Here is a 69,813-nt window from a genome sequence, read left to right as displayed (position 1 = left end):
GGAAACTGACCATCACATGAAAGGTTTACTGCAATGTGAAATGGTCGGATTCACCAAACGCTTACCTCGGAGTTACACTGCAGGATCACAAGTCAACGACTGATTATTGGCTTGAGGAAGCTGATAGAGTAATAGAGGAGACTCAGAAATGGGGCGGTCACATATTATCAATGTTTACAAGAGCGACTGCGTGCAATATTTTTTATGCGGCCAAAGTTTTTATGTATTACAAGTATAGTGCATGACAAGAATGTCAATGCAGAAACTCCGCCGAGCGTTTGCAGTTTTTATTTAAGGCTCTATTTGGGAGCGCACAAGCCGGTGGAATCTCTTTCATGCAGTTCAAAATGGCGGACTAGGGCTGCCACATCTGTTCTTGAAGCAAGTAGTTGCTAGAATTATGTTCTTGCGCGACCACAATGATACATTTTTTAAAAACTATAATGCAAGTGCGCCTGGGCCACCGTCTTTGGGATCATACTGTGTCAACTAGCGCTGCAACACACGGGGCGCTACCAAGTTTTCTGCGTGAAGTAGTGGCTGCTTATCGCATTCTTCGCGCCCATTTGCCTCCCGAATACGTTTGCTTTATCAGAAGGAAAAAGTTGTATAAACATTTCCTAGGTGTCTTTTTAGGATACCTATTTATAGGGCGAGATATCACTTGGGTGCTGAAAGAAACATCTTTAGGGAAATTCCTGTGCGAAGGTCTGCGAAAACCTTTTTTATTTAATTGCACACAAAAACGCTCCCTAGGAAGCCATGGCTTCGAAGCAAATGTCGTTTTTTTTCATGGACAATAAATTGCAGAATGTGCGAGAAAGCGGGAACTAATGAGCATATATTTCGAGAATATCATGATGCGCGATTTTTTGTGGGACATTCTTCAGCGCACAATTAAAAAAGATCTACTGTTATCGCCATTTGGTATTCGGTGCCTACCTTATGACGGAACAGGGGGCGTTCTCAGTGATAGCGTTATGTTGCCATGTACGCATGCACTTTGGAAAACACGGATGACATATAGACACGCCGGTATTGACGCGTGCTCAGCGTGGCAATATTTCATGGAAAGCGTTATCTGCACCAGAGATGTGCTGAAATTTGCAGTGAACACTCCTGAATGTCTGTTGCAATTATATGATCTCGCTTCACTGAAGCCTTTTTAATATACCATCATGCTTGAGACTAGCTGATGCAGTTTACCTTTTGAAATATTTGTTATTTGCACTATTGGTATTTGGCTAGCTGACTGTTGTTCACCGTCCCGTTTCAAAGGGAATGGCAATAAATAATCATCATCACCATCGTACTGTGCCATTTGATATGCGCGCCGCGTGGTGTCGATACGTACAAACTTTTCATTGCAGTGCCGTTATATTCCACACGGTGCCCCGACGTGTAACAGTTACATATAGCAGTTGCCTGCTGCACGTAGCTGACCTGGAATGTAGCAGGCTAGGTGATGATAATGATGGTATCCCGTTTTGAAGGTGATTTCATCATTATCATCGCATTATCAACAGTAACGTACAGTGACACGGGTCGAGGGATGTCATGCGCGCGCCACGTAGGCTGGATACCTGTGTTAACTCTTCGGTACACCTTATAGCGCCTCCTCTCATGGTACGAAACGGAAGAAGCGATTCGTAGAGCTACGTGAGGGGCTGCAACCAGGCAATGTTGGACTCAGCATACCGCTGTACACAGAGCAGGACAAGCCGCAGCTCACCGTCGACACCGGACGGACAGTTCAGATTGTGGTCGTGAAATCGATGCGACGGTAATTCGCCGCGAAGAACCGTAGTGCGTGGTGCCGAAAATGGAGCTCCTATGCAGCCACTCCTCTAGTTTACGCTGTGATTATGCTTTGTGTGATGCACAGGCCTGTGATATAGTCAAAGTTCATGCAGAAACGCTTTACGTAAGGGCACTTTTGGAAGAAAAGTTTCTTTTTGTACCGTGAGAAACACAGTGTTTAATCTATAGCTAACCCGAGACCATAGATAATATTTTCCCGCATTGTTGGGAAAGAGTGTTTTTTGGGATATGTTACAAAAGACAGTTAAAAGAGAATACCCGCGAGACCCTCATGGCATCAGGTATCTAGCGATAGAAAACGATGATCGGGCTTCCTTTTTATCTAGTGAGGCTCGCTGACATTCACAGCCTCTGGCGCTCCAGAATGCTTGGGTATTACTGTGACCCAGACATACTACGGCTCGAATGTATTTTTGAGAAAGTATAAACACCTATCTGTAGGTGTAAATAACGTAAGATTGCCCCGGAATGGCTGTCGAGGTTAGAACCCTTGCTAAACTAGGAGAATTTTGGTGTGATTGGGACAATTACGGTTGGTAGACGTTTCATATGTCTTCACGTGCTTGTTCTATAAACTGCGCTGTTGATAATGAGTTAGCTTGCAATTCAGCCAAAGAAGAAAAAAAAACATCCGTGGCGTAATCGTTTCCGTGTCAGAATTCTGTGCTAGAGGTCGCGTGTTCGATTCCTGCCGGCGGCTGATTTTATCAAAGTTTCCTTACACCTTTACGTCACGGTGCATTACTCGCATTATTCGATTCGGCGAAGCACCGATCAACGGGCGCCTAAAGGTCATGGAAATAGGGACCGGCGAACAAGACGGTTATTGCCGGCCATACAGGCAAGCGGCCGAAAGAAGACTAAGGCAGTTTTAGAGATGATTGCCTTTTTGTCGTCGGCGCGACCGTGACGCCGCGACAGCTATTTCCAGGAACGTCTGTGTATTCTCTGCCCCGCGCATGCAATGAGAAGCTTACTAGGAAGGCGGGGGGTACGAATATTCCGAAATATGTGATGTGTCTGTACAATTATGTGTCCACGAATTGCTGACAGTGTATGTGGTGCCTCTGTGCAATCCTGTGTCCACGAATTGCTGCAGTGTATGGGTGCCGACAGCGCCATATGGCCGGCTGCCGTCGTGTCTCCTGTGTTGGTGAACGAACAATAGAGACCCACCAGGGACTCAAGGGCGTGCGTGTGTGGTGCAATACGAGTGCGCGACCTCTAAATGCCAGGAGAATCACCTGTTCCCTCGCCCATAAATAAAAGGGGTGCTGCCAAGACCTTAGGAGGAGCCGGGATCCAATTGCGTGAACTTGATTGGATCGCCACCCATATCTGCCGTTCCTCAACACAAGCAACTAGGGAAAGGAGAAGTTTTTTAAACGCAGGTTTTAGACCCAGCTAGGTAGTCTGGAAACTGAGCCTACAATATAAGAGGCTTCGAGGAACTAGTTCCGTCCAGTATCGCCTGGGCCGCCTAGCCGTGTCTGGACTGAGAGTTACTAGTTGACGTAAGAGACGACAAACCAACGTCTGCAACGAAGCTCACGGTAGTTCCCCTCAAGTTAGCTCAACTTGCTCGAGGTAAGACGTCCAACCTAGACTCCGGGGAAACCCAGCCTAGCGATCGCATCCACCGCAACGAGATCGGCTTGCCAGCATTCTTCGGGAAAGCTCTTTCATCGACTCCACGCTTTATGGGCTTGCTGCTGCTGCCCGGCCATGCGTATGCCGGCATTTGTTTTCATATTAACTCTGTTTAGTTGACCACCGTTAAGTGTGTTTTGTGTAGTGTTAATTTCTATATTTACTGTTCACTGTTCGTTGTATTCCTTTCGGCTTCATCACTGATCTAGATTCAGTGCATGTGTGCTCGTGTTATTAAGATCTTGATGAGGGCTAGTTGGTCCATACTTAGAACTGAGGTGAAACAGCGCGAAAAAGACGAGGACACAAGGAAACAAATACCACAGACAAGCGCTAGTCCGGCAACCCTGGCCTATGGCTGCACGCTAACAAAAAGGAACGCTCTTACAAGGCTCCGTTGTCGCACGTCACTCCAAGTCCGATGTGCGTCGGCTCTTGGTCACCGTCAGTGCTCCCGCCGACTCCGCAAGTTTTGCTTCCTTGGTATCGGCCGGCCAGCTCCTTCGTCTCGAATGTCGGTGTCCCGAACTATGTCGGCGACGTGGCACTCAGGCCTGCCTTGCTAGGCCTAACACCGGGTTCCGCCGCTTCTTCTCCGAGTGCCGGTGGGACGCCCCGGGGACTACCGTCCGTGCTGGTCTGCCGAAGAAGGGGGATCCAATTCCTGGAGCGCCCGGCAGCGCCGTGGGAGGCTGCAGCAGGTCCAGGGAACCTCGCTCGAACTTCGGCGGGGTCGACGGCCACACCCTGGGTCACCAGCGTCACGGGCCACTCCGAACCTCTATGGCTCCCGTCGCCAGCGCGAAGCTGGTGCTCCAACCTTGTTGGCCCAGAGCCACGTCGATAAACCCAGCTTGGCGCCGCTTCTCCGATCACAACTCGGGTCACGCGCCTTGAGGGCTCGTGTCATTCGGACCTGTCGGCGCACATCATCCTCTTCTTTTTATGCCCCATGACTCTTACATATGACACATGGCAAAAGGAACACCAGTCGCGCGCTGCCTCCTCACTTTGCGCTCTTTGCTTTTATTATGACGACCCGCTCTGCTCCCTTTCCACCCTTTCGCATGCCCCGTGCACCTTTACTTTGATTTCTTTTTGCCTGTCCGCGGCACGTAATTTTTTCATAGCGCGCGCGCACTACGCCAGACGTTGCCCTTGTGAACTGGCGCGTGGTGCGCCCTGGGTTCTTGATTTGTTGGCACGTGCGCAGTCTCGTCCATACTTTGAGCATGCAAGCGTGTGCTAAGGCATACGTAAATTCCACTTCCAACAGAACAGATCGTTGGCCTCGTTTTATTGACTTCCGTTTCCAAAAACAAATATTTTCGCATAACTTGGTATGATACACGCTCAGCAAATGAACAAAATGAAAAATGCACGACATGTACATAACTAAACAAAGCAAGAGTTCACAGACAGTGAAAAAAATAAAACTCGAGAGAACGTGAAGCCCGATTTATGTACACAGATATAAAAGATTTTTATATAATGCCCTAAAGACCAAAGTATAGAAGAGCGTCTGATATGCGCACTGAGAGCTTCTGATATACTCACTGAAATATTGCGCAAGACTGGACGATGTGTATGACATAGTCATGACAACTAAAGAAAAGGAAAATGCAATTGTAATGGCACAACAATCACACTCAAAATACCTGAATAACAGAATAAAATGCTAAGATTGTTTTACTGACAGCCGTATTAAGAAAAAAACAAGAACTCACCTGTATATCTGCACAAAACTTTATGCAATGCTTGGCATGTTTATTATCACTGAACAAAATGAAAAAGACATGGCAGAACAAAAATAACATTGTGCTAAAAACATAAATACACATTATTTTGCACTTGGCAACAACTTTAGTAACGGTGGTAGAGGGAGCAGCAGGTAGTCAGCTTTTGCCTTAGCTCATTGCGCTTACCTGTTGTATTTGCGCACCCGTAAAAACCTTGCACGGCTTGTTTTGGGGGCATTTGTGCACCGATGCACGAGCGGTGTGAGTAGTAAAACATGTTAAACATCGCGGAGCGCAAGCGGCAGCTATCGAGGACCACGATACTGACGTAATGGCCCACGCCGGTCCAGGCACAGCCCAGCGCACGCTTCCTGATAACAGCAGATAACGAAACATGAAACTTCAGGCAGTGGGCTAAGGTGGTGGCGGACCGGCGGGCGCACGCGGAGGCACTCGAAGGTGAGGAAGTTGTGAGGGAGGGCAAGGGGAAGAAGGGGCGAAAGGGCACGGCCTCCTGGACGCGTGCGCCTATCTAGGATGCCGTGCAAGTGAAGCACATTTACTTTCCCGTCCTCCTGATGAATGGCGCCAAGTACTTCTGCCACCGAAGCGGTGGAGTTTCCGAGGCCGGGTTGAACCGCCCCAATTGGTGCTCTCGTAGCCACTAGCGCCAAAGCTCCTTCTACAATTACTGTTGTATACTACAGAACAAAAAATCACACACTGTAATGCGCCCGCTATCATCACTTAATAACTTTTCAACATTTATACCAATATTATTGCTGAGAAAAAGCGCACAGCCCCCAACACCGTGAGACACGCACGCACAATTTCTAGACATGAACGTTTGGACTACACTCTAAAAACTAAGGGAGTGCCGGGCACTCTCTTCGAGGGAGTAGCTGCTTGTCCCATATTTCACTCTCTTTCCGAGAGTAGATCGACCCTCTTTGAGAGAGAGTAGGTCAACTCCTCCTGACAGAGTTTTGTTACTCCACCGCAAGGGATTGCTAGTACTCTTCCGCAGAGTGATAATACTCTCCCCGCAGGGTTAATAGTACACCGCCAGACGGAGTACTTCTACTCCCCCAAACAGAGTGCTTCTACTCCTTCAGAACAGAGTGCTAGTACTCTTCCCAATACCCTCTTAGCCAAGTCCTAATAATAATAATAATATTTGGGGTTTTACGTGCCAAAACCACTTTCTGATTATGAGGCACGCCGTAGTGGAGGACTCCGGAAATTTTGACCACCTGGGGTTCTTTAACGTGCACCTAAATCTAAGCACACGGGTGTTTTCGCATTTCGCCCCCATCGAAATGCGGCCGCCGTGGCCGGGATTCGATCCCGCGACCTCGTGCTCAGCAGCCCAACACCATAGCCACTGAGCAACCACGGCGGGTTAGCCAAGTCCTGGTCACGCATGCAGGCAGGAAATCAGATCAAATTAGGGCCGCTGATATACTGTTCCCTAGGCGGCTCCTCAGAGACACTGGCCCGATTCCAAGCGGCCTTCAGAATAGGCGTGAGCAAAGTTATGCAGGATCTTAAAGTCATTTTTTCCTGGCTATTTGCTGGCTACCGTGAGGCGTGACTGCTCTGAAGCGGCCTATGCGTATGCGTCACGAACGCCACTGAGGAGAAAAAAAGCGAATTAACACTTAATCTGCAAATGTCTTCGAAAATTTCACAATCAGGAGTCACACAATCTAATTAGAATACAATTGTCAAGGGAATCACATACTTATCAAGAATCACAATCCTCTATACATCATGTGAATTCGAACCCGCGTACACTCGCATTTGTACAATTCAAAACACACATTATAACCATTACACCACAGCGCCGCCACGCCCAGTCGTATTCTTTTAGAGGTTATATATATACCAAACGTATTTGATGAATCGGCCGTGGTGGGTGGGGTTTCTCTGCAGTGTGCTGTGCTGTTGTGTACTGGAATACGTGTGCGTTTGCATCATTTCCATTCCTTGCTACGACTAACGAAGGAAGACAACGTAGACGACAACGTGAGAACTATTCACGGCTTGTCGTCACCGCAGGAAAATAACAAATGTGCCGTTCAGCTCATGATCGAGTGCTTTTCCAGTCCATGCATTATATGTTCTCCAAAATACGCGGATACAAAGTATTGCGCCAACCATCCACGTATGTGAATTTAATTCGCGCGTATACTGGTGAGCAACTGCGACGCCAATACCAGGCATTTCGACGTGCCTCACGCTGCCGTGTAGGCGTTCTTTTCAAGTGCATTAGTTTAGAGTTTGGTTCAGTCCGCTGTGAGCTGTTGTCCTGCATTAGCAGCGGATCGTTAGCGTTTTGAAGCGCATGCATTCCAGCATTTGGAGACTGCTTATGCCGATAGCCGCGTCAAATGCATTGGCACGCATGTTTAAATGACTAATGTGTCCACTTGTTACGCGTGCACTGCTCGTATCCTGTGGCAGTGCTCGTTCTAAAAGCTTCGAAGACAATCTACACTCATGCGTGTGTTCAATTTATATATGCACAGGATGGACTTGCCGGCTAGTTGGTTGAGCATTTTAGAAGAAACAGCGCAACACAAGGACGACGCAAAAACATGCCACACCACGAAGCGCTGGTGTGGTTGATGCTTTTTTTCGTCCTTGTGTTTGCGCTGTTTCTTCTTCCACGATACACGCACACCACAGGTACGCGAAAGTTTAGGAGCATAAGTGGTTAACTCTGTTTTCCCCGTTTTCTCTCAGTGTCAATGGCACAGTGCGTTGCCCGGAATTGTGCACGCTTACCCCCATATGCAGAAATGCACCATAACTTGAAGCCCATGCTTGACTTGATCTAAACGACGCAAGTCGTGAACGCACCAAAAGAAAGGCAGTGAGCGTCTTGGGGGACGTTCGCACCAGGCGTCGTTTATATCAAATCAAGCATGAGCTTTGTATTAAGATACATTTCTGAATACGGGGGCTAGACATCTGCTTCTTCCAGAAAATGTCGAAGAAACGCCCGCCAAAACCAGGCACATTCGTAAACTTAACTAGGCAATACGAAGCTCCATAGAAAAAAAGAAGAGTGGTATTAAAAGCTTTCAGTATTTTTCTTTACTCCAAAATAGTTGCGCTCTCGTGGCTTCACTGTACAGAGATAGTGCAGCGTTAGCTAGAAAGCATGAATTTCCTAACTCCATGCCAAAATAAGCTTGTAAAATTATTTAGGTGCTAGAATCCAGGGTTTGTAGCGAGCCTTGAAAATCCTTTATTTCTAAAATGCCATTTTCAAGGCATTGAAAACCCTTGAATTTTTAGAAGTACTGGAAAGTCCTTAAACTTGTACACTTGGCTAGACTTAGCAGACATTGCCAAGCGCTTTTTTCCCCTTCTGTGACACTCTTTCGCATGTCACAGAAAATTGTCTCTGGAGGTAATAGAAGGAAAGCGACATCCTTAAAGTTGAAATTACAAAGGAGCTGCAGATACCAGTTTTATGCACATGGAACCGGCTACAAATGTGCTTGGAGGAGCAGAAGCAGGAAGCTCAACAGTTGAGGCATTCAAAGAGAAGCCGTGAAGAGTAAATTGAGAGCGACAGACACAATAAAAAGAAATTAGAAATGACTATTGCTTATTTGATGGTGAAAAAAGCTCAGGCAACAGATGACATCACATACACTGTCAAACCAAACAGTATTCAAAAACTGCAAATGTTGCAGGTCCAAGTAGTTAATTGTGCTATTGCAGAAAAACTTTGAGCGCTTTCTTGAAATGCTTCCTTGTGTGCGTTTAGTGGTGGGCGGTGAAAGGCAAATTAGCAGTCTTTCAAATGTTTGAAATCACTGAAATGCGATTTGTTTTCTTTTCTTTTGTTTGCATTAAAGTTAACGGTGTTCTTGAGCAAGTTATTGCCTGTCCAAACTACTACACACATTGCACGAGGTCCTTGAAGTTACTGTGTCGGGGCCTCGAAAGTCCTTGAAAACCATTGAATTTTTTTCTTCAATATTGCTACGAACCCAGTAGAACAACTGTCATGGAGTAAAAACCTTGGCTGAACAGGGGCTTATACGCAGAGCACAGGAAGACTAGAAATGCAGTAGTAGGCATGGAGGGCCCTGAAAAAAATGTGCCACATCCGCTCGTCTGCCTTATGTTTCTGCACCGACTGTCGCATTTTCAATAGAAGTGCACTTTCTGTTCTACTCCAATAAACGCAACATTACGAACTCCAGTGTGGGGCAGTCCTTCAGCCAGTGCAGAACTTTTTCTGTACATCCGAGTCAGCTCTGTCATTTTTCCAGCATTGTAGTACAAGATTTGTTAAACTGGTTTAGCAGAATATGAGCAGTATACTCTTAAATTAGCTGTTTATTTGTATGCACAAGTTCAGGTCCTCAGTTTGGTTGCATGACAAATTGCCATACCTCAATAGATACAAGAAACAATTTTATTACAGTTTAATAAAATCCAAACAGTAATAATCACAACAATATAATGACATACATTTCTTTTGGTACGTATACAGCCCATGTCCTGGCAGTGTATAAATTCAACTATACACCGCAAGTACTGTGTCCTGACCATTATTATTCACATGTGTAAAACCATCACAGCAATTCAACAAATATCACAGTAATTAGTGACATACACTTTGTAACTGCTTTACATGAGCATAATGTGTACAAATGGTCCCTGTGTACCTACACATGACTAGTGCCACCCGAGTACTATTACTCACAGGTGTAAAACCAACAAAGCAGTTCTTTAAAAAATATCACAGCGCTTAGTGACGTACATGCTGTAACTCCCTTGTAGAAACTTAATACAAACACGTGAGGACACAGAAAGCTAGCAGTGGGCATACATGGGAATACCACCGCCTCAATACTAATTCACAAGTGTAAAACCAACCAAGCAGTTCTTTAAAGAATATCACAATGCTTAGTGACATACATTTTCTAACTACCTTATATAAGCTTTATACAAACATGAGAACATACACAAAGCTAGCGGTGCACCCGCACAGAAGTGCGGCCATCTGAACACGATTATTTGCAAGTGTAAGCTCAACAGAACAGTTCGTTATAGTGACGCACATTTTGTAACTGCCTTATACAAGCTTAGTGCAAGCACAAGAATGCAGAAAAATATAAATTAAAAACTTGCTCTATGCATACACAAACAGATCAACAGAAATGGTAAACACCGCTTTGAAGACAAATGTGACTGTGGCAAAGCACAGTGCTGTGCCGGTTGAAATTGCCACCCACAAAAGTATTGAGCAATGCTTAAACCACAGGCAATAAAGTGGTGAAAGACTGCGTCTCTAACGTAACTATTTTAATTCAAATTTCTTGAATATAGGGCTCGCTTGCAGATAAGGCATCTGATCCAACTGACCTGATTTTACACCTGCTACATGCATACAATGCACTCAGATATAACTGGTAATAATAATTATAAAAGGCATTTAAAAACTTGATAGTATGATGAAGATGCATGACTAGAAAAGTTCTGTTCCCCTCGTACTTGTTAAAAAGGTGTAAGTACGACACATGTTCTTTTTTCCTCAATTTTTGCATTAATGGACAGCCGGGAACCTCAAACCGACACAAAAATAAAGATACTGCTATGTTAATAGTGTTATGAATAATTTTTTGCGAAAGCTTTTTTACAGACAAGTTGCAGTCTCGTTTCTGGAGGTTGAGCTGTATCTTGCAAAATAACTTGAAAAGTGGTCACATGGGAGCATGACACTATATCATAATGTTAGTTTCAGTTGACTCTCTTGCCCTACAAGTCGCTGCTCACTGTGGCCAGTGATGCAACAGCAGTGTCTGTGTGATTTTCATCACACTTCCGTCCTATGCCATTCTTACCAGAGTTGGCGGCACATAGATACCCAAATTTTGATAGTGTTGCTTTCTCAGGTGGTTGCTTTTGATTAGCTCAATATCAGTTGGCACTTCAGCTGCATCAAACTTCTTTTTTACCTCTTCAACAACAACATCAACAACAATCTTATGACACCTGTGTTGTCCTTCTAGTTGCCTACAAAGACCAGTCAATCTAGCAACAACACTGACAGTCTCTACTATCTTGTAATGGGAGAGAGGTGTGTCCCACTATGTGTTTCACATTGTTGTCACTATGTGGGCTGGCTGGGGAGGCAACAACTGTAATATGTTTGCATTTGCACATATTAAAGTGATGCTTGTACTGTGTTATAACACCTAACTCAGTCTTGCACTTGCTGCACAATAACACTGGCTCACAGTCGTGGTGAAAAGCTTTTGTATGTTGAGCAAATGAGTTGTATCCACTACAAAAAAAGTCAGTGATAGCACACATGTTGCTCTATCAGGCCTGGTGTGGTTCCTTCTGACACTGCTGCTGATGCTGACGCGCTGCTGCTTGCCTCGTACACTGTTGCAGCTGCAGTAGACATGGCAGTCTCTGTATCTATTGCTGCCGTGTCATATGTCATGGTAACTTCCAAGTGGTATCGAGCTCACTTCTGCAACAGAGATGTTGTTTTCCCCTTGAGGGCTCTCATGATCAGGGCCAATAATTTCGTAGGCATTGTCTCCTGCATCGAAGAACCAATAAGAACAGCATGAATTAATAAACATAGCTCTAAAAAGTACGGACATCAAGACTTAACCACAAGCTTTGCACATAAGTGACCGGGCTTAATGAATAATACTTGCAGGAGGAGTTACACAATTTTTTGTGTATATTACAGTAAAGCCTCATCAGAAGATATTCAAGAGGCACGGGAAACATGTCTCTCGAAACCAAAAATTTTAAGACACTGAGGAGCCAGACTAGATCACTTTATTATGCATCATCACTAAAGTATGTTTTGATATATCTGAAGGAATAAATGCTCAGGGTGGCTTAAAGGGCCCCTAAACCACTTCTCGACATTTTTTGAACATTTCAAACAAACACGCGTATCGAAATCAGAATGCCGTCACGATCGACGAAGCCAAATGCCAGAGTGCGTAGCACTGCCGGAGCACCACAATATGAAGAAAATGACCCCGTGCGCCTCTCTGGACCTATCCTGCACCCCCCAGTTTGTCCTGACGTCACCAGGCTGTCTCTGATGATCTCACCAGTTTCCGGTGCTGTCGATTGGTCGAACGAAAGTGTACGACTGCCAGCAAGGCCTGCAAGCAAATACACACACTCCTTCTTCCTCGTCGCGTTGCGCGCGATGCCATTGTGGGCAGCCAATGGGGGCAAAGAACAGAAACGCCAACAGAAGGGTCTCCCTATGAGGCTCTTCAACACGAGTCACCATACAGTTCCGTTGTATTAGCGCCACTCCTCGCAGGACGACGGGCCAGCGCGGCAGCAACAGAGCTCGTTGGTGTTGGCCTGTCCCGTAACATTTGGAGGTGTACTAGGCAAGTAAAAGACGACACTGTCCATATGGCGTGTACCAGATGAAAGAGTAAAATGAGTGGGGACTACTTTTCGATAATCAAACACACGTAGCTCCACTATTACTGCACCGTTTCGAAAAATTCTCGTGGCTACCTGTTCATTGCCTTATTGTGTAGAACTGCAACACCGCAACTAAATTTCAACCTCGGTGGTTTAGAGGCCCTTTAAAGAAGACATTCACAGCTTTTTAGTGACTGTAGATTGTGTTAGCTTCCTTCCCAACTTCTGGAATTTGAACACTTCACTTTGCAAGCCTTGTTGCTCGCAGTACCTTTGAGGTGCTCTTAGACGCTCGTCAGCTTCAACTGCCGACACTTTCTGCCCTGCACTGTCCTCGCTGCCCTCCTTTTCTGGTTCATGCTAAAAGAGACATGCGCGATTGACTTGTGTAAGGATTGCGTGGTCTTTACGCCCTTCGGAGCACACAAGGTGCACAAAGTTAATGTGTCTGGGTTGTGTGCCTTCGAAGTAGTGAATACTTAAAAAGTCATCCTTAGTAACAAAGGTGTCTCTTGTATACAGTATTGTTAACGTGGCAAACATCGGAAAACCAACCAAACCATTTTCAGATGTCTCTTACAACCAAGTGCATCTTGTAATGAGATTCTACTGTACTGAATATTTTTCAACTATGGATCATCTGCATGTACATATAGTCACAAAGACATGTTGTGTGGAATGGCGAATCGGGAAACAGTTCGTACTCTTACTTTTTGTCCCTAACATAAGCAGCTGATAACAATATGATAAAAAAGCAGGCAATGAGGCTAGAATGGAACATAATCCTTCAGCTCTAAACAGTTTTTTGGGCCCACATCATTCCCTCATATGACATAAGGAAACAACTTGATTGCAGTAATGGCTGCATGTGATCTGAGTTGATTGAAACAAACTATACGTAAGGTTGTCCTGCTGGTGATCCTGGCTGCGCGATGCTTCTCATGCTTTTTGGCACGATTCCTTTTTTTCCACTCCACTTTTTTTCAGATTTTCTCCCCTTTCCCTTCCCCCTTGTGTAAAATAGCACACTTGAAGTATCAAATCTGTTGAACTAACGTGTGTATCAAACCTGTTAACATGTGTGCTTCTCTGTGGTCTGTGTTGTATTTTTGCGCTGCACAATTCAATTCAAGATGAAAGATGGAACGTCCCTGCCTTTAGTTTAATTGTGTGTGTGTGTGTGTGTGTCTCATGTTTTGAAATATATGTACATTCAGGAGTGCCTGCATGTCCTTCTCTCCTGCTCCAGTGACGAAAAGGAGAGCCTGTTTATGTACCATAGTAAAAAATTCAAAGGTTTTCGCTGTGCCCATTACATCCCTTATCATATGGATCTGTCACAATACAGAGTAGCAGTGGTCCATAATACTAGCCCATCCCAACATAATTATAAATTAACACATACCGACATGCTGCGAAACAGCTGTTGCAAAGCCGCTGGTGAAGGCAATTTCCGCAGCACTGCAGTGGTACAGCCGAGTTTCACCTGTATAGTGACAAATCCATATGCGTGTTAGCAACTCAGTAGTTGCTGATGGTTTCATAAGCTTTACACTACACAATAAAGTAATCTAGACAACTTTGTTGGAACAAATGCACATAATTAGGACACCACTTAAACACTAACACGATTAATTGCCCCCAATCTCTCACTCACTAAGGGATAATACTACGGAAACATCGGTGGAGAGCTCAGATTAACACAGCCCATAAAGGACAAGCGTTCTTTGAGGAAAACAGCTATAACAGCGGTTAGTTTTCTTGATCATTTTATGTGGTAGCTTCGATTTAAATGTCATGCAGTACTATAAAATACGAAGTGCCGCATTTCTAGCAGCAGAAGGCGTCGAAAGGCTCATGGTACGACAGATTTTTGCAATGTTTGTCAGTGAGCCGACACATACAAAGAAAACCGAATTCACACATACATATACAGTGTCAAGTGCACTTCTCCTTCTGAAAACGCAGCCACCAGTTCCAATGTTGCTGAAAGGAAAGGTAATATAAAGTGAGAGACTGCATGGAACTGCCACTTATGACTGTAAATGTATGGTCTGCTGATTGCAGAGGTAGTCACATGCTATTTCTAGTCTCTTTTAGAACCATTACTAAAGAATAAATTAAAATCTATTCATAAGTCACGAATTTCATGCATCCACAGTTTGGCTAAATAACTTGTGAGAAAAAGACATGTTTACCTGGAATAGCAACCTTTTTTCCTGCTGCAAAACTTTCCTTCGAATTAATGAAATAACTTTACAGTGTCATAATGCGTTTCTCGCAGCTACTTGCCGGCAGTGGCGAGTTAGTGTTTATATCCGACTCATTGGGCGACAATACTGCCAAACACAAATGCTTCACGAACACGAGAACACGTCCCTCGCAGAGAATAGCAACCATATATGCCTCTGTGAGACATGACCGCACCTTTGTGGTCAAAATGTACATTAGAACGACATCACCATCTCATTAAAAAAAAGCCTCCGTACAAGGCAGCCGCCAACTGCATAATGTGAAATTGCAACTGATGTCCACTTACTGGTGGCCTGTGTTTGAGTCACTTTTGGCAGTTGACTGTGTGCTGAGAAATGCACGTCCTGGGTTGTCCCTGCAAAACATACAGGGTTATGTCAAATGTTGAAAATATATATATGCCGGCATTTCATCAGTCGCAAAATAAACGAGTAAACTAATAAACAACTGTAATGTAAACAGAGTACACATCACAAAATAGGCTCTCAACTGTTAATGCATTACGCAAAAAACCTAATGCATAGGAAAGACTATATGTATACACACGAAGCTGACACACAATTTAATTCGCTCTAGGTTTTTCCGTGGAGTATATTCAAATTATTATGTCTCGTGGTTAGAGCAAAATTAGTGTAAATTACGAACTAAATTATCTACCCTGGAAACTTTTCTTCAATATGCACCTGTGCGCGCTTCGAACGAGTAGCATTGTAAAATTTACGTACATGGCATTTAACATAGTTGCTGAACACGGATTTCCTTTGCCCTGTGTCGTGTACAGTGAGCTACATATATCTGCCCCCCCCCTTTTTTGTACTAGCCATACTGCGTGCCATTGCACCTATACGCACGTCAATAAACCTCACGACACAGAAATAAAAAAAGCGCCAATCACCCATGCCTGCATGTTGTAGTGGGCCTAACCTAACCAAGCATGGGCTGTTGCTTTTTATAGTAAACACAGGCACCGTGCTCATTGCAAGTATGTATCATGTCGCTAAGCAAATATGCAATTTCATTGTTTCACTATTTTTTTATCACATGGATATATCTGTTGAGAGGCAAGACAAAAAGCAGTCATTTCTCAGAACTAATCAGCTTTCTTAAAACACATTTTTAACTTTTCAATGACACTTGCTGCTATGTGTTTGTCTCAAGAGAGCATACTTGATTTGACTTTCCAATCAGAGACATTACATAAATATACCATGTTAAGATGACTGCCTGGAGCACGTGAGAATTTTCATCTTCGTGTAACATACTGTATCTTGATTTTGTTGACATTTGGTCAAATGGTACACCCAATATACCCACATACTAGTTTTCTTGTCCAAATAACATGCCAATGTATTTTGATTTTTTGGCATTGGCTCCTCTGCAATACGTGAAGTCGCACTTCACTGGCTCTTTCACATCCTCGTGTCCTTGCAGCTGCCTTCTTGCGCTATATAAAGCGGGTGCCTGAAAAATATCGTATGCAAAAGTCAACACAAGGGCATGGTGCAAAACAACATCAAGACAGTCAACGCCATGGCAATAAAAAAGTCTTAGCTCTTAGTCTTCCTAGTGAAATGCATGCAAAACATCCAAATAACTGCAACAGTCAACTGCTAAACTAACTTCAATTTTTAGATTTAAGCAAAAAAACAAATAAACCACAGTTCATCCTTGTTTTTCATGAATGTTAGAATACTCCTGCTAATGAATAGAATATTGGTCATTTTCAGACGTCATAGGTCTGTCATGAGTCTGGTGTATCGCAAACACCACTTGTGACACATCCTAAGCACGTGCCCAGTGTGCCCCCCCCCCCCCCGCACCATCCCTGGTTGTGCCACTGCTGAAGCCATAATTTCAGGATTATAGCTGCAAACATGATGCTCAGTAGGGATGAAAATATTGTCCTTCAGCTCAATGGATATATGGATGTGCCTATAAAAAAGGGCAACAAGGCTTGTTATGGCAAGCTTACCCACATTTCAATACTAACAAGTTCATTGCGGCCTGCATCTAAGCTTACTAAAAGGCATGAACTTATTTTCATGCATGAGGTGCGCAGTGGAGTTCATTTTTGACAGACCCGACTACTGCTGCAGTTTGAAATCTAGCATTTTAGATTCTTGTAGGCATGTAAAAGTTGCAGTTAAACCGCAGTTATTAGTTTATTACACCAACCTATTGTTCTGTGTACGACAGACTGGTAACACGGAATTAAAGCAACATTTTATTTTGATATTTTATTTCTCTACTAAAAATATTCAAGCGATAAACACATCTTGATCTGCCATGCTATAGCAAAATGCACACATTACGCTTGTAACCCCCAGAGGAAGGCTGATTTAGCTGTTCATATGACATAACTCTGACACGCCAACTCATATTAGCAAATGCACAGGCATGTCCAAAACAATAAGCGTATGCAAAGCGCCCCTGCAATTGTAATTCCACACAGCAGCCGTTATATTCGATGCCGATGCGTAACTAGCTGCTCGACAATTCACCGAGTTCGTAGACATAAGCATCCTTTCAGTTTCGCACCGTGCTCGAAAACAGCAACAGGAGACAAAACCAGACCTATAATCACACCATTTCAATACATGAGCAAAAACAGTTCAGTCTTAGGGATAAACACAGTGAGAGAGATTTAGTGCGCTACGGCGACGAGCGACGGCTTCGAGCGACAAAACGGGCCGTCGCTTGAACAGATGGCTCGGTTCTGGAAATCTAGAAATCGTCGCTCGTCGCCCAGAAGTGCTATGAGCGACTAGCCAATAGCGCGAAGCCGGAACTGGATGTATACATACATCGCTCAAATACTACCGATTGTCGCGCGGAACGAGCAAATGATTCAATTTTTATACGTGCAAGGATAAGGACGTACTGCAAGACCTCCGGAAATATTTTATGCTACTTTTTATAGTAAAATCCATCAACGTAAATTACTAAAGCACGCGTGACGCGTGACTGCAGCCCCCATGCCGGCAACACCGGGGAGGCGTCGCTCAAAATCGTCGCTCGCACGGAGTACGACTTGTAGGCGACGAGCGAACGCGACAGCCATCTCCGTCGCGTCGCTTGTAGCTGCCGCGCGCAAGATCGCTTATATGGGGTTTATACTTTTTTCAGCATAAAACATGGATTCCTCATGCGTTTTCAGTAAGTTCAAGATAACGCGCCCAACTGACCTCTTGCAGCATGCAGCTGAATGCCTGCTGCAAAGTTTCTAACTAGCACTGGTGCTGCACGTAACTTCAGTGGTCGCAGATTCCCCCTGCGCGAGACACCGTCAAGCGCGCGGTTTATTTATAAAAAAAAAAGCATGCTGCCAGCAAAATGACGCCTTCTGTTATGTGATTCCTTAGTTCAACAGCGTTCCGTACACAGTAGACTGCCAAACTGAATAAATTCAAACACACAAAACGCACGCTAATCACGCTCCGCATAGGCTCGGAATCACGGGCTGGTGAACTAACCATTTTAAGCGTCCTCTCGCCTGGCGTCTTATTGAACATACCATAGTTCTGGCATCGTTTGCGATTTTTAAAGCTCTTACGGACAACGGCAAAGTGATAAAATCACATGCAGTTATCGCGACGACTGGCTTTTTCCATTGACATCGAGAGACAGCGCGTACGTCTAGTCCTTTGTCAATCGCGTCGGCTAAGCGCAGCGACGACTTCCTGGCGATAGCATGACATATACGGAGAATGTGCACCTAAGTTAGAATTCACTTACCGTGGAGGATTTGTTGTTGTATCCAAGGCATGACGAACGACTGTCGTGTTTTCGTGGCGACGCAAGATGGCTGAAACACGATCTCCCTCGGCTGGCCTTTGCTCGCTGGACAGTTCACCTTTCTCCGGTGCTGTGTTGTTCCGCGATCTTGAGCGCGCGCGCGCGCGGTGGAGCCACTCCGAGTGAAAAAGTAGAGCGCTCGCTACGCGTTCCTTTGAACTGCGGCGGCCTGTTCTCTTAGAAGCAAAACGATGTGTTCTTTGCTCAGCGTGCATGAATGATACATTGCCATGTTCGGGGCCAGCCACCTACAGTTGAAGCAGAAGATTACGCTACGTTTTGTTTTCTATTGCCGCAAGAGTCTTTTCACTCTCTCTCTCTGAAGGGGAGAGTGAAAAGCACATTTCACTCTCTCCTTGCTGGCAGAGTGAACAATGCATTTCACTCTCCTCGACATTTTGCGAGAGTAAAACGACGCTTTGAAGAGTGAACCGGCAGCTTCACTCCTGCGATACCCTTCCTAGTTTTTAGAGTGTAGGCGGTCTGTCCCTTCCCCTGTTTCAGTCTTTCTTTCCTGTACAGCAATAACTTCGAGATTATTTTCGATGAACAGGCGATTAAGCTCGCACTGCTTCTTCCTTGCCGTAAGTCCCTGCACGTCAACCGTTCGTACGCGTAAGGGTGTTTCAAGGCGTAGCGCCATTTGTACGGGAAGGAGATCAAGGCCGAGAGATCCCAATACATTTAGTGCTCTTGCCGGCTACGAAAGATCACTCACATTAACGTCGCGAGTCTGCAGTCAGCTTGCATTGTCACTGGTCTTCCACCGGCAGCTCAGAAGTAGCAATATTTTCCAGCCCTCCCACCCAACCCCCCTCCCCCAGCCGAAACGGGCACAAACACGCGCACGTATGATGTGTTAAGTGGTGGTGTCACCGCCGCCTTTCTGTCCGGTGGTATGGATGTCATCGGTCCAAAGATTGGATCCCGGCAAGTGTCTGACTTCACCGCTGGTTCGTTCGCACTTTGAGTGCTCGCCTTTTGCTCTCCACCGGCTTTTCTTCGTGCGCCTTTTCGCCGCTGCCGCTCCTTTGGTGGTTTCCGTAGTGTCCATAACGTGTGAATCATCCTCGGTCATTGCCAGAGAGGGTTTCTTGCTCGTACTTGCGTCGTTATTTATTTCAGCGTCCTTAGCAGATGTAGGCGTGCCAGACGTCGATATGGCTTCACTGGCAACCTGCTTCACATCCTATTTCGCAGTCGTTACCACTGAGCCATTCTTCCAAGGTGGCGACAGAGACGATCCCGACGCACTGGCGATTTCCTCTCCATCAACTTCGTCCATGAGGTGCTCGTTGACGACTTTCTCACTTCGCGGTGGCCCCGCGACGTTTGCATACGTGCGCACGCACTGACTTTCTTCGTGGCGGAAGCGTCGACACGCAGAACAACGCGGCCCTCGACACTCGCGCCTGATGTGCCCCGTACGGTTGCAACGAAGACACAGTGGAGCACGCCCTGGCACGACTACTAACGCTGATGCGGCAGATCGTCAACTGTCACGCCAGGCTTCAGTTTGAGGGTCAGCGTACGCATAGATGCCCCCTTGTCCGTGATGCCTGGTACTCGCCACTGTTTTTTCTGGACGCCGGATACTTTCCCGTACAGAGCATACGCCACGTGTACGTCTTCGTCGTGCACATTGTGCAGCAGCCAGTGCACTTTAATCCGGACGTGCCGGTTCTGTGGATCCACATCCAAACAACGTCGTTCCTTGACTTACACTTCCGTATACTTCAGCATCTTCTTTGTCGCCTCTGCACTCTCGAACGTCACCGCTCAGACGCGGTTCATCTGGAATGCCTCCAAGGCGACCGCCTCGGCGAGCAATTCCAGATGAGCCAGCGTGTCGCGAAAATCTTCGACACGGAATGGCCTCGCCTTCACGTCGCCGTGAAGAAAAACTGCGTTTAAAACACACGAACCTGTAGGCAGTGGCGGCAAAACAACATGGAAATCCTGTTCAACGGACGCAGGCATCCTCTTTCCGCGGCTTGGCATAGCCGCAAGCACCGCCCCTATGGAGCGCGACGTTCTACGTCCGTACCGAATGGTAGCTGGCAGTAAAAAACGTTAGGCCACAAGGGCTACACCTTTGTGGTAGGCATACTTCATTTAGAAGTATATTGTTGGCTACAAATTACGAGTTAACACAAAAGGAAGACAGAGACAATGCTTCGCGACATTTCACTCCTCACACAAGAAAAATGTGAAAGGATAATGTTTCAAAAAGAAAATGCGTACCCTCGGCGGCACTCCAACGCGCAATCCCCACTTTAAGACTGATGCCTTATCCGCGAGGGATTTTTTTATATATTGAGGCCACTAGCGCTATACCTTTGATGTAGGCATACTTTATTTAGAACTATATCGTTGGCTGCAACTTACGAGTTACCACAAATGGAAGACTGATGCAAAGAGTCGCGACATTTCACTTCTTACAGAGGAAACCTTTGAACGGATAATGTTTTAAAAAGGAAACGCGTATACCCTCGGCGGGACGCGGAACCCGCAACCCCCGGTTTAGGACACCGATCCCTTATCCGTTGGGCCACAACGTTTTTTTTTCGCTATTTCTGGATTTCGTCAATTATACGTCACACAAGAAATCGTATGTCTGAATTCAATAAGTGGGCACATGTCGATACATACTAAAAACGGGACTTTCAGCTCGTCCCGTGTAACTTGGTTAGTAAGGTTTAAGCTCCAATAACTTTTCGATTATGGGCAACCATCCAGGTGGATCGTTAAGAGCCTTTAATACATCTCTAACATATGAAACACTTTCAGCAAAAAAAAAATCGTGGCTGACTTGGGGTCCACATGCTCATGTCTGAAATCAATTCTTGTTTTCCAGACACTGTGCATTGTAACCAACATCATGACATCATATGGCACGTCCCCTGTTTACGCAAATGGCAAGAAGCGAACTCCGAATGGCGTTAATGGAAAATCCTTTTTAAGCGTCCTCTGTAGGACGCCCCACAAGAAAATTGCATCAGAGCAAACTAAGAAAATATGTTCAATTGTTTCTGGCTTGTTACGTATCATACAACTTACATCCCAAGGCAGATCGATAGCTTTTTCTTTTAACCATGGTTTAACAGGGAGCGTGCCACTGTGCAGTAAGAAGCAAAATGTTTAAGTTGACGCTCTAGTAGGCATTTTTAACACGTTTAAGTAGATTCCGTGCAGGTCCCAATGCATACTCTGCGCGATATAAAGGTACAGGGCATATCACATCAACTAAATCCGTATACAATTCTTTTTTTGCTTACTGATGATAAATAATCTGTCGAAAAATATACTTCAAGAAAGCGAGCAGCATGAACAATTTCTTTCAAGAATCCTTTTGCCGCTACATACAGTGCACAAAATGGGGATACACCGTACTCTGGTAGAGCATAACGCAGGCGCACTTGCATGACCGTACGTAGAAAGCCATCACTTTGATCACGCAAGGAAAGATGTCGCGAAAGAACTTGCTTAAGGAACAAGTGCGAAAGGCCAAACCCACCTTTCTTGACAGAATGAAACAGATTTATTCTGCCCGTCCTCTCCCTAGTGGATCTCCAGATAAAGATAAAAATTCTATGTATCCCTTACACACATGTTCGCGACATGCATAGCACCTGTATCATATAAAAAACTTTCGCCTCGAGAAATATATTGCAGACTATTGCGCGAGCAAATATGGACAGGTGGCATCAACCCCACTTCCTTGTCTGTGTCCTAACGTGTCTCCACTTGATCAATCCGCAGCCCGGTGTTTTCCTCATAGCACCCGAAAGGTACCTGTACGGAGAAGTGGTGAACTTGCCGCCCTCAAGCTGTTCTGGCCTAGAATCCCACTCCGCATACCAAAGCCCTACACTTTTCCCAACTAATGGCAGTTCAAGCGAGTCTACAGAAGGCTCTTGCGTCACTTACTGCCTCTTGTATGCTCTCCTTATTTTCACAAAAAATCGCAATGTCGTCTGGATAGGCCAAAACTTTTATTTCATGCGATAATAACTGGTAACCCGTTATTTCTCATTGCTCAACACTCTTAAACAAAAGGGCTCTAAGTAAATTGCAAACAACAAGGTGGAGGCGAGACATTCTTATGGTCACTAGAACGCACGGCTATATCTTCGCTGAGTTTTCTGTTAATTACGAGTTTAGCCTTGCAATTATTGTATGCCATTTTCACACCGTCTCTTACTACCGCTCCTACATTGACGTAATCCAGCAATGCAAAACGTATGGTCTAACAAACCCTGTCCAAAGCGTTTTCCAAATCTGACTGAATCATGGCTATACGGCCACATGACGGATCACAGCACTCTAAAATTGTTCTTGCCGTATGACTATTGTTAAAGATACTTTTTCCTCTCATTCCACACGTTTGGTGGGCACGAACAATATCGGTAATTAGCGTTTGAAGTCTTTTTGCAATAATCTTCATGTACCCTTTGTAATCCTCATTTGTGAGACTTATGACCCTATAATTTTCTACCGACTGGAATCTTTCAGGGTCTTCAGTTTTCGGTATAAGTATAACATGACTTTTCCTAAAAGACATGGGCATTTGCTTAACGTCATATGCCTCCGTTATGATACGGTCAAGCATTTCTGAAATTTCTGTTTTGAAAAATCTATAAAAGGCAGCCCAGATGCCATCTGGTCCAGGTGTATTCTCGTTGCTAAGGTCATAAATCGCTTTCTGAACTTCTATTGCTATTGGCCCTCAAAGACCGATTTTAACGTCCTCGTCCAGTTTGGGCATAAGTGACAGAAAATCTTTTACAAAAGGATCTTGCACTTCTGCTTCGCTGCCCAACAAGCACCCATACCGTTCAAGGAAAGCCAGTTCGGTAATCTTCTGGTCCGACGAAACCATGAGGTGAAACCGTATTTCTTTGATCTCCTTTTTGGTAGCATATCTCATTTCTTCAGCAAGCGCGCGTTTGGTTGGTGTTTCTCCTACGAAGAACCGTTCCGCACGTGGCCTTACCACGGCGCCTTTATATCCTTCCTCGGCAGTGCATTCCATCTGTCTTTTCACTTCCTTAATTTCTTTTCTAAACAATCTGGGTATCGTGCTATCAGCATTTAAAAGATAGTCAAGTGCGGCTTGTAGCTCGTTTTCCTTTTGTTTTTCTTTGTATCGTAGGATGCTTGACCTCTGAATCGCGCGCATTTTTACTTCAGTTTCGAAATTCTCACAAACTGCGGTAAAGCTTGTGGTATCATTATGTAGAGCATCTTTGCACTTTTGGCTCACCAGTTTAACAAACGCTTCGTCTTTCAAAAGGTTTTCACTAATTTCCACACGTCCCAGTTAAACGCACTTGTTTTTCTTTTATCACCTACTTCGAACATTACAAGATTATGGTCACTAAAGCTAACGTGTTTCACTATGTAGTTGCTACAGAAAGCCAAGACACTCTGGGAAATGTACACGCGATCCTATCTAGCGTGGCTTTGAAGCAAAAAAATGTGTAAACTGCGCATGATTTCCGCGAAGAACATCACCAACGTCTACAAGGTCGCAGTCCTCTGTTAAAGCACGAAGCTGTAATGCACTTTTGTCACGAACGGGATTGCTACAAGCCGTGTCTTCGGGCATGCTAACGCAGTTGAAATAACCAAGTAACACGACAATTCTGTCAGAAAATAGCTACATAATCAAAAAAACATTTTCTGTCCGAACATGTATTAGGTGCGTATACACAAATAATTCGCCATTTTTTACCTTGCAGAGAAAAATCACAAAGTGCTAATCTGCCATCTTGAGAAGTTGTGACGCTTTCTTCAATAATACCAATATACCGTTTTAAAAGGATGACACATCCTCCAGACTTTCCTATGGCATGGTATACACAGACATTAAAATTTACTTTATAATTAACAACCATGCGGTCAGCCTACTCCTGGCTCTAAATTTTTTATTCTCGTAACGCTAAGATGTCGATATCATTTTCAATTAACAGTCGCTTTAACTGCACTTGTCGCTTTCTTGTCGTTAACCTTCTTACTTTCAGCCTACCTATCCGAAGCACTGACGGTAATTTAGAAGACATCGAATGTGAGGGATCAAGCCGACCGCAGTGCGATAGATTCACGATTCTGGGACTCAGACTCACTGTCTCAAGCCGCTCTGTAAGAAGTGGCCTCGCTGTGTGAAACGAGGCCGAAGCGTGTTCCTTGGCGGCACACATTGCCGACACACAGCGCTGCTCGTGCGACCCAGTTCAACAGTCGAGTGCTCTTCCGGTCAGCAACCCCGCTAACGCGGAGTCACTATCGGTGTGGTCCTTTTGTCTGGCGGCACGTTGGGTTTTACTTTAAGCGAACTTCTTCTGATGACTGGTGTCTTCAGGACTGGCTCACCAGTGCAGTCTTCGCCTTGCTTGCCGACGTCTTCATTCCGTTCACGCGGCCTCTTTGAGACAGCTGAAGTGCCACTTTGCCTCCGTCTTTGTCGGCGTCTTCCATGTTATTTCGAACTCATGGGTTTCCATGACGGTCGCAGGAACGCTTGTGTTGTCCGAGACTTTATCATCTTCTGCTGTTTCTTGTAGCTCGTTGGCTTTGCTGTCCTGGCATTCGTCCTTTCCTTCAGCGTTTTCAAAGGAGGGCTGCGTTAATGGCTTGCCGCCAGAGCTTTATGCATCCCCACCCCCGCTGGTGGATTCCTCCGCATCGACCTGCTCCGTGAGGTGCTATTTCACGGTGTCATTTCTACCGGACCCTGTTACGTTGGCGTAGCTACGCACCCACTGGGTCTCGTCGTGGCCATAGCGACAGCAGAGCCCGCAGCGTGGAACTCGGCACTCGCGCCGTATGTGACCCGTGCCGTGGCACCGAAGGCAGAGTGGCGCTCTTCCTGGTACGTCCACTAGTGCATGGTCTTCACTGACGCGGAGCTGGTGCGGCAGGTCTTTCACGGTGTAGCCAGCCTTCAGGCGCAGGGACACTAGAAGCGTGTGGGAACCCTTGTCATTATAGCCTGCCACACGCCACTTCTCCTTCGATATATTGCTAATAGTGCCGTAAGACGCCAGGGCAGTTCTCACGTCTTCGTCCGGTGTGGTGTGCAGAAGCCAATACAGCTTCATCCTGATGTCTTGGTTGCAGGGGTCTAGCACAACACACCGCTGCTCCTTAACGCTGAAGGCTGGGGCTGCCAAAATCTCCTGCTTGGTTTTTCCGTCTTTGAATGTTATCGCCCAGACGTGATTCATTTGACACGCCCCTAGGGATACAACTACCGGCATGAGCTGCAGACGGCCTAAAGCATCTCGGAAATGTTCGACACGGTATGTCTTTACACCAGCGTGCAAAAAACAGTAGTCGTAACGGTCGTACCTGAAGGCAACTGCGGTAAAATGATCTGGTATTCCTGCGACGTCGTATCGTTCAACCTGATGCCGCGACCTAGCGGGGCCGCTGAAACCGCCCCTGAGGAGCAAGACATTCTGCGTCCGCGCCGTAGGGTGGCCGCAAGTAGAATCGTTAAGCCACGAGGGCTGCACCTTTTTGGTAGGCATACTTTATTTTCAACTGCGTGTTTGGCTGCAAATTCCTAGTTGCCACGAAAGGAAGACAGATGCAGAGGAGTCGCGACATTTAACTCTTTACAGAGGAACATTTGCAAGGATAATGTTTCAAAAAAGGAAACGCGTACCCTCGGCGGGACTCGAATCCGCAATCCCCGGCTTAGGAGACCGATGCCTTATCCGTTAGACCACGAGGGCTACGCTTCTTTTTTTTTTTCTTTATTGCCTGCTTGTCATAAAACAAAAGTAGATACAGTGCATTGTCACTTTTAAAAGTGCTGTCACATCACTTTCAGCGCGTGAGGGGTTAAAAACGCAGTTGTTTCATCACAGATAGTTCCCCTAAAAGGGGGTACCGCTCAGGCTTTTCCGTTTGAACTGTGTACACTTCTCTCAAGTATTCTACACTCTCAATGAAATACCCTCGTGCCGGTCGCGAATTCAGGTCCTCGTTGCGCACGGCCATCCGCGTCCTCCACACGCTGTGGAGTACTAGTGCCATGAACATGTCGTAGGGCACACCCCCTACGGTCTTGACAGGCAGAAAACGGATGCCGTACGGGGTAATGGGCAAGTGTTTCTTCGAGGTCCTCTGAAGGACGTCCCAGAGAAAGACAGCATCACTTCAATCCTGAAATATGGGTTCAACTGTCTCCGGCTTTTTGCAGATGATGCAGTCTACAGCACAGGCAAGAAAAATGCCCTTTTCTTGCAACCAAGGTTTTGTAGGGAGTGTGCCACTATGTAGCTCGAAAAAGAACGTTTTGACTGATGGTCGTACAGACATCTTTTTAACTCTTCCTAAAACATCGTCCCCTGGACCTCTTGGGTACAGTGATCGGTATACAAGCAAAGGCAACATAGTTTCTTCAAGATCTTCGTATAATTCCTTACGCGTCACCTCATAGAGATATTCCATCGAAAAGCGTACTTTTAGGATTTCGAAAGCACCGATGATTTCACGCGTATAACCCCTTGGCCGTCTTTGTTCGACATTGACCGCTGAAGCAATAAATTGTGGAAAATAATTTGACAATCGCACATGTAACGTTGTTCTCAAGAAGCAATCGCTTTGATCGCGTAAGAAAATAAACCTAGCCACGATCTGCCGCAAGAAAAGGTGGACTAGGCCAAGCCCCCCACTGCGCACAGATCGAAACAAATTTGTGCGATTGGTTCTTTCCCACGTAGAACTCCAAACAAATACTGCCATCACTCTGTGCAGCTTTTGAACTGCATTACGAGTCATAGATAATACTTAAAGAACATACCACACTCGCGAAACAAGAAATATGTTGCACACAGTTGAGCGCGTAAACATTGAAAATTCTCGACCACCCTATTTTTTTGTCTTCTCGCGTAGTTGCTCCGTTTCATTCTTCCAATATTCTGTTGTCCCCCGATAGTGTTGGAGCGGTACGCCTAGATACATATCAGGCGTTACCGTCCATGTGACGTTTTCGAAGAAAGAGGGTGTATTTCGCCAATTTCCATGCCAGATACCGAGGCATTTACTCTAGTTAATTCTACTACCGGTGCACCCACAGAATATCTTCACATCATTTATTGCCACTCTGACACTTTCTTGATCATTGCAGAACACCACGATATCATCTGCATAACTAAGCACTTTGACTTCCGCCGTCATCAAGCGGAATCCACGAACTCATTCATTCTGAAGCACTTTTTGACGAAGAGGTTCTAGGTAAAGAGCGAAAAGTAATGCTGACGCAGGACGTCCTTGTTTTAAGCTTGATAAGACCTGAATGCTTTCACTGAGCTGTTTGTTCACTACAATCCTCGTAGTGCATCCAGTGTATGCCAATTGTACCCCCTGCAAAACTACAGGTCCCAGTTTTACGTAGTCGAGGATGCACAAAAGGATCCCGTGGCTCACGCGATCAAAGGCCTTCTCGAGATCGATTTGTAGCATGGTCACCCTACTCTCAATATCTTGACAACATTCTAAAATATTCCTTGTAACGTGAATATTCGTCGTTATAGATCTGCCTTTGATGCCGCAGGTCTGAAGGGGCCCTACTATTTCTTGAATAACAGTTTGAAGTCGCCTGGCCAACACACCCATAAAGAGTTTATAATCAACATTGACTAAGGTTATCGGCGGATATGATCCGCGAAACTGCTGTTTCGCGAGATCTTCTGTTTTGGGAATCAACACTGTGTGCGATCTGCGGAAGGAGGCTCGCAATTCTTTCTTTTCATATGCCTCGTGTAAGACTTCACATAAGGCTTCTGCCTTAGGGCTTTTAAATTTCTTATAGAAAGCTGCGCTTAGGCCATCTGGACTAGGTGCCTTTCCAGAGGTAATTTTTTCAATTGATTTTTCAATTTCTTTGACGGTGATAGGTGCCTCTAAGCTTGCCTTTATGTCGTCGTCGAGTTGCGGCATAAGTGATAAGAATTCATCTTTGAATGTGCTACTGCCCTGTTTGATGCTTCCTAATAATTCGCGATAATGTTCCACAAGCGCTTGTTCAATTATTGCTTTATCGCTTGTGACGACGTTTTGATATTCTATCGCCTTGATTTCGTTTTTAGTCGCGTAGCTCCTCTCGTCTGCCAGCGCACGTTTCGTGGGCATCTCGCCACACCAAAGCTATTGGGCGCGTGCGCGCACCACAGCTCCCTTGTATCTTTTTACGTCTATAGACTCCAACTTTCTTTTCACATCTTTAATTTCTTTACTGCGCATGCCCGGTTGCACACATTCTTGACAGAGTAAAAAATCTAACTGGCACTGCAACTGATTTTCTTCTTTCATTTGGCGGTGTTTTATACAAGATGCTATTTCAATAGCTTTCATATTTACTTTTTCTTTAAAAGACTCCCATGTATGAATTAAACTGCCCATGTTACACTCGAATACTTCTTCTAATTCAGTTTTAACGTTCTCTACAAACGTGTCATCATCGAGTAGCTTGTCGTTCAATTTCCACAGGTCCCAGCTAAACCTCTGCTTTTCTTTCTTATTGATGGTGAACATGACTAGGCTATGGTCGCTGAAAGATACGTGCTTCACACTGTAATTTCGGCACAAGGGAAGTAGCACAGTAGACACGTAGGCTCTGTCAAGCCTCGCCTGACTGCTAAGCTGGTGATGTGTGTATTGGGTGCTCTGAGACAGCACACCTCCTACGTCGTCCAACTCTCGCTCGCGAACCATTGCATTCAACAACAATGCGCTATAATCACGCACCGACGCTTTGCTTGCCCTATCTTTGGGAGTGCAAACACAGTTGAAATCGCCCAGAAAAAAAACTGTTCTATCACAGGACAAGTGCACTTCAAGATTTGCGAAAAATATTTTTCGCTCTTGCTCCCTATTTGGAGCATATGCACAAACAATCCGCAAACTCGTCCCAGAAAAGGAAAAATCACACACAATTAATCGTCCCGATTGATCAATATGTAAACATTCTACTGCAATGCCAATGCTATTCTTCATAAAGAGCAAGCAGCCACCGGATGTGCCATGAGAATGGCTGACACATACATTGTATCGGGAGCGAAAAGGCGAAAGCATGCGGTCTGTCTGCTCTTGGGACTCGATTTTCGTTTCCTGCATGGCGGCAATATCAACGTCGTTCCCAAGAAACAAACGACGCAACTGACACTGCCGCCTCCTAGACCCAAGTCCTCTAATGTTGAGCATTGCTACGTGTAAGGCTATTTCTAATTTAAAGAGCATGTTGTTATTGCTATGAGCAGGCCTACCTCACGGTTCCTACTTGAATGCTCACCAGAAAACGAGGAAATCGTACGTCGTACAGGCGTCTCGGCTGTTTTCATGTTTTTCAGTCACCTGTCCCCCACAACACTTTCACTTTTGTCTGTTACTGATTACTTTCCCTCCAAAAATTATGACAGGCTCACCTACCCAGACGGTGATGACAGCAGAGGTGGCTTGGCCTCTGCCCGTGGGTCGACCAGAATTTTTGGACGCGGTTTGAAAGTCGGACGCGTAATCCCCGTTGTCTTCGTCGGTGGTTCTCCACCCTCGACGCCATCAGAAATACTTGTCTCGTCTCTGCTTTCATCCCAAGGGCGCTTGCCGGCCACGCCGCTGGCTGCGCTCTGGCTGTCGTCCATGTTTTCCTGTCCTGGTGTAGCCTCTCTCTCCTTGGCTGAAGTTTCACAGGACTGAGGCCTCTCTGAGGTCGTTGCATTCCCTGGTTGTAACTCCGACGGCTGGCCTGCAGGCTTCTGCCCCGTTGTCATGTTCCGCCTTTTTAGTGTGGCTGGTTCTGGCGTCACCAGCACTCTGTGGCGGGCTCTGTCGCCAGAACATACTACGTCTTCAGCGTCACCCTCGTCCATGAGTAGCCCGGACGCGTCGCCACCATCCACGGGCCTGGTGACGCTGGAATAGGAAAGTGTGCAGTCGTGCTCCTCATGACCGAACCTGCGGCAGCCGCCACAACGCAGTACTCGGCAGTCCCGACGAATGTGCCCTTTTCCTCGGCAGCGTAGACAAACGGGCGCTCTGCCCGGCACAACAACAAGGGCTTGCTCGCCGCTCACGTTCACTTGATGAGGCAGGTCGTCAATTTTAAGGCCCACCTTCAACCTGAGCGTTACCAGACGGGTCGTTGATCCTTTCTCGGCCACGCCGTGTGCCCGCCATCGCTCCCTGCTGACTTCCGTCACTTGGCCTTACGGCGCTAACGCACGTTTTACGTCTTCGTCGAGTACATTGTGAAGCAGCCAATGTACCTTCATCCGCACATCTTGGTTTGCTGGGTCAATGACGAGGTAGCGGGAATTTTTCACCTTGAGGTCTCCGACGCCAAGGATTCCTTTCAGAACATCCATATTCTTGAACGTCACCGCCCACACATGGCTCATACGATACGCCCCCAAGGAAACAACCTCGGGGAAAAGCGTTACACGAGCCAATGTGTCGCGGAATTCTTCCACTCGGTATGGCCGGCAACAGACGTCATAATGTAAAAAAAACAGTATTCAGAACAACTCGTCATGTAGGCAGGTTTGGCAATACAACATCGTAATCACTTTCAACGTCAAAAGACCTGCTACCGCGGCCGAAACGTGCAGCTGTAGCCACCCCTGAAGGGCCTGCCATCCTGCGTCCACTCAGCTCGGCTGCCGGAAGCAGAATCGCCACGAGGGCTACACCTTTGCGGTAGGTATTTACAAATGCGTGGTTGGCTGGAAATTCCGAGTCGCCACAAAAAGAAGACAGACGCAGAGGAGTCCACGCAGTTAACTATTTACAGATAAACTTTTGCAAGGATAATGTTTCAAAAACGAAACGCGTACCCTCGGCGGGACTCGAAATCGCAATCCCCGGTTTAGGTGACCGATGCCTTATCCGTTAGGCCACGAGGGCTACAACTTTGCGTTAGGCATACATTATTTACAACTGCGTGGTTGGCTGGAAATTCCGAGCTGCCACAAAAAGAAGACAGATGCAGAGGAATAATAACATAATATTTGGCGTTTTACGTGCCAAAACCACTTTCTGATTAAGAGGCACGCCGTAGTGGAGGACTCCGGAAATTTTGACCACCTGGGGTTCTTTAACGTGCACCTAAATCTAAGCACACGGGTGTTTTCGCAGTTCGCCCCCATCGATATGCGGCCGCCGTGGCCGGGATCCGATCCAGATGCAGAGGAGTCCACGCAGTTAACTATTTACAGAGAAACTTTTGCAAGGATAATTTTCAAAAAAGAAACGCGTACCCTCGGCGGGACTCGAACCCGCAATCCCCGGTTTAGGAGACCGATGCCTTATCCGTTAGGCCACGAGGGCTACAGCTTTGCGGTAGGCGTACATTATATACAACTGCGTGGTTGGCTGGAAATTCCGCGTTGCCACAATAAGAAGACTGATGCAGAGGAGTCCACGCAGTTAACTATTTCCAGAGAAACTTTTGCACGGATAATGTTTCAAAAACGAAACGCGTACCCTCGGCGGGACTCGAACCCGCAATCCCCGGTTTAGGAGACCGATGCCTTATCCGTTAGGCCACGAGGGCAGCACCTTTGCGGTAGGTATACTTTATTTACAAATGCGTGGTTGGCTGGAATTTCCGAGTAGCCACAAAAAGAAGACAGACGCAGAGGGGTCCACGCAGTTAACTATTTACAGAGAAGCTTTTGCAAGGATAATGTTTCACAAAAGAAACGCGTACCCTCGGCGGGACTCGAACCCGCAATCCCCGGTTTAGGAGACCGATGCCTTATCCGTTAGGCCACGAGGGCTTTTTTTTTTTTCTTTATTGCCTCCTTAGACGTTAACACACAAAAAAAAAACAAATCCATATACACAGTGCACCCACATCACATCAGGTGGGATGGTCGCTAAAATTTCTTGAGGCACACCAGCTCATCAAGGATGCTAACCCAGTCTGGGGTTTCGCTTTGTGCACGATACACTTCTCGTAATAGTGACATACTTTCAATGAAGTTCTCTCGCGCAGAGCACACATTCACATCAGCATGACGTACAGCCATTCTTGTTTTCCACAAACTGTGGAGACCCAGCAACATGAACATGTCGAACGGTGGCCCGTCATCGCTTTCAACTGGAAGGAACCGAATTCCATAGGGGTTTATGGGGAGTTCTTTTTTAAAAGTGCGCTGCAAGATGTCCCAGTGAAAGACAGCGTCCCAACACTCAATGAAGGCGTGTTCAGTTGTTTCAGGCTTTTTACACAGCCGGCAATCGGTAGTCCAGGGTACGAATATTCCTTTCTGTTCTAGCCATACTTTAACGGGGAGGGTGTTCGTGTGTAGGTGGAAAAAGAAAGTTTTCGCAGCAGGTCTTACAGGCATCCTTTTGACTCGTTTCAGCACATCTTTTCCTGGGCCTCCACAATAAACACTCCTATACAGTGGGATAGGTAACATACTGTCAACTAAATCTGCGTACAGTTTCTTTCTTCTCACTGAGCACAAGTACTCCAGCGAAAAACGTGCGCAGAGTATTCTAAAAGATGCAACGACTTCACGATAGTACCCAGTCGCTCTAGTGATAGCACTAGATGTGGACACAACAAATTCAGGCAGTTCTGTTGCCATTTTCGCCTGAATGACCGTACGGAGGAAAACATTTCTTTCATCTCGCAGGAAGATGAACCGCGATACGATCTGTCTAATGAACAAGTGTGAGAGCCCAAGGCCCCCATTTCGAACTGTGCGAAAAAGATTTGTTCGACTGGATCGCTCCCAAGTGGAGTTCCAGATGAAGGTAGCAAACACTCGATGCATTTTTTGAACGTTTACACGGGACATGAACATTACTTGCAGTATGTACCAAACTTTGGCAATTAAAAATATATTGCAAACTGAAGCACGTGCAAACACTGACAATCCCCGGCCCTGCCATCCTTTTATCTTTTCTTTCATTGATTCTATTTGGCCGGTCCACAACTGTGTCGAGTCCCGATAGTGCTCAAGGGGCACTCCTAGATACAGTGGAGGCACTGTAGTCCACTGCATACCGGCGAATTTTGTGGGTGTCGCGTCCCAGCTTCCATGCCATATCCCAACACTTTTTTCGAAGTTTATCTGGGCACCAGTGTACCTAGAAAAGGATCTTGCAAGGCGGACAGCCTCGACCACGCTTTCCCTGTCTTCACAAAAGACGGCGACGTCATCTGCATAAGCTAGCATTTTAACTTCTGCGGCGTGCAGCCTAAAACCACGAATGTTTTCATTCCGTATGACTGCCATACAAAAGGGTTCGAGGTACAGGGCAAAAAGCAAGGGAGACAAGGGACAGCCTTGCCGTACAGACGAGCGGAGTGGCACCCGCGAACTAAGACACTTATTAACTATAAGCTGCATGTAACAGTCTTCATAAGCCATTTTAACGCCATCTACAATGACGCTCCCAACATTACAGTACTGCAGTATAGCGAAAAGCACCTCATGTGACACCCGGTCGAACGCCTTCGCAAGGTCTAGCTGCAACATGTCCACCCGACCCCCAATGGCATCGCAACATTCAAGCACATTCCTTGCAATGTGGGTGTTCGTGAAAATGGTGCGGCCTTTAATGCCACACGTCTGGTGTGGCCCTACAAGCTGCTGAATCACGCTTTGAAATCGTCGAGCCAGTACTTTCATAAATATTTTGTAATCTGTGTTGGTCAGACTTATCGGTCTGTATGAACTTACTGAAAGGAGCTTTTCCCGTTCATCGGTTTTCGGAATTAATACTATGTGCGAAGTCTGGAATGAGGGCGGTACTTTTTTAAATTCATACGCCTCTGAGAGTAGTCGGTGCAATATACACGCAAACTCCTGACTGAATGCCTTGTAAAAAGCGGCGCCTAGGCCGTCCGGCCCTGGCGATTTGCCTGATGGCAGTTCTTCTATCGCCCTTTCAATCTCGGACACAGCTATTGGTCTCTCAAGACTTTCTCTAACGTCGTCATCCAACCTTGGCATCTCGCTCATGAATTCACTCTCGAAGGCCAGTCCAGAAGGAGTCACATTGCCGAACAATTCGCGATAGTGTTCCACAAAAGCTTTCTCAATCGACGAAGCGTCTGACGTCACCTCGTTTTGAAGACGTATCTGTTGGATCTCATTTCTTGACGCGTGACGCTTTTCATCGCTCATTGCCCGTTTGTTTGGTATCTCACCCATCCATAGGCGTTCGCTTCTAGCGCGTATAACTGCTGCTTTGTATCGCTCGGCGTCGATAACTTCAAGCTCGTGTCTTACTTTCTTTACGTTTTCAGCTAATAGATCGTGACCCGCATTTTGTGCGCTTGACAGATATTCTAGCTGTCTTTGCAGCTCTCTTTGTTTCTGTAATTTATCGTGCTGAAGGCTGCTTCCTCTTTCTATTGCAATGAACTTAACTTGAATCTTAAATTCCTCCCATGTGGCAGTAAAATATTCACCCTCATTTGTCATCAACTCTGTTATCTTTTCCTTAACTCTGCGCACAAATGGTTCATCATCAAGCAGCTTTTCGTTGAATTTCCACGTGTTCCAGTTGAATCGTGTTCTTTTAACTTTTTCCCCAATCGAGAAGCTTACCAGGCTATGGTCCGTGAACGATTGCGGTGCGACGTTATAACTATTACAAAGGGTGATCAAGTCGTCAGAAACATACACTCTGTCCAGCCTTGCTCGGCTATTTCGCTGAATGTGCGTGTACTGCGGAATCATACCATCAGTGAGGACTAGGCCCACATCTTCTAAGTTGTGGTCTTCAATTAGTCTGCTCAAAAGGAGAGCACTTTTATCGCGAACCCTTTCCCTTTTTAGTCGGTCTTCCGGAGAACACACACAGTTAAAATCACCAAGTAATATGACAAAGCGATCACATCTTAGATATTGCTCGATACATTCAAAAAACAAAAATCGATCATTCACATTGTTTGGCGCATAAACGCATACGAGCCGCCACAAATCGTGGGAAAAAGAAAAATCTACAATAAGCAAGCGGCCAGTTTCAGAAACAGTTACACTTTCTTCAATAATACCAGCACTCTTCCGTATTAACAACGCACATCCGCCTGATGTGCCATTCGCATGGCACACGCACACATTGTAATGCGCCGTGAAAGGCGTCACCATGCGATCGGTCTGCTCTTGGGTTTCGACCTTAGTTTCTTGTAAGGCAACTACATCGAGTTCCTTCTCCATACACAAGCGGCTAAGTTGATACTGCCTCCTTCGCGCTCCAAGGCCACGGACATTTAACGTGGCAACTCTCAGTGCTCTCTCTAGTTTCACCGCCATTTATCTGCAAAAGCAAGCCGATCGCACGGTGTCGCTGAAGAACAAGCGATCCAGACACACTGTAGAAAAATTTGCATGCATAACTTTTGCACTGAAAACCGCTCGATCCACACGCGTACCTTTAGAGCGTACGCGAAGCCCGATTCCAAAAAGGACGCCATCTCTTCACGACGTTAGTCCGGGCGCCCCAGTAGGCGCCGAGTCCTACTTAGGCGGTTTTGCCGCCGGCCGTCTGTCCGGCGGGATGTTTGGCTTCGGGCGCACGGGCACACGACGACCCGCCTGCGCTTTTGGCGGCGGCTCGTCTTTGGCCCCGTTGTCAAGGTTGCCGTCCAGGCTGCCGTCCAGGTTGCCGGTCGAGTCCCTCGCTCTTTTCATAGCCACATTGCTTGCACTCGATTCTTCGACGTCCATCAAGGGAGTTGCCGGTCCGTGCTCCGTGGCGGCCTCCTCGGCAGTGGCGGATTTTGCGGCCGATTCTTCTTTGGCTCCTTCGTCGCATGGCCTTTGCACTGCATCTTTCGGGCTCGTAGGCAGCACATTTACCACCTTCGTGGCTTTAGCAGCCGGCACATAAGGTGTTGCAACTATGTCCGCCGGTGGTACTAGCACGCGGGAAGCCTCATCAACGTCAGCCTCATCCATTAACAGGTCAGCCACGTCCTCTCGAAGCGCAGGTCCTCCGACGGATGCGTAAGTCTTAACACATTCCGTATCCTGGTGGCCGTAGCGACGGCATACTGCACATTTCGGGACGCGGCAGTCACGTCGGACATGTCCGGTGTTTCGGCACTTCAGGCAAAGGGGTGCTCTGCCCGGTACCACAACTAGGGTCTGCTCACCAGCTACACGAAGTTGATGGGGCAGGTCTTCTACGGTCATACCCGTCTTCAGAACCAGGGACACCGCCCGTGTCGACGATGCTTTATCTTGAACTCCTTGAACACGCCACTTTTCATGGAAAACGTCCGTGACCTTTCCGAACGGTAACAGGGCTGTCCGTATATCCTCGTCCGACACGTTATGAAGCATCCAATGCAACTTCAGCCGCACGGCCTGATTGGCAGGATCAACGACAATGCACCGATGTTCATTCACCTTGAGGTTCTTGGCGCTTGAAAGCTTTTTCACGCCTTCGTCGCTCTTGAAAGTAACCGCCCAAACGTGGCTCATCTGATACGCCCCTAGGGCGATGACATCGGCAAGTAGGCCTAAGCTAGCCAACGCATCTCGGAAATGTTCCACACGATACGGCCTGGCACGCACATCCGCATGCAGAAAAACTGTATTTAAAACTATCCGACCTGTCGGCAATTGAGGCAGCAAAACTTGGTATTCCGGGTCTTCTGAGGCAAACCTCCTGGTACCGCGGCCCTGCTGGGCCGCTGAAGCCGCTCCTACGGAGCTCATGATCGGCACGTCCGCTCGCTAGCGCGGCAGAAAGCCGAATCCCTTAGGCCACGAGGGCTACACCTTTGCGGTAGGTATACATTATTTACAAATGCGTGGTTGGCTGGAAATTCCGAGTTGCCACAAAAAGAAGACAGACGCAGAGGAGTCCACGCAGCTAACTATTTACAGAGAAACTTTTGCAAGGACAATGTTTCACAGAAGAAACGCGTACCCTCGGCGGGACTCGAACCCGCAATCCCCGGTTTAGGAGACCGATGCCTTATCCGTTAGGCCACGAGGGCTACACCTTTGCGGTAGGTATACATTATTTACAAATGCGTGGTTGGCTGGAAATTCCGAGTTGCCACAAAAAGAAGACAGACGCAGAGGAGTCCACGCAGCTAACTATTTACAGAGAAACTTTTGCAAGGACAATGTTTCACAAAAGAAACGCGTACCCTCGGCGGGACTCGAACCCGCAATCCCCGGTTTAGGAGACCGATGCCTTATCCGTTAGGCCACGAGGGCTACACCTTTGCGGTAGGTATACTTTATTTACAAATGCGTGGTTGGCTGGAAATTCCGAGTTGCCACAAAAAGAAGACAGATGCAGAGGAGTCCGCGCAGTTAACTATTTACAGAGAAGCTTTTGCAAGGATAATGTTTCACAAAAGAAACGCGTACCCTCGGCGGGACTCGAACCCGCAATCCCCGGTTTAGGAGACCGATGCCTTATCCGTTAGGCCACGAGGGCTACACCTTTGCGGTAGGTATACATTATTTACAAATGCGTGGTTGGCTGGAAATTCCGAGTTTCCACAAAAAGAAGACAGACGCAGAGGAGTCCACGCAGCTAACTATTTACAGAGAAACTTTTGCAAGGACAATGTTTCACAGAAGAAACGCGTACCCTCGGCAGGACTCGAACCCGCAATCCCCGGTTTAGGAGACCGATGCCTTATCCGTTAGGCCACGAGGGCAGCACCTTTGCGGTAGGTATACTTTATTTACAAATGCGTGGTTGGCTGGAAATTCCGAGTTGCCACAAAAAGAAGACAGATGCAGAGGAGTCCGCGCAGTTAACTATTTACAGAGAAGCTTTTGCAAGGATAATGTTTCACAAAAGAAACGCGTACCCTCGGCGGGACTCGAACCCGCAATCCCCGGTTTAGGAGACCGATGCCTTATCCGTTAGGCCACGAGGGCTACACCTTTGCGGTAGGTATACTTTATTTACAAATGCGTGGTTGGCTGGAAATTCCGAGTTGCCACAAAAAGAAGACAGATGCAGAGGAGTCCGCGCAGTTAACTATTTACAGAGAAGCTTTTGCAAGGATAATGTTTCACAAAAGAAACGCGTACCCTCGGCGGGACTCGAACCCGCAATCCCCGGTTTAGGAGACCGATGCCTTATCCGTTAGGCCACGAGGGCTACACCTTTGCGGTAGGTATACTTTATTTACAAATGCGTGGTTGGCTGGAAATTCCGAGTTGCCACAAAAAGAAGACAGATGCAGAGGAGTCCGCGCAGTTAACTATTTACAGAGAAGCTTTTGCAAGGATAATGTTTCACAAAAGAAACGCGTACCCTCGGCGGGACTCGAACCCGCAATCCCCGGTTTAGGAGACCGATGCCTTATCCGTTAGGCCACGAGGGCTACACCTTTGCGGTAGGTATACATTATTTACAAATGCGTGGTTGGCTGGAAATTCCGAGTTTCCACAAAAAGAAGACAGACGCAGAGGAGTCCACGCAGCTAACTATTTACAGAGAAACTTTTGCAAGGACAATGTTTCACAGAAGAAACGCGTACCCTCGGCGGGACTCGAACCCGCAATCCCCGGTTTAGGAGACCGATGCCTTATCCGTTAGGCCACGAGGGCAGCACCTTTGCGGTAGGTATACTTTATTTACAAATGCGTGGTTGGCTGGAAATTCCGAGTTGCCACAAAAAGAAGACAGATGCAGAGGAGTCCGCGCAGTTGACTATTTACAGAGAAGCTTTTGCAAGGATAATGTTTCACAAAAGAAACGCGTACCCTCGGCGGGACTCGAACCCGCAATCCCCGGTTTAGGAGACCGATGCCTTATCCGTTAGGCCACGAGGGCTACACCTTTGCGGTAGGTATACTTTATTTACAAATGCGTGGTTGGCTGGAAATTCCGAGTTGCCACAAAAAGAAGACAGATGCAGAGGAGTCCGCGCAGTTAACTATTTACAGAGAAGCTTTTGCAAGGATAATGTTTCACAAAAGAAACGCGTACCCTCGGCGGGACTCGAACCCGCAATCCCCGGTTTAGGAGACCGATGCCTTATCCGTTAGGCCACGAGGGCAGCACCTTTGCGGTAGGTATACTTTATTTACAAATGCGTGGTTGGCTGGAAATTCCGAGTAGCCACAAAAAGAAGACAGACGCAGAGGAGTCCACGCAGCTAACTATTTACAGAGAAACTTTTGCAAGGACAATGTTTCACAAAAGAAACGCGTACCCTCGGCGGGACTCGAACCCGCAATCCCCGGTTTAGGAGACCGATGCCTTATCCGTTAGGCCACGAGGGCAGCACCTTTGCGGTAGGTATACTTTATTTACAAATGCGTGGTTGGCTGGAAATTCCGAGTAGCCACAAAAAGAAGACAGACGCAGAGGAGTCCACGCAGTTAACTATTTACAGAGAAGCTTTTGCAAGGATAATGTTTCACAAAAGAAACGCGTACCCTCGGCGGGACTCGAACCCGCAATCCCCGGTTTAGGAGACCGATGCCTTATCCGTTAAGCCACGAGGGCTACACCTTTGCGGTAGGTATACATTATTTACAAATGCGTGGTTGGCTGGAAATTCCGAGTTGCCACAAAAAGAAGACAGACGCAGAGGAGTCCACGCAGTTAACTATTTACAGAGAAGCTTTTGCAAGGATAATGTTTCACAAAAGAAACGCGTACCCTCGGCGGGACTCGAACCCGCAATCCCCGGTTTAGGAGACCGATGCCTTATCCGTTAAGCCACGAGGGCTACACCTTTGCGGTAGGTATACATTATTTACAAATGCGTGGTTGGCTGGAAATTCCGAGTAGCCACAAAAAGAAGACAGACGCAGAGGAGTCCACGCAGCTAACTATTTACAGAGAAACTTTTGCAAGGACAATGTTTCACAAAAGAAACGCGTACCCTCGGCGGGACTCGAACCCGCAATCCCCGGTTTAGGAGACCGATGCCTTATCCGTTAGGCCACGAGGGCAGCACCTTTGCGGTAGGTATACTTTATTTACAAATGCGTGGTTGGCTGGAAATTCCGAGTAGCCACAAAAAGAAGACAGACGCAGAGGAGTCCACGCAGCTAACTATTCACAGAGAAACTTTTGCAAGGACAATGTTTCACAAAAGAAACGCGTACCCTCGGCGGGACTCGAACCCGCAATCCCCAGTTTAGGAGACCGATGCCTTATCCGTTAGGCCACGAGGGCAGCACCTTTGCGGTAGGTATACTTTATTTACAAATGCGTGGTTGGCTGGAAATTCCGAGTAGCCACAAAAAGAAGACAGACGCAGAGGAGTCCACGCAGTTAACTATTTACAGAGAAGCTTTTGCAAGGATAATGTTTCACAGAAGAAACGCGTACCCTCAGAGGGACTCGAACCCGCAATCCCCGGTTTAGGAGACCGATGCCTTATCCGTTAGGCCACGAGGGCTACACCTTTGCGGTAGGTATACATTATTTACAAATGCGTGGTTGGCTGGAAATTCCGAGTTGCCACAAAAAGAAGACAGACGCAGAGGAGTCCACGCAGTTAACTATTTACAGAGAAGCTTTTGCAAGGATAATGTTTCACAAAAGAAACGCGTACCCTCAGAGGGACTCGAACCCGCAATCCCCGGTTTAGGAGACCGATGCCTTATCCGTTAGGCCACGAGGGCATTTTTTTTTCTTTATTGCCAGTACTCGACATAACACAACACAAATTCCTAAATGATATAAACAAAGACCAAAGAAGCAAAAAGGGATGAATACACAAACGGAACAAGGAACAGTAATATTTACATTCGCTGCCGTCCGCTACTGTGGCACGACGTTGTCGGATTAAAATTCCTTTAGTGCTGTAAGGGGTTCAACCCTCGACAGCCACTCAGGAACAGGCTGTTGCATCTTCATCACTTCCACATACCGTTGCATGGATTCACAAAAGTACAGACGCGCCGGTCGGGCATCCGGGTCACAATGGTAACCCGCCATTCTTGCGCGCCATAAACAGTGGAGGCCCGTAAGCATGATCAGGTCGTACGGGAAACCTTCGTCGTCATATACTGGCAGAAACCTGATTCCGTGGGGATCTATAGGTAGCTCCTTTTTTAGAGTCCTTTGTAACACGTCCCAGAAAAAGACCCCTTCCCAACAGTGGATGAAGACATGATCTATGCTTTATGTTTTTTTACATATAAGGCAGTGGGTTCCCCATGGCATGTAGAACCCACGTTGTTCAAGGAAGAATTTAACAGGTACAGTACCAGTGTGTAATTTAAAAAAGAACGATTTAGTGGCTGGTTGAACTGGCATCTTCTTCACCCTTTTCAATACATCTAGGCCTGGGCCTCCACTGTACGGGGCTCTGTACATAGGTACTAGCAAAACACTGTCACATAAATCACGATATAACTTTTTCCGTTTTACACTCCACAAATATGCACTTGAAAAACGAACACGCAAAAAGGAAACACTCTGAACTATTTCCCGAAAGAAACCACGGACTGGTCCTGGCATTATTTCCGTACCTACAACGAATTCGGGAAGTGATCTTGACAGCCTCATTTGGATCACCGTGCGCAGAAATGGGTCGTTTGTATCTCGAAAGAAGGAGAATCTATTCACCAGTTGACGCAGGAAGAGGTGCGCCAACCCCAGACCACCATCCTTCACGCGCCGGAAGAGATTATCTCGGCTACATCGCTCCCAGCTTGATGCCCACACGAATACAGCGAACACGCGGTGCAGTTTCTGCACATTAATACGAGAGCACTGTAGTACCTGCATTACGTACCAGATCTTTGTCACGAGAAACATGTTGCACGCTGTAGCTCTCGCGAATATTGACAAGTAACAGGCGTTCCATCGGTCGGCTTTTTCTTTTAGTTGTTTTGTCCGCTCCTTCCAGTACTCGCTACTGTCCTTGTAGGCATCAAGGGGTGCTCCAAGGTACTTCACTGGCGTCGTGACCCAGTTTACGTTCGAAAAGTGGTCTGGTGTAGACGCCCATCTTCCATGCCAAAACCCCAAACATTTCTGCCAGTTAACGTAGCTGTTAGTGACGTTACCAAACTTTTTGACGATATTCACAGTATTCAATACACTTTGTTTGTCCTTACAGCACACAGCCACATCGTCAGCGTATGCCAGTAGCTTCACTTCTGCTGATTGAAGACTAAACCCCTTAATACATTCATTTTCAATGATGGCCAGACATAGCGTTTCTATGTAGACACAAAACAGGAGTGGACTGAGTGGACAACCCTGGCGAACGGAGCGCTTCACGTTAATGGGGGCCCCCAACATCTGATTAACTATAAGTCTGGTATAGCAGCTCCGGTACGCCATGGTCACCCCTTCAGTGATTATGTGGCCAAAATTAACGTGTTCAAGGATGGTAAGCAATATGTCGTGAGAAACACAATCAAACGCCTTCTCCAAGTCTAGCTGGAGGATGGCTACTGCATCGCACATGGCGTCACAACACTCCAGCACACACTTCATTTTATGGATGTTAGTGAAAATGGTTCTTCCACGAATACCACACGTCTGGTGTGGGCCGACTACTTCCTGAATAACTGACTGGACCCGTCGTGCCAACACCTTCATCAATATTTTGTAGTCACAGTTAGTAAGCGCTATGGGTCTGTAGGAGGAAAGTTGCTTGAGCTTTTCGGTCTCTTCTGTTTTCGGTATTAGTACTGTATGGGACTGGCCAAAGGATGGTGGAAGTATTTTCAGTTCATATGCTTCCTTGAAAACTGCTGTTAAGATAGGAGCTAGGTGGCTTTTGAATGATTTGTACCATGCGGCACAAAGACCGTCTGGACCTGGCGACTTCCCAGGATTCAGGTCTTCGATGGCTTTCATCACTTCATGTTCTGTTAATGGTCGTTCTAAGGTTTCTTTAACCTCACTCGACAGCTGTGGGATTCGTTGCAAAAATAATTTCTTGAAATCGTGCATGTTGACAGGCCTGAATGTAAAAAGTTCTTTGTAATGCTCAAAGAAAGCACGCCCTATATTATTGTTATCCGTTAATACCACCCCTTCATATTCGATAGCCTCAATCTGCTTACGTCTCGAGTGCTTTTTTTCTAACCCCAGTGCTCTTTTCGTTGGCGTTTCCCCGCATGATAGCCTTTCTGCTCTGGCGCGCACTAGCGCACCTCGGAAGCGATCTTCGTCGAATACCTCGAGCTTCTTCTTAACGGCGCGCATATCTTGTTGATAGGCGCCAGGTTGCATGCATTCAAGCTTCGCAAATTTTTCTAGCAATGTTGTTAAATCCTTTTCTCTGGCCTTTTGTTCATATCGCAGTACGCTACTTCTTTCGATTGCCTTCAATTTAATGCTTTGCTTCAGCAACTCCCATTCCTCACCAAATTTCGTAGAACTGTCTGTTCCAAAAGAATTCAGAGTAGCCACTACATTTGCGTTAAAAGTTTCATCCCGTAACAGCTCTGCATTCAATTTCCACAGTTCCCAGACGAACTTGTTTCGTTCTTTCTTCCTGCCCACCGTGCATTTTACCAGGCAGTGGTCAGAATATGATATGGCCGTAACTGTGTAGCACTGGCATTTTTCAACTAAATCATATGAAAGATAGATACGGTCTAAGCGTGCGTGACTTGTGCCCTGAAAGTGAGTGTAGCTTACGTCTCCGTGACCGCGAAAACATTCTGCGATATCTTCTAATTCGAATTCGTGTGTGATCTGCGCCAGGATATCACTACTTTTGTCACAAACCACGCGACGCGTAGACCTATCCTCAGCTTTCAATACGCAGTTGAAGTCGCCTACACAGGCTATCATTTTTTGCACATGTAAATGATGCTTTAAACTCAAAGAAATTTGCCCTCTCTTGCACAGTATTAGGCGCATAAATGCAAAACACGCGCCATTGGACATTACAATAGCTGAAGTCACAAAAGACAAGTCGACCAGAAGTACAGGAGAAGTAACCATATATAACAAGACCAGGGAGCTTCCTCACGAACAGCACACACCCTGCCGAAGTCCCTAAGGCGTGGCTCACTACCGTATAGTAGTTATACGTGAACCTTTGCACCATGCTCCCGGTCTCCTCCTCGCCGTCTACCTTGGTTTCTTGCACGGCTAAAACGTCGAGGTCGTGGTCCACTAGTAGTCTGTAAACCTGACTCTGTTTCCTTTTGGCGGCCAGACCTCGAACGTTTAGCGTGCCGAGGCTAAGCGACGGGTTGGTAGCCATTATTGGTGAAAACCGGAGGGGAGAAGGCCCGGAGCATGGTGCTCACCTTAACGTCTAGCTGACCGCTAGACGCCTCCGTGGCCATCCGGCGGCCGTCGCCCGGGTTCCTCTTTGGTCGGCTTCGGGGTAAGCCTACGGTCAGTCTCCAAGTTCGGCTTAGGCTTGAGGGTGGAGCGCCTTCCAGGTAGCGTCTTAGCGGGTGGTGCCTCGGAGTCACCGCCAGCCTTTCCGTCGACTTTCTCCTCGTGCTGCAGGGATCTCTTGACCGGTGCCGAGACGGATTCGACGCGGGCGCTAGCAGGGGTCGCGTTGTTGTCCGCCTCTGCCTGCGTTGCATCCGTAGCTGGCTGGTGGCTCTCATTTTCATGCGGGGCCGTCTTCACGCTCTCGACTGTAGCTGCTGGTTCTTTGGGGGGAGGGATATTCCTTCCTCCTTCGGCTTGCTTGGTCGTCACGCCGGTTTCTGCCGCCACTTTGCCGTTTCCAGCTCCCGTGGCCGCTTCCTCCGCCTCGGTCACGTCCATTACATGGTCTAACGTCGACGGCTCGCTCTCCGCCGAACCCGCGGCTACTGCGTATGAACGCACACAGTCCGCGTCGTTGTGTCCAAAAAGCCTGCACCGCGAGCAACGGGGAACCTTGCATTCACGACGAACGTGGCCAGAGCCTCGGCAGCGCAGGCACTGCATGGGACGTCCTGGGGCTACCACCAGCGCAAGTTCGCCGGCGACGCGGATCTGGTGGGGCAGGTCGTCGACTTTCATTCCTGCCTTCAGCTGCAGCAGCACTGCTCGGGTCGTCGAGCCCTTGTCGGAAACGCCATCCACTCGCCAGCGCTCCCGGGTCACTTCCGTCACCTTGCCGAAGGAGGCCAGCGCGGTCTTGACGTCTTCGTCGTCCACCCCATGCAGAAGCCAGTGGATACGAAGCTTCACCTGTTGTTCCTTGGGGTCGATGACCAGGCAGCGACGCCCCTTCACCTGCAGCTCCTTCAGGGCCGCCAGCTTTTCGGCAGCCTCGGCTGTCTTCATCGTCACCGCCCATACATGGTTGATTTGGTATGCTCCAAGGGCGACGACGCCAGAGAGCATACCAACAGCTTGAAGCGCGTCTCGAAAATCTTCTACACGAAACGGGCGAACACGAGCGTCGCCGTGCAAAAAAACTGTGTTCAAAACAATACGTCCTGTAGGTAGGCGAGGCAAAATTATCTGGTAATCTTTATCTTCTTCCGTCGAAAGCCTGTTGCCGCGGCTAACAGCCGCATATGCCGCTCCATTGGAGCCCATGATCCCGCGATCCGTTCAGCTCGGGAGCCGGAAGCAGAATGGGCCACGAGGGCAGCACCTTTGCGGTAGGTATACTTTATTTACAAATGCGTGGTTGGCTGGAAATTCCCAGTTGCCACAAAAAGAAGACAGATGCAGAGGAGTCCACGCAGTTGACTATTTACAGAGAAGCTTTTGCAAGGATAATGTTTCACAAAAGAAACGCGTACCCTCGGCGGGACTCGAACCCGCAATCCCCGGTTTAGGAGACCGATGCCTTATCCGTTAGGCCACGAGGGCTACACCTTTGCGGTAGGTATACTTTATTTACAAATGCGTGGTTGGCTGGAAACTCCGAGTTGCCACAAAAAGAAGACAGATGCAGAGGAGTCCACGCAGTTGACTATTTACAGAGAAGCTTTTGCAAGGATAATGTTTCACAAAAGAAACGCGTACCCTCGGCGGGACTCGAACCCGCAATCCCCGGTTTAGGAGACCGATGCCTTATCCGTTAGGCCACGAGGGCTACACCTTTGCGGTAGGTATACTTTATTTACAAATGCGTGGTTGGCTGGAAATTCTGAGTTGCCACAAAAAGAAGACAGACGCAGAGGAGTCCACGCAGCTAACTATTTACAGAGAAACTTTTGCAAGGACAATGTTTCACAAAAGAAACGCGTACCCTCGGCGGGACTCGAACCCGCAATCCCCAGTTTAGGAGACCGATGCCTTATCCGTTAAGCCACGAGGGCTACACCTTTGCGGTAGGTATACATTATTTACAAATGCGTGGTTGGCTGGAAATTCCGAGTTGCCACAAAAAGAAGACAGACGCAGAGGAGTCCACGCAGCTAACTATTTACAGAGAAGCTTTTGCAAGGATAATGTTTCACAAAAGAAACGCGTACCCTCGGCGGGACTCGAACCCGCAATCCCCGGTTTAGGAGACCGATGCCTTATCCGTTAGGCCACGAGGGCAGCACCTATGCGGTAGGTATACTTTATTTACAAATGCGTGGTTGGCTGGAAATTCCGAGTAGCCACAAAAAGAAGACAGACGCAGAGGAGTCCACGCAGTTAACTATTTACAGAGAAGCTTTTGCAAGGATAATGTTTCACAAAAGAAACGCGTACCCTCAGAGGGACTCGAACCCGCAATCCCCGGTTTAGGAGACCGATGCCTTATCCGTTAGGCCACGAGGGCAGCACCTTTGCGGTAGGTATACTTTATTTACAAATGCGTGGTTGGCTGGAAATTCCGAGTTGCCACAAAAAGAAGACAGATGCAGAGGAGTCCACGCAGTTAACTATTTACAGAGAAACTTTTGCAAGGATAATGTTTCAGAAAAGAAACGCGTACCCTCGGCGGGACTCGAACCCGCAATCCCCGGTTTAGGAGACCGATGCCTTATCCGTTAGGCCACGAGGGCTACACCTTTGCGGTAGGTATACTTTATTTACAAATGCATGGTTGGCTGGAAATTCCGAGTTTCCACAAAAAGAAGACAGATGCAGAGGAGTCCACGCAGTTAACTATTTACAGAGAAACTTTTGCAAGGATAATGTTTCAGAAAAGAAACGCGTACCCTCGGCGGGACTCGAACCCGCAATCCCCGGTTTAGGAGACCGATGCCTTATCCGTTAGGCCACGAGGGCTACACCTTTGCGGTAGGTATACTTTATTTACAAATGCGTGGTTGGCTGGAAATTCCGAGTTTCCACAAAAAGAAGACAGATGCAGAGGAGTCCACGCAGTTAACTATTTACAGAGAAACTTTTGCAAGAATAATGTTTCAAAAAAGAAACGCGTACCCTCGGCGAGACTCGAACCCGCAATCCCCGGTTCACGAGACCGATGCGTTATCCGTTAGGCCACGAGGGCTTTTTTTTTTTGTTGCCTGTTTACAGCACAAACCAAGAACACATTCAAATGCTAAAACATGTCAACCACACTTTGGCTAACATATATTAAAATCGCTTCAGCTTGATCAGTTCATCAAGAATAGCCACCCACTCGGGAGGCTCACTCTGGACACGATATATTTCCCGAATATACGCGAAACTTTCGATGAAGTTTATTCTCGCCGGACGGGTATCGACATCCGAGTGTCGCATTGCCATTCTCGTTTTCCACAGACTGTGGAGGCCAAGGAGCATAAACGTATCGTACGGAACTCCTCCTTCGTTATCGATTGGCAAATATCGAATACCAAGAGGTGTAATCGGTAGTTCTTTTTTAAGTGTACGTTGTAAGACATCCCAATGAAATATTGGATCCCAGCAATCGATGAAAACGTGTTCAATGGTCTCTGGCTTTTTACAAAGTAAGCAGTTTACTGTCCGTGGCACATATATTCCTTTTTCGTCTAACCATGTTTTTACGGGTAGCGTGTTTGTGTGTAGCTTAAAGAAAAATGTTTTTTTGAGAGGGTCTAACTGGCATTTTTTTCACCCGTTTCAGTACATCATCTCCTTGGCCTCCCCAGTTTACAGACCTGTGCAATGATATTGGCAACATTGTGTCAACTAAGTCTTTATACAGTGTTTTTCTTGTCACAGAGCACAGATATTCCATGGAAAACCGCATACACAACATACGAAGTGAATCAACCACTTCGCGCAGATATCCCCTAATACTTCCTCCCGTCACATCACTGGTCGCTACAACATATTGCGGCAGTGCTTTTCCCAAACGGACTTGAATTACTGTGCGTGGAAAATCATTTCTCTGATCCCGAAAAAAAAGAAAACGCGACACAATTTGTCTGATAAACAAATGCGACAGGCCTAGCCCACCACTTCGAGCTGAACGAAACAAATTGGTTCTGCTTATCCTCTCCCAACTAGAAGCCCATATGAATACGGCAAAAACACGATGCATTTTTTGCACACATGAACGACACATTCATAACACTTGCATAATATACCACACTTTCGCTACTAAAAAGAGATTGCACACAGAAGCGCGTCCAAACAACGTGCGCAGCGAGGGACGCGGCAGTCGCGCCGGATGTGCCCTGTGTTGCGGCAACGAAGGCAGAGCGGTGCTCTTCCAGGAATCACCACGAGAGCTTCCTCACCGGCTATCCGCAACAGATGAAGCACGTCCCCCCCCCCCCAAGCCCTTCCTCGGCATCAGGGTGACCAGGCGCGTTGAAGAACCTTTATCCTGAAGTCCATGCACCCGCCACCGCTCTCTTGCCACATCCGTGACTCGGCCGTAAGGCGCCAGGGCTTCACGAATGTCCTCGTCCGGCACGTTGTGTAACATCCAGTGCAGCTGGAGGTGCATTGCTTGATTTCCAGGGTCGACGACAATGCATGGTCTATCCTTCACCTTCAAGTCCTTTGCCCGCAGCAGTTCTTTCACTGCGTCACTACTTTTGAAAGTCACGGCCCACACATGACTCATTCGATACGCCCCTAGGGCGACAACGTCAGACAGCAACTTCATGCTCGACAGCATGTCACGGAAGTTTTCCGCCCGGTATGGCCTTGCATGCATATCAGCATGCAAAAATAAAGTATTCGCAACAAGTCGCCCTGTTGGTAGTTGAGGCAGTAGCACCTGATAATCAGGATCCTCGTTAACAAAAAACCTAGAACCGCAGCCCTGCTGGGCCGCTGATGCCGCTCCGACGGAGCTCATGACAGCCACGTCCGTACGCTACAGTGGCCGGAAGTGGAATCGCCACAGATGCAGAGGAGTCGCGATATTTAACTCTTTACAGAGGAATATTTGCAAGGATAATGTTTCAAAAAGGAAAGGCGTACCCTCGGCTGGACTCGAACCCGCAATCGCCGGTTTAGGAAACCGATGCCTTATCCGTTAGGCCATGAGGGCTTTTTTTTTCTTTATTGCCTGTTTTATAACAAATACACGATTCACAGCTATTCTCCCCTGCGATTACAAAACAAAAAAGACAGTTCAATGTGCGGGTGTACCTTGTCGTTTAATTTTGGTTTAAGAAGGCTGAATGTTTGCAAGCTGTTCAAATGCTGTTAACCACTCAGGTGGTTCGCTGAGCGCTTTAAACGCTTCGCGAATGTACAATACATTTTCAGCAAAATATTCTTTGGCCGGTTTTGCGTCAACATCCTCATTACGCACCGCCATTCGTGTTTTCCACACGCTGTGCATGCAGAGTAACATCACCATATCACATGGCACGCCTTCTCTCTCTTCAAAAGGTAAAAAACGGATTCCAAAAGGTGTTAAAGGAAATTCTTTTTTTAGTGTCCTTTGTAGAATGTCCCAAAGGAAGACTGAGTCCCTGCACTCCAGAAAAATATGCTCCATTGTCTCCGGTTTCTGACATATCTGGCAATTCACACTCCAGGGTACAAAGATCCCCTTCTCCTGCAGCCATGGCTTGACAGGAAGCGTGCCAGTGTGTAGCATGAAAAAAAAAGTTTTTGTTGTTGCTCTTACAGGCATTTTCTTAACTCTTTTTAAAACATTCTGCTCACGCCCCAGTGCATATACTGCACGGTATATTGGTACTGGACACATGATATTAACTAAATCTCGGTATAATCGCTTTCTTGCGACTGTGTTCAGGTATTCCAAAGAAAAGTGTACTTTTAGAAAACGGAAAGAGCTTATCACTTCAAACAAAAAACCTCGGACAACCACTTGACGTATGCCATACGACGTCACAGCATATTCTGGCAGTGCGTCACCTAATCGCGTCTGGATAACGCACCGCAAAAAACAATCGCTTTCGTCGCGCAAGAACATGAAACGCGACACTACTTGTTTCAAAAATAAATGCGACAAACCCAACCCTCCTTTCTGCACAGCGTGAAACAGATTCAGACGACTCGTGCGCTCCCATCCTGATCCCCACACGAACATAGCAAAAACCCTGTGCAACTTTTGTACACACACTCGGGATATACATAAAACTTGCAACATATAAAACACTTTAGCGACAAGAAATAAATTGCAGACAGTGGCTCTCGTGAATATTGACAGATTCTTGCCTCCCCACTTCGTTGTTTGTGCTTTAGCCCGCTCAGTTTGTTCAGTCCATTGCGTCGTGGTATCGCGATAGTATTCCAAAGGAACACCAAGATAACTGGTTGGCGTATCTGTGAACGGTACTGTTTCTAACACTGCAGGCCGGCTGTCCCATTCACCGTGCCAGAAGCCTAAGCTTTTTGGCCAGCTTATGGCACTCCCCGTTAGACTGCAAAACTTTCTTGCATCCTTGACTGCCTCCCGAATGCTCTCTTGGTCAATGCAAAAAAGTGCGATGTCATCTGCGTAAGCTAGTATTTTTACTTCCTGAGTTAAAAGACGGTAGCCGCGAATGTTTTCGTTTTCTCGTACCTTCAAACAGAAAGGTTCAAGAAAAATCGCAAAAAGTAAGGGCGACAAAGGGCACCCCTGGCGCACACTGGATAATACTGGTATATTTTCGCTGAGTCTTTTATTGATTATTAGGTGAGCGGAACAGTTCTCATAAGCCATGGCTACTCCGTCCTGAATCACTTCGCCTACATTAATGTGTTTTAGCAGGGCAAGAAGTATGCTGTGAGCAACCCTGTCAAAAGATTTTTCTAGGTCTAACTGAACCATTGCTACACATTCGAGGTTCGCATCACAGCATTCCAATATACTCCTAGCGATGTGAATATTCGACAATATTGTTCTATTCCTGATACCGCATGTTTGGTGTGGGCCTACTATGGATTTAATAACTGACTGCATCCTTTTTCCGAGCACCTTCATGTAGATTTTACAATCCGAATTCGTAAGACTTATGGGCCTGTATCCAGCGACCGATTTCAGCTTTACCGTATCGGTGGTTTTCGGTATAAGCACAACATGACTTTTTCTGAATGATGGCGGCAAGTGCTTAGTTTCATGAGCTTCTGATATTACACAGTGCAGTATCTCGCTTATTTCGACCTTGAAAGTTTTATAGAAAGCTGCTCCTAGGCCGTCTGGTCCAGGAGCCTTTCCTTTACCCAAGTCTTCTATAGCTTCTGTAATTTCTTTCGCAGAGATCGGTCTCTCGAGTCCCTCTTTTATTTCGTCTTGTAATTTTGGCAGAAGTGTTAGAAAGGTGTTCACAAACTCTTCTGTTACGGGCACCTGCCTACCGAGCAACGCTCGGTAGTGTTCAACGAAAACTTTTTCAATTACTTCTGGGTCTTTTGACATTGTGTTGTTAAAACAAATTTCTTTTATTATGTTTTTGGATGCGTAACCCTTTTCGTCACTGAGCGCGCGCTTAGTTGGCGCCTCTCCCAGCCACAGCCTCTCGGATCGTGCGCTTATCGCGGCTCCTTGGTAAATTTGAGCGTCCACCCTTTCAAGTTCGCGTTTAATTTCTCTAATCTGTTTCGAAAACAATCCCGGTATTGTGCACTCCGCGTTTAGAAAATAATCGAGCATGCTTTGCAGTTCTTTCTCTCTTTGTTTAGCTTTATGACGCATCACACAAGCCCTCTCGATCGCACTCATTTTCACTTCAGTTTTAAACTGCTCCCACAGCTCAGCCCAATTTGTTGTAGCATCTATTTGCATTACGTCAATTTTTCCTTTTATCGTTTTCACAAACCATTCATCACTTAAGATCGTTTCGTTCATTTTCCACAGTTCCCAGTTAAAGTGAGACCCTCTATGTTTCGTGCCCAATGTACACGTTACTAGGCTGTGATCACTGAAGCTCACGTGCTTTACTGCGTAGTTAGTGACCGTTCGCGCAAGGTTTGCTGATACGTACAAACGATCTAGTCGAGCGTGACTCTGCCCTTGGAAATGAGTAAAAACAACACTGTTACCGCTTAATATGCTTCCAACGTCTACTAAATCATAGTCTGCCACGATTGCGCAGAGTTGATGCGCACTTGTATCCCGTATTATTTTACTGGGCACCCTATCTTCGGACATGCAAACACAATTGAAGTCACCAAGAAGAACAACATTTCTTTCACACGTCAGGTGTGACTCAACAAAGTTAAAAAAAAATTTCCTATCACTAATTTTGTTTGGAGCGTACACACAGACAATTCGCCAATCAATATTATTGAAAGAGAAATCACATAGGACCAATCGCCCATCTTGGGCCGACATTACACTCTGCGCAACAATACCTATTGAATTACGCAAAAATAAAAGACAGCCACCGGCCTTACCTACTCCATGACAAACACAAGTGTTGTAACGGGATTTAAAAACCTGAACCATTTTGTCCGTTTGCTCTTCGCTTTCAATTTTAGTTTCTTGAACAGCAAGAATATCTATGTCGTTTTCCAGCATCAGGCGACTTAATTGTGCTTGTCGCCGTCTAGCCGTTAACCCTCGTACGTTAAGCGTGCCAATACGTATTGCTATTCCATGATTATTTGCCATTGAAAGAGAAGAGCAAGCACAAACTACAATACATTTCGGAAATCAAAAACCGCCAAACTTACAAAAAACAAAACCCTGCACCATCATAAGCTCCGTCTCATACGGCGAAGGCATGACGTTACAAAATGCGCTACTCATCATTCACTTAAAGGTTCCGCAGCACCTAGTCCTTACTGAGCCTTCTACCGAACAGCACCCCGCTACCGCGGGGGAACTGTCGGCGTTGTCCGCTTATCTGGTGGGACAGTCGGCGTCTGTCGCCCGTCTGGTGGGACGGTCGGCGTCTGCCGACCACCTGGCGGATTGGTCGGCGTCTGGCGCCCCTCAGGTGGATGTTCTCGCGTCGGCCTCCTCTCGAGCGGAACGTTCGGCTTGGGCTTGAGTGTAGACCGCCGGAAAGAGGAAGCCTTCGTGGGTGGCCCTTCGCTGCTGACACCGTCGTCTTGCTCAAGCCTGACATCTTGATCGGGTATTTCGCGAGGTCTCTTTGAAACGGCGCTGGCCTGGTCCATTTTCTCGCCGGATTCTTCGATGAAGGCAGCGCCAGAGTTGCCCTCTCGCAGAACGCCCTCGGCAGCCTCCGCGTCCCCCTCACTTTCACGCACCGTAGAATTTTCTGCAGACGGTTCACTTTGCACTTCATTCTTGGCCACTGCCTCGCTACTGCCCTTTCTGGGTTGGCACTTGACGCTTGCCATGACCACTGGCTTCTCTTCCGTGCCTCGTGGGTCTCCGCCCGCTCCAGCAGTCTCTTCCGCGTCCGCTTGATCCATCAAGTGCTCGTCTAACGCGTCGCTCCGGCCAGACCCGGTCACGTTAGCGTAGCTTCTCACGCACTGGGTCTCGTCGTGGCCGAAACGACGACAGAGTCCACAGCGTGGCACACGGCACTCGCGCCGTATATGGCCGGTGCGCGGCATCGGAGGCAGAGCGGAGCTCTGCCTGGAACGATCACGAGCGCATGGTCCTCTGATACTCGTAGCTGATGCGGGATGTCTTCCATGGTCATACCAGCCTTCAGCCGTAACGATACCAGACGCGTGTGAGAACCTTTGTCGCCGCACCCTGGTACTCGCCACCGCTCCCTGGAAATTTCGGTCACCGTTCCGAACGGCACCAAGGCTGCTCTGACGTCCTCGTCGGGAGTCGTGTGAAGCAGCCAGAACAGCTTCATTCTAATATCCTGGTTGCAAGGGTCAATGGCGACGCAGCGGTGTTCTTTGACACTAAAGGCCTTCGCTGACAGCAGCTTCTTTTTTCCTACTTCGTCCTTGAATGTTATAGCCCAGACATGGTTCATCTGGTAGGCCCCGAGGGCCACCACCTCCGGCAACAGCTTATGACGGTCAAGCGCATCGCGAAAATGTTCGACTCGATAGGGCCTGGCCTTCAAATCACCGTGCAAAAACACGGTATTACACACGGTCATACCTGATGGCAGATGCGGCAAAACAAGCTGGTAATCCTGTGAAGACGTTTCCGTAAGCCTGATACCGCGGCCCGGCTGGGCCGCATGAACCGCCCCTACGGAGCACAACATTCCGTGACCGTCCGCTGTGGTGGCCGGAAGTGGAATCGTTAGGCCATGAGGGCTTTTTTTTTCTTTATTACCGGTTTTGCAACAACAATACACTTACAACATATGAAAAGTCAAGACGGGGTTACAATACAATTTGTCAACACATTGAGCGAAAAGCCATCAGTCGTGTTGTGACTGACGTTGTCACTTAAAATTCTCTTAGTGTGACTAAGGGTTCTACCCTGGCTACCCAGGGAGAAAGACATTCTTTTGTTTTTTCAACTTCTAATAACCGAGCAATGCTCTCTCGAAAGTACAGCCTTGATGGTCTTGCATCGGGTTCACAGTAGAAGCCAGCCATTCTTGAGCGCCATATACTGTGCAGGCCTGTCAGCATGATTAGATCGAAAGGTACTCCTTCTTCGTTGTCTATCGCAAGGTACCGAATTCCACGCTTGTCTAGTGGGAATTCTTTTTTTGATTGTCCTCTGCAACACATTCCAGAAGAACACCGCTTCCCAACAGTGAAGAGAAACGTGGTCGATCGTTTCCTGCTTTTTGCAAATAATGCAGTGAGACCCCCATGGCATATAAAACCCACGCTCCTCTAAGAAGGTTCTTACAGGGAGAGTTCCGGTATGCAGTTTGAAAATGAACGTTTTTGCACTTGGTGCTACTTGCATTCTTTTAACCCGCTTGAGTACGTTTTGACCCAGGCCTGCACTGTATATCACCCTGTACAACGGGATTGGCAACACTATATCACATAAGTCTTTATACAGTTTCCTCTTTTTAACAGAATATAAATAATCATTATAAAAACGCACACTCAAAAATCGCACACTCGCTACTACTTCCCGAAAATAACCTTGTGCCGTCCCCGTCAGGACCTGCGTGCTAATAACATATTCAGGTAGCAGTCGCCCTAATCTGGCCTGGCACACCGTTTGCAGAAATGGGTCGCAGACCTCGCAAAAAAAGAAAAATCTATTAACTAATTGTTTGAGAAAAAGGTGTTCCAGTCCAAGTCCCCCACACTTTACACTCCTGAACAAATTTGTGCGACTGCACCTTTCCCACGTCGATCCCCACACAAAGGTCGCGAAAACCTATGAAGTTTCTGCACATTTACCCTCGAACAGTGCATCACTTGTATCACATACCATAGTTTAGCCACAAAAAACATGTCACACACGGTTGTCCTCGCAAACATGGAGAGATAATTCGCCCTCCAAGCATTCGCCTTTTCGTGTAAGAGTTCTGCTTGTTGCTGCCAGTAGTCATTATTATTTTTGTAGAACTCAAGTGGCACACCAAGGTACTTCACAGGCGTTTTCTGCCATACAACATTGGCAAAAATGCCCGGGGTGAACGGCCACACGCCGTGCCAAAACCCCAGACACATTCCCCAGTTTACTCGGCTTCCTCTAACGTCGCTGAAAAATTTAACACTTCGAATGGTTTCTTCAATGCCTTCGTAGTCAATACAACATACCGCCACATCATCGGCATATGCGAGGAGTTTTACCTCTGAAGATTGTAAACGAAAACCACGGATAGAATTATTTTCAATTATTGACAAACATAAGGTTTCAATAAATATACAAAACAAAAGTGGACTGATGGGACAGCCTTGACGCACGGAACGCTGCACCTTAATGGGGGCCGCCAATTCTTTGTTAATAATTAGTCTGGTAGAGCAGTTCCGATACGCCAGAGCTACACCATCCGTGATGACGGATCCGACATTAATGTGTTCCAACATTGCAAACAAAATAGCATGCGCTACGCAATCAAATGCCTTCTCCAGATCCAACTGAAGTATATACCACACACGCTTCAAGGGAGTCACAACATTCAAGAGCTGAGCGCATCTTGTGAACATTCGTCGCTATAGTGCGACCCTTAATTCCACACGTTTGGTGTGGGCCAACTATGTCTTCAACAACCTACTGAAGTCTAGCTGCTAAGACTTTCATTAGTATCTTATAGTCTACATTTGTGAGTGCTATTGGGCTGTATGATGTTACACTTTTCAACTTATCTACATCCTCTGTCTTCGGAATCAACACCGTGTGTGATTGACCGAAAGATCGCGGTAACGCCTTACCATCGTACGCTTCGTTAAAAGTTGCTACAAGTACTGCTGACAATTCCTTTTTAAACCGCTTGTACCACAGACCGCAAAGCCCATCAGGGCGCGGTGACTTGCCAGGATTCAAATTGTTAATTGCGCGTTCCACTTCAAAAACAGTTATCGGCGTTTCTAATGCAACTTTTCTTTCTTCAGTCAGTTAAGGCATTCTTTTCAAGAAGTTCGTCTTAAACCGTTCTAGGTCCACCTGCCTAAATGCGAACAGATTTTCGTAGTGTTCAAAAAACGCACGTGCGATACAATCATTATCTGTAACTTCGTTACCACCCACCTCGATTACGTCAATATGATTACGTCGAGCGTGCGATTTTTCCAGTCCGAGCGCCCTTTTTGTGGGCGCCTCGCCTATCGCACTGGATTCGGCTCGAGCACGAACTATCGCTCCGCTATAGCGTTCCTCATCATGCAGTTCAAGTTTCTGTTTAATGTTCCGTATGTCGCTTTTGTATGCTCCCGGTTCTTGGCACTCCAGTTCTGTCAGCTTTTCCTAGATTATTCGAAGTTCTTTTTCCTTCTTTTTTGTTTCGTGCATTATTGCGACGGAATGATCGATGGCTTTCATTTTAATACACTGTTTAAACTCTTCCCATGGATCTTTTAATTCACCCTCGCCGCTCATTAGAATGTTTTGATGCAGTCCGATACATATTCTCCGAAACTTTCGTCAGTAGTTAAGTTTGAATTCATTTTCCACAGCTCCCAAGAGAAGCTGCCGCCTTTTTTCCTCCTTCCTATGTCACATTTAACCAGACAATGATCAGTGAAGGAAATAGGATATACACTGTAACTATTACACATTGGTATTGCTTGAAGCGACAAGTAAATACGATCTAAGCGCGCATGGCTATTTCCTTGAAAGTGCGTGAAACGCACATCTCGCGTCCCTATCATACATTCCGCCACATCCGCTAATTCGCATTCAGTAATTATCTCGTTCAAAACATCCCTACTTTTATCGCTCCTTAATCCTCTATTAGACCGATCTCGGGCACTGAGAACACAATTAACATCACCTAACAGCACCATCTGCTTTTCAGAAGATACATACTCTTTTAACATGGAAAAAAACAAAGCCCGTTCCTCCAACGCATTTGGTGCATAAATACATACCACCCGCCATTCAATTCCATGCAAAGCAAAATCACAGAAAAATAATATACCAGATGGACATGAATAAAAACCTTGCACCGTTATACCGGGTAATTTTCTAACAAACAGCACGCAGCCCGCCGACGTCCCTAAGGCGTGGCTCACTACCGCGTAGTACCGTGGCGTAAACCGCTGCACCATGCTGCGGGTCTCTTCATCACCATCTACTTTTGTCTCTTGCACGGCTAACACGTCAAGGTAATAGTCCACCAGCAGCCTACACACTTGGCTCTGCTTTCGCTTGGCGGCCAGACCTCGAACGTTTAGCGTGGCCAATCTAAGCGACGGGTTGGGAGCCATGATTATAGGTCTAGTGAAAAGATTTGGCCCGGAGCATGGTGTATACCTTCAGCGCCTAGCACACAGCTAGACGCCCCCGGAGCCGCCCGGTGGACCGGTACCACTTTAGAGCGGTGGCGGCTTCTTCTCGGACTTCTTGTCCGCGTTAGCGGTATTCGGTCGTGGCTTGTAGCTGCTGCGCCTGCCCGTTGGCGTCTTCCCCACTTCCTTGGTTCACTGCGCTGCTGTCTGCAGCCTTCTCAAGAGGCCGTTTGACCGAGGCTCCGACATTGCTGCTCATAGGGTCCTTCTGCGCCGACTGGTCCTCAGCTGTCTTCATTTGCTCGCTGGCTTCCGTTAGGCTGCTCTTGCTTTATTCCTTGGTCTCGTCTGCTGGCTTTTTCTCCGCACCTTCCGCAGAGTTTTCCCTGTCCGGTGATCTCCCCGTGCCCGCATCAGGTGCAAGCACACCGCCTACAGCACATGCAGTTGCCTGGTCTCCTGCCCCTTTCGCCGCGTCTTCGGTCTCGGCCGCATCCATTACCAACCTTGCTGTGTCGTGGCCTTCGGCTGGCCCAGTCATAGAGGCGTATGTACGTACGCACTGGTCCTCGGCGTGTCCAAACCGACGGCATTGCGAGCACCGGGGAACCTTGCAGTCTCGTCGTACATGACCAGTGCCTTGACAGCGCAAGCACTGCATTGGCCTGCCAGGAACGACGACTAGGGCCAGCTCACCGGCGACCCTAATTTGGTGCGGGAGATCTTCCACCTTGACGTCGCTGTTGAGCTTGAGCAAGACGGACCGGGTAGTCGTCCCCTTGTCGTTGATGCCCTGAACGCGCCATCGCTCTCGGGTGACTTGTACGGCTTTAGCGAAAGCCGCCAATGCCGTTCTTACATCTTCATCGGCCACACCACGTATTAACCAATGAAGACGCAGCCGCACCTGCTGGTCTTGAGGGTCGACCGCGATGCAGCGCCGCCCCTTTACCTTCAGCTCCTTGACTTCCAGCATCCTTTTCGTGGCGTCCGCGGTGTTCATGGTAACAGCGCAGACGTGGTTAATCTGGTAGGCCCCAGGGCAAGCACTTCCGGCAGCAATCCTGTTGGGCCAAGAGCGTCCCGGAAATCTTAAACTTTGTAGGGTCTAGCTCGCACGTCGCCCTGCAAAAACACGGTTTTTAGCACTACGCGCCCCTTTGGCAGTGGAGGCAAAATGATATGATAGCCTGCGTCGTCATCGCTGTTCCACCTGTTTCCGCGGCCAACAAAGGCCGCTGTCGCCGCTCCACTGGAGCTCATGATTCGCCGTCCGTCACGCTCGGTGGCCGGAAGTAGAATGCCTCAGGCCATGAGGGCTACACATCTGCGGTAGGCATACGTATCTACAACTGGGTGCTTGGCTTCAAATTCTGAGCTGCCACAATAGTAAGACAGATGCAGAGGAGTCACGACATTTAACCCTTAACGTAGGAACATTTGCAAGGATAATGTTTCAAAAAGGAAACGCGTACCCTCGGCGGGACTCGAACCCGCAATCCCCGGTTTAGGAGACCGATGCCTTATCCGTTAGGCCACGAGGGCTACTTTTTTTATTTATTGCCGGTCTTCGACACAGTATACGACAAACGTACACAAAATATATAGTGCGCCAGAAAGCACAAGTGGCCTAACGGCCACTGAGGCCTGGCGTTGTCATCTTTGAAATTCCCGGAGCTCTCCAACGGCTCCAGCCTTGACAGCCACTAAGAAACATCTGTTTGCACTTTCAAAGTCTCCAGGAATCTGTGTACGCCTTCGCGAAAATACATACGTGTTGGTCGCGCGTCCGGATCACAAAAATAGCCAGCCATTCGGGAGCGCTATATACTGTGGAGACCCATAAGCATAATCTGGTCAAAGGGGACGCCACCCTCATTATCGGTTGGCAGGTACCGGATCCCGTGAGAGTCTAGCGGTAATTCTTTTTTAATGGTTCTTTGGAGCACGTTCCAGAAAAATACCCCTTGCCAGCAATGAAGAAAAGCTGGTCTATTGTCTCAAGCTGCTTGCATATAAGGCAGTGGGAACCCCACGGTAGAAATAAACCCCTTTCCTCTAGAAAGGACTTGACAGTTAAAGTTCCAGTGTGTAACTTGAAAAAGAAAGATTTGGCTCCCGGCGACACCTGCATTTTTTAAACTCTTTTTAGAACATTGCAACCTGGGCCTCCAGAGTGTATGATCGTGTACAAAGGCACTGGAAACAGCGCGTCACAAACATCCCTATACAATGTTTTCCTTTTAACGCTACTCAAATACTGCATGGAGAAGCGTACACTTAGAAATTTGACACTTTGAACAATTTCTCTAAAGAAACCACAAACACTTCTTGAAATACATTGCGCTGTAACAACATACTCAGGCAAAACTTCCCCGAGTCTTTGTTGACACACGGTGTGCAGGAATGGGTCTCTAACATCACGGAAAAATAAAAACCTGTTTACGATCTGTCGCACAAACAAATGTCCCAGTCCTAAACCACCGGCCTTCACCTGCCGAAACAAGTTCGTGCGGCTGCACCTCTCCCATGCGGACGCCCAAACAAAGACAAGAAATACACGGTGCAGCTTCTGCACGTTTACTCGGGAACAATGTAGCACTTGCACTGCATACCACAACTTACTAATAAAAAATATTGCACACCGTAGCTCTTGAGAACACTGATAGATGAGCGCTTGCCCATTTGTCCGCTTTTTCTCGCGTCTCTTGCAGCTGCGCTCGCCAGTACGGATCAATGTCTCTATAAAATTGCAGCGGCACCCCCAAATACTTCGGAGGCGTTGTCACCCAAGCGACGTTGGCAAAAGTTTCTGGGGTTGAAGGCCATTCTCCGTGCCAAAATCCCAGGCACTTATCCCAATTCACCCGACTTCCGGTTTGCTCACTGAAGCACTGCACCCTTTCAACTGTTTTATTAACTCTTTCCTTGTCTCCGCAAAGAACTGCAACATCGTCTGCACACGCAAGCAATTTCACTTCGGTTGCTTATAGTCTAAATCCATGAATTTTATCGCTTTGCATTATGTTCAGGCACAGTGCCTCAATATATATATCAAACAGAGTGCTGAGGGGGCAACCTTGGCGCACCGAACGTCGTACGTTTATGGGGGTCCCCAGCAGTAGCCTCGTAGTGCAGTTACGGTACGCCAAGCTCACTCCCTCCCGGATGACCGAACCTATATTGATGTAGTCCAGGATGCAAAACAAAATACAATGTGGCACACAATCAAATGCCTTTTCCAAATCTAATTGTAGTAGTGCGACACGTGCATATGCGGCGTCACGGCATTCAAGTACACACCTCGCCTTGTGGATGTTGTAAACGATGGAACGGCCTTTGATCCCACACGTTTGATGAGGGCCAACTATTTCGCCTATAACAGTCTGTAATCTGCTGGCAAGAACCTTCATGTAGATTTTGTAGTCTACCTTAGTCAGAGCGATAGGTCTGTATGACGATACCTGCTTAAGTTTATCTTCTTTGTCGGTTTTCGGAATAAGTACAGTATGTGACGTTCCAAACGACACAGGTAAAACATTTATTTCATATGCCTCATTAAATACCGCAGTCAGCAATGGAGCTAGTTGTTGCTTGGAAGTTTTGTAGAACGCTGCACTCAAGCCATCAGGCCCAGGCGATTTACCAGGGTTTAAATTATCTATTGCACGCTCTACTTCCTGCTCGCTAATGGCCGTGTCCAGTCTTGCTTTTTGTTCCTCGTCTAGTCGTGGCATAGCCCGCAGATACGATTCTTTAAACCGGTCCAGGTCGACATAACGCAAATCGAACAATGCCTGGTAATACTCAAAGAAAGCTTGCCCGATTTCTCTATTATCTGTTGCGGTGCGACCCGCCCATTGTACCTCAGTGACATGGTTCCTTCTTGCGTGCGCTTTTTCCATCCCTAGCGCCAGTTTCGTTGGCGTCTCCGCCACAGCAAGATGTTCAGCTCTCGCGCGCACAAGCGCTCCACGATAGCGTTCTTCTTCATTAATTTCTAATTTTTGTTTTATTTTCCTAACGTCGTCCATATATAATCCCGGTGCCTTGCACTCCAGAGCTAATAATTTTTCTAGCATAGACTTTAACTGCGTTTCATTTACTTTTTCTTGGTACCGTATGCAGCTCGCCCTTTCAATTCCTTTTATTTTTATCTCTTGCTTGCACAGTTCCTATTCCTGGCCCAATTCATGTATTCCCCCTCCAGTGACTTTACTAATTTCTTCCTCCGCTCCCTTAGCGAATTCTTGATCATTGAGCAGTTTGTTGTTTACCTTCCAAAGATCCCACTGAAAACAACTGCTTCGTTTTTTCGCACCTATGAAACATTGAACCATGCAGTGATCCGAGAAGGGCGTGGGCACTGCGTCATAGCCATGACACTTTGGCACCAAACATGCAGACACGTAAATCCTGTCGAGTCGGGCGTGGCTGGTACCTTGGAAATGAGTGTACTTAACTGGGCACCTTATCACCTGGCATTCTCCCACGTCCTCTAGAGCAAATTCATCAATTAATCGAATAAGAACGACAGTACTACTATCCCTGAAAGTACGCGCACTAGTTTTGTCATCGGCGCTCAGAACACAATTGAAGTCACCCAACAGAATGAGCTGCCTTTCCGTGTTCAGGTGTTGCTTAATAAATTCAAAAAAGACAGTCCTCTCGTCAACTGCGGTGGGTGCATAAATACAGACAGCGCGCCATTCAGTAGAACAAAAAACGAAATCACAAACAACTCCTCGTCCTGAAGGAAGTGAAACATGCGACTGAATAACTAGACCAGGCAGTTTTTTGACAAACATGACACACCCGGCAGAAGTACCAACTGCGTGACTGACAACGGGGTAAAACCTAGGGTGCTATGCAGGATGCGCCGAGTTTCTCGTTCACCCGAGTTTTATCCGAGTTTGCTCGACGGCAGTCAGTGAACGGAGATAGCGCGGAACGCGCCGAAGGTGCAGGCAAAAAAATATGTAGACAAAAAGCCGCGTATGACAACATGAGCGCACCCTGCGCGGCACGCTGCTTCCACGTTTCAAGCGCAGAAGGCTGCACAACGAAACGCGCCAGCGCAGCGTATTGTTATCAACGGATCATCGCAACTTAGCGATACCGTGACTGTCCCGCTGTCTGCACACTTGCCGTGAGCCGCTTGCCACGCCTTTCCCGGGCGCGTCAAGGGCGTGCCTCCTCTTTCGGGCACTATCTGCCTTTACTCCATCGAATGCGAACAAGGTACATGCGGCGCATTCTTGCACTTACGCTTCCGCTCAAACGAATACGTTAAAATACAACGAATAAAATAACGAACATTTTTATTTCTTTAAGTATCTGTTTTTTGTTTCCAACGCTAGAAATTTGTGATGACAAACGGAGATCGAGCAAATTATTAAATTTTGCACTTCTTGCCGCGAGTGGCGAGTGAGGCGAAAGCTTAGAAGCGGTACATTGAAGCAGGTCGCACGCACGAGGGTGTTCATACGGTGATAAGTCGCCTAGGGGCGCTGCAGTGCTATTCTCAATAAAGTCGGTCATGAACCATGGAGGGTCATGGCCACTCTTTCTCTATTAGGGGAAGAGAAACGCAGCGCCGCGGTACGGCTGTTCATCGCAGGAGACTCACTAGGCCATTAAGGCCCCCGCTTAACCAACTAAAAATGACACAACGGCTGTCGCTGCAAAATGGCGGTATGTTATTTTAGAGTGCGTAGTGACGCAGTTAAGTGAAAATGTACCAGTTTATCTTTGTGCGCGAAGCCTGTGCGATACATTGCGAAAAGTGCGTGCTTCCCCAGCGACACCATTCATCGCTTGTCATCGCTTGCCTAGTGAAGGTGCCTCTGAGCGCATGTACGCAGTATATGAGTCTGTTGTGCAGTCGAAGGTGCTTGCGGATTACCTCTGCTGGAGCCAGCAGCGATCGCAGATGGATATCGTAACGACACCGCAGCACTCGCATTTTGGCAGGTGAGGGCTCTTGTGTGCAGTTATGAAATCAGATTTCGAACGGAGAGAGGTGTTGGAACTGTTGAGTGCGCAGTGCTTATGATGATGAAATGCCATTGCACTGGGTCTAGAAGAGCGAGCGATTCTCGGACGCTGATCGTGTTTACGACGCTGTGGCTCCGTTTCATCACCGATGACAGAGCAGCCATCTCAAACAACTGCTGCAATACGCACTCCTCAGCATCGTTGTCCCCCTCGGCGCATCGACGCCTTGCAAGCAGCTACAGTGACGTGCTGATATTATTTACTGTGCGCTACGCGCCGCCACAATGCAGGCAATGAAACCGTGTTGCGCGGCCATCTCAGCCCGAGATGTATGCATAAGCCAGCGACAGTCAACGTTTTGTTTTTGATAGTGGTGCTCAGTACATCACCGATGACAGTGCGTTGTGCGTGTTTTATGTTGGCAGTCAAGATTGTTGATGCCTCTCAGCTCGACACCGCGTCGCTGTTGCCGGAAGATGGGCATGGCTTAACTGTAGTGGGTGCGCGCACAAGAGTTACATGCCTCGCGCGGGGCGTGACCTCTGGTTTTGATTGACAGGCGAACTCGTGCTAAACTCGTACATCGCGAAACCCCCTCCGAGTTCAACTCGGGAACATGGCGGCGGCAGCAGCAGCCTGTTTCATTGCATCCAGCGGCAGCAAGCGTCAGTATGACCGTCCGGACCCGTTCACCTACATGACCGACGGGGAGTTTCAGCGCCATTTTCGCCTGTTGAAGACATCAGTGCGCTGGCTGTGTGACGAGCTAGGCGAAGACTCTCGTCTGCGGAGACAGCGTGGCGGGCTTCATTCGCTCACCGTGGTAGAGCAAGTCATCTGTGCCCTCCTTTTCTACGGGACTGGGAGTTTTCAGGGAAGCGTCGGCGCCGAGCGTTACATTGGACGCCATCAAACTACTCTTAGCCACTGTGTCAGAGATGTGTCTGACGCGCTTATCGATGCGGCAGTGCGTAAGTGGTGGCTAGCTTTCCGGAATACTGCGGCTGAGCGGGCATATATAAAATAATGCTTTCTACTTCGTGGGAACATTACGAACGTAGTCGGGTGTGTCGACGGAACGTACGTAGGAATTAAGGCGCCTTCAATGTCAGCGTTACTGTGATTAACATTGAAGCAATGTTTAGACACGCCATATTGCCAAATTTGTCACTTCTGTGTAGCCGACTTAAATTTTGTGTTAGCGACATCTCACATGCGGCTGCTTATGATGCTGACTTTTTCGCTGGTTGATGACTTTTTGCCGATTGTTCTACTTGTCTGTCAGGGTGCCTTCCAAATGGCTCACTTTATTGGGAAAGAAGTTAAGTATAAATAGATAAATGGATATCACAAATTGTCTGAAGTAACCTATGAATCCTAATCCCATAAAATACTTAAGGTTCTTCATTGGTGAAGTTACTTAGTATGCACAATGCTGAATTTTGGTCATGCGTAATCTGTCAGCCGCACTATGAAACAGCGAGGCATTGCACAATTTGTTGCACCGCCAGATGTGGATGTTGCGCCAAGCCGGTTGTGCCTATGCATTTGTGGTGAAATGAAAATGCATTGAGAATCTTAGTGTGCTGGATTGCATGAAGAAAATACTTCAGATTGTTTGCTATGCTCACTGTCGATGCATGTGCCAGAGGTTCAGTGTATCTTCCTTTTTTTGGGGGGCGGCGTTATTCTGGATGGATAACTTGTATATTTTCGTCTCATAATGGGGCTCCAATTCTTAAGCAGTAGAACAATGCACATCCAATGCTCTGCAGAACTCTCTGTACGTGAAGATGTCATGAACCACCAAGGCAAAATTACATATCGAGAGAAATGTGGTGCAGATGCCAATGAAAAGTGGGTCTTTAACCCACCATGATAAAAATAAAAATTGCAGAGCAAGTAGACCATTTGTACAGCTTTAGAGCAATGATTACACAAAATGTGAAATGCTCAAACGAGTAAACGCTTGCCGCAATGCCAAAGTAGGCTGAGCGACATGCAGCATATATTGGCATTGAACATGTCTCGTAACCGTTATGTTTATTGTAAGCCCTCGCTGTCACACCTTTCCCTCCGGCACTCCCTTTACTGAAACGTGGCACTGTCTTTCCATTGGTGTCATGATGATAATGGTAATGGCAGCAGCAAGGCTGGTTAATGCTTGCCCCTTTGATTCCTGTGAGTTTAGTGGTAAAGAATATGGCACATGCATACATACACCTGTGCTGCAAAATTTAACATTTGCGTTTTTTGGAGAGCTAATTTGTGTTGGGAAATTTCAAAGATGTGCACCATTGTGGCCTAATAACTAGAGCATTGGTGAGGTTGAAGACGGTGTATTGGTATAGAAGCTTGAAGTTTAATTGCACAACAATTTGACGGGACACAAAGAAGAGAAATACACACATCAGAATGCTTTGCTGTGTGTGTTACTCTTCTTTGTGTGCCGTTGAATTGTTGTGCGATCCAACTTCAAATAGAGCATTGGGCTTCTTTGGTGCAGGACCGAGGAAGTGTGAGCTATTCGACAACATGCCAGTGCCCTGCCACACAATTATGGAAGTAGGAACGTTTGCAAACATTTGCTTTCAAATCCACCTGCTCATGTAATACAAGCACTGATTGAAAGAACCTTCATACAAAAATAATGGTGAAATCAATGGCCTGTGAAAAGTGTAATTTGTATATAGACACTGTTGACATAATAGGTGCCATACCGGCCTCAGAATTGTACTGGACAGAGCAGTTCGTTTCCTATGTGAAGCACAACCTCCCATTACATGCTGTGCAGATAACCAAGCTCAGTTTGTTTTGACGTGCTACACAACATTCACTGTAATCTGTTTTTGATTCTAAAGAAGTGCCAAACACCACCTCTTTTTCAAGGACGTCATGGGAATATTTGGCAAGACCTTTTTACAGCTCCTCATAATGGAAGTGTGGCCAGCCAGCTTTGCTTGGATGCCCTTATAGATTTCTGCTCCTGATCATTGTGTGCTATCAAGTTGCAGAAGTCTATGCAACTGGTGCAAGGCATTACGTGTTTCTATAGTCGGATACAACTTTAGGAGGCCGCAGAACCTGCACTTTAAGGCAGGTGAACACAAGCCTGCACCAATGGGCACGCACTCTAGACTGACATCGTGCCGCCGGACAGACTAATACCAGCTCGTTGGAGAGGGACTATTTCTTTAGACGTGGAGGCAATCGACTGCTGTGCTTTGGTCATCTGGGCGGGGCCTCTCCCGTCGTCTGAAGTTTAATCCGACTGTAAAGGATGCTGCTTTTCATACAACACAAAAGTACAAAGTGTACGATTATTTGGCCTATAAAATGGATACATCAGAAGTGTGCTGTGCAAGGGCTTAAGATGTGTGAAATATAGTACATGCAATTATAAGAAATTGTTAAAGAATATGTGGCATCGAACATGCATGTAATGGCACATTTGAATCGGGGAGTGTTGCAGTCATATGCACAGTCTATAGGTGATAGCATTATTAAGCTCCTGCTGTTTCCTGTCTTCATTGTGAATTACACACCGTTCATCTTGTGGCTAATCAACACGCACTGTATTCTTGCACATAGAGAAGAACAAACAGCACAATGACGTGTATGCTGCATTAGTGTATTTCTTATTTACATGGTCCAAGAGTGGCACAGGTTGTCTTACGTTTTTGCCTATTTTGAAGTGACACCAAGTGCATGTTACAAGTCTCCTAATAAGCACAACACAATGTTTACTGCAATAATTTTATTCATGTTCTTGAATAATAAACAAAATATTAAACTGAAAGCTCCTTTATAAGGTGCCTTCTGTGGGCTCGGCAGGAGAGCAGTGAGGGCACCGATACAACTGTAGCAGAGCAGCCCTCTGGACCTCTGCCACACTCTCAAGAGCACGTGCCTGGCGCTCGCCTACTGCCACCAGGCGGTTGAGTGCCTCCAGCAGCAGTATGTTTTGCTGCAAAAAAGTGTATTGGAATGAATCAGCCGCATACAAACCATTATTTACAAAGAAAAATGCTCGTTGCACTATTAGTACTAAGTGCCCTTAACTGTGGAGGCCTCTAGTGTAGTATGCATAATAAAACAATGCGTTGGGACAACGTTGCTTTATTTTTCATAACTGGAGTTTTCTTTTTCAGAGCCAATTGTCATGTTGATTAGTGTGCCAGCAGCTGAGGTGGCCCCGCACCTTCACGAGTCTCTACTGTTAGCACCACAAACCTATTTTTGTTCGCTGCAAAACAGATGTCTCACCCTACAATCCTGCCTTATACGAGCTGATTGCATCCTACGCCTACAAACATATTTTTGTCCCATTACGCAATTTTCTACCATCCTCGGCTGTAGTTCTCTCTCCTTGACATCCATTCTGTCACGCTTATGTAATCACCTGTTATGAATTGGCAACAAGTGATCGAATACATGGACTGCCTGCCGATTCCTTTATTTTTCTTAATCACAACTAGCACATATCAGTTGCCACGGTTTACTACGCCACTGTTTTCCTGCCTTAATGCTATCTCCAACAATTTTTGTTACTTCGCTTTCTGCACAGTCCTTGACATCTCAAGTTTCTTTGTTAACCTCCAGGTTTATGTCCCATATTGCATAACCGGTAGAATGCAATGATTCTAGACTTTTTTCAAGGATATCGGTAACGTGGCCATCACGATTCGGGAATGCCTCCCATGTGCTGTTCAACCCACGAAATTTTTTTATAAGTTTCCTGCTTTATATCAGTACCTGCTATTGATATTTCACCTGGACAAAGATACTCTTCCATAAATTTTGCGGGCTTAATGTCACTCATGAATTTCTGTTATCTCACCAAGTTAGTGAAGGTTACCTTCATCTTTTCCATATTTTCGCGGGCCTACTTGCATGTAAAAGCACGAACACTCATTGGTTCTCACTGCCTTCTTTAAACTGCTGGGCATTCAGTTCGTTACTACGAAAATGACTTAATCCGTGCACTCTTATTATGCTAAATATGAAACAGTAGAAACATACTTATCTGCAGCTTGTCGATGTCTCCTTCACTGTGTTGGTAGCGAGATCCATCGTCGGTACCACCTCCTTGTCGCATCGTAGCTATATAGGCTGTCTTCCTTTTGCACACACTATGTAATATTCGTGACGCTCGCAGTCACGCAGAGTGGAG

General features: G+C 47.0%; 1 long non-coding RNA gene and 25 other non-coding genes across 26 annotated transcripts; all 26 read right to left on the bottom strand.

The window, feature by feature from the left end:
• Positions 1–11,743: 11,743 nt before the first annotated feature.
• LOC142566590 (uncharacterized) lies at positions 11,744–15,236 on the bottom strand. Its single transcript, XR_012825076.1, has 3 exons — positions 15,199–15,236; positions 14,065–14,145; positions 11,744–11,793 (listed from the first exon to the last, which is right to left on the bottom strand). It is a non-coding gene; the product is annotated as an uncharacterized LOC142566590 (long non-coding RNA).
• Positions 15,237–31,972: 16,736 nt separating this feature from the next.
• On the bottom strand, positions 31,973–32,045 carry TRNAR-CCU (transfer RNA arginine (anticodon CCU)). The gene has a single exon. It is a non-coding gene; the product is annotated as a tRNA-Arg (tRNA).
• Positions 32,046–32,198: 153 nt separating this feature from the next.
• On the bottom strand, positions 32,199–32,271 carry TRNAR-CCU (transfer RNA arginine (anticodon CCU)). Its single transcript has one exon. It is a non-coding gene; the product is annotated as a tRNA-Arg (tRNA).
• Positions 32,272–32,424: 153 nt separating this feature from the next.
• On the bottom strand, positions 32,425–32,497 carry TRNAR-CCU (transfer RNA arginine (anticodon CCU)). The gene has a single exon. It is a non-coding gene; the product is annotated as a tRNA-Arg (tRNA).
• Positions 32,498–37,619: 5,122 nt separating this feature from the next.
• On the bottom strand, positions 37,620–37,692 carry TRNAR-CCU (transfer RNA arginine (anticodon CCU)). Its single transcript has one exon. It is a non-coding gene; the product is annotated as a tRNA-Arg (tRNA).
• A 153-nt stretch (positions 37,693–37,845) lies between these two features.
• TRNAR-CCU (transfer RNA arginine (anticodon CCU)) lies at positions 37,846–37,918 on the bottom strand. The gene has a single exon. It is a non-coding gene; the product is annotated as a tRNA-Arg (tRNA).
• A 153-nt stretch (positions 37,919–38,071) lies between these two features.
• Positions 38,072–38,144, bottom strand: TRNAR-CCU (transfer RNA arginine (anticodon CCU)). The gene has a single exon. It is a non-coding gene; the product is annotated as a tRNA-Arg (tRNA).
• Positions 38,145–38,297: 153 nt separating this feature from the next.
• On the bottom strand, positions 38,298–38,370 carry TRNAR-CCU (transfer RNA arginine (anticodon CCU)). Its single transcript has one exon. It is a non-coding gene; the product is annotated as a tRNA-Arg (tRNA).
• Positions 38,371–38,523: 153 nt separating this feature from the next.
• On the bottom strand, positions 38,524–38,596 carry TRNAR-CCU (transfer RNA arginine (anticodon CCU)). The gene has a single exon. It is a non-coding gene; the product is annotated as a tRNA-Arg (tRNA).
• A 153-nt stretch (positions 38,597–38,749) lies between these two features.
• Positions 38,750–38,822, bottom strand: TRNAR-CCU (transfer RNA arginine (anticodon CCU)). The gene has a single exon. It is a non-coding gene; the product is annotated as a tRNA-Arg (tRNA).
• A 153-nt stretch (positions 38,823–38,975) lies between these two features.
• TRNAR-CCU (transfer RNA arginine (anticodon CCU)) lies at positions 38,976–39,048 on the bottom strand. Its single transcript has one exon. It is a non-coding gene; the product is annotated as a tRNA-Arg (tRNA).
• A 153-nt stretch (positions 39,049–39,201) lies between these two features.
• On the bottom strand, positions 39,202–39,274 carry TRNAR-CCU (transfer RNA arginine (anticodon CCU)). Its single transcript has one exon. It is a non-coding gene; the product is annotated as a tRNA-Arg (tRNA).
• Positions 39,275–39,427: 153 nt separating this feature from the next.
• On the bottom strand, positions 39,428–39,500 carry TRNAR-CCU (transfer RNA arginine (anticodon CCU)). The gene has a single exon. It is a non-coding gene; the product is annotated as a tRNA-Arg (tRNA).
• A 153-nt stretch (positions 39,501–39,653) lies between these two features.
• On the bottom strand, positions 39,654–39,726 carry TRNAR-CCU (transfer RNA arginine (anticodon CCU)). The gene has a single exon. It is a non-coding gene; the product is annotated as a tRNA-Arg (tRNA).
• A 153-nt stretch (positions 39,727–39,879) lies between these two features.
• On the bottom strand, positions 39,880–39,952 carry TRNAR-CCU (transfer RNA arginine (anticodon CCU)). The gene has a single exon. It is a non-coding gene; the product is annotated as a tRNA-Arg (tRNA).
• Positions 39,953–40,105: 153 nt separating this feature from the next.
• TRNAR-CCU (transfer RNA arginine (anticodon CCU)) lies at positions 40,106–40,178 on the bottom strand. The gene has a single exon. It is a non-coding gene; the product is annotated as a tRNA-Arg (tRNA).
• Positions 40,179–40,331: 153 nt separating this feature from the next.
• TRNAR-CCU (transfer RNA arginine (anticodon CCU)) lies at positions 40,332–40,404 on the bottom strand. Its single transcript has one exon. It is a non-coding gene; the product is annotated as a tRNA-Arg (tRNA).
• A 153-nt stretch (positions 40,405–40,557) lies between these two features.
• On the bottom strand, positions 40,558–40,630 carry TRNAR-CCU (transfer RNA arginine (anticodon CCU)). Its single transcript has one exon. It is a non-coding gene; the product is annotated as a tRNA-Arg (tRNA).
• Positions 40,631–40,783: 153 nt separating this feature from the next.
• TRNAR-CCU (transfer RNA arginine (anticodon CCU)) lies at positions 40,784–40,856 on the bottom strand. The gene has a single exon. It is a non-coding gene; the product is annotated as a tRNA-Arg (tRNA).
• A 5,504-nt stretch (positions 40,857–46,360) lies between these two features.
• Positions 46,361–46,433, bottom strand: TRNAR-CCU (transfer RNA arginine (anticodon CCU)). The gene has a single exon. It is a non-coding gene; the product is annotated as a tRNA-Arg (tRNA).
• A 153-nt stretch (positions 46,434–46,586) lies between these two features.
• On the bottom strand, positions 46,587–46,659 carry TRNAR-CCU (transfer RNA arginine (anticodon CCU)). Its single transcript has one exon. It is a non-coding gene; the product is annotated as a tRNA-Arg (tRNA).
• Positions 46,660–46,812: 153 nt separating this feature from the next.
• TRNAR-CCU (transfer RNA arginine (anticodon CCU)) lies at positions 46,813–46,885 on the bottom strand. Its single transcript has one exon. It is a non-coding gene; the product is annotated as a tRNA-Arg (tRNA).
• A 153-nt stretch (positions 46,886–47,038) lies between these two features.
• TRNAR-CCU (transfer RNA arginine (anticodon CCU)) lies at positions 47,039–47,111 on the bottom strand. Its single transcript has one exon. It is a non-coding gene; the product is annotated as a tRNA-Arg (tRNA).
• Positions 47,112–47,490: 379 nt separating this feature from the next.
• On the bottom strand, positions 47,491–47,563 carry TRNAR-CCU (transfer RNA arginine (anticodon CCU)). The gene has a single exon. It is a non-coding gene; the product is annotated as a tRNA-Arg (tRNA).
• Positions 47,564–47,716: 153 nt separating this feature from the next.
• On the bottom strand, positions 47,717–47,789 carry TRNAR-CCU (transfer RNA arginine (anticodon CCU)). Its single transcript has one exon. It is a non-coding gene; the product is annotated as a tRNA-Arg (tRNA).
• Positions 47,790–60,115: 12,326 nt separating this feature from the next.
• TRNAR-CCU (transfer RNA arginine (anticodon CCU)) lies at positions 60,116–60,188 on the bottom strand. The gene has a single exon. It is a non-coding gene; the product is annotated as a tRNA-Arg (tRNA).
• Between the last annotated feature and the right edge of the window lie 9,625 nt (positions 60,189–69,813).

Source organism: Dermacentor variabilis, unplaced genomic scaffold (assembly GCF_050947875.1).
Source record: "Dermacentor variabilis isolate Ectoservices unplaced genomic scaffold, ASM5094787v1 scaffold_13, whole genome shotgun sequence".
Taxonomy (NCBI): domain Eukaryota; kingdom Metazoa; phylum Arthropoda; class Arachnida; order Ixodida; family Ixodidae; genus Dermacentor; species Dermacentor variabilis.
Note: the sequence above shows the minus strand (reverse complement) of the source record. Positions and strands in the feature narration are given on the sequence as shown.